Raw genomic sequence first — 72,089 nt, 5'->3', positions numbered from 1 at the left:
TGGTTTCATAGACTGTTTCATACTCAGTTTGTCAGTTATTTCCGTGAACTGGAATCGAGTAGATATTTTTATCATTGATTGATGCTATAAGTGCGGTTATTGAACACTATTATAATCGGATGAAATTGATAATTCTTTGTCATTGATTCAAGCATTAATAAGATAAGCCGGTGTAATTTCTCACTGCTGTCAAAGAAGATTGAAATTCATGATTTATCATATTTAGATTTTATATACACACACATTTGGTCGGATTCACTTTTTAAAAATCTTCGCGATGAATGAGATTTTATCGATTTTTTGTTTAGGAACGTCGAACAATGGCATGCTTACATATGGAAATTGGTTTCGACTTTCGGAACCGCTTCCTTGAAAGATCGACTTCAAACGTAATCTGGAAATAGGAAGAAAGTTTCGAATCTGTTTCCGGGGGCGAAGTTGTAACGCGTGCGAGTTAATTTCCTGTACTCGCCGAGGAAACCTGTGTATTACCGTTAGCCGATGATCAAGAGCTTTTTTTTGGTTTTTTTAAAAGGCTTGTCGTTAAACGTAACGTAATTACTGTAGAAATGGAAATAGCGCTCGCTGTTAGGTTAGCCATGAGAACAGTCGAGACTGCTGCTGCTGCTGCTGCTGCTGCTGCTACGGCTGTTGCCGCGTAGTTGAAAGCGCAATCGAGCCGTTCGACGCACTTTTGCGATTTCGCGTATATTGCCGCAGCGGTGACAATGACGATGCGAGGAAATAAGTAAAATTCGATCGGGCTAAGCGGGATTTATGATTCTTAAGTTAGCTGTAAGCGCACGAGAAGCATTTCGTGTCAATACTTGTTCAGCTGTGTATGCGTACAAAGCTTCATACATACATTTCTTCAGACACTCGAATGCCTTCTTAGCGTCGACTAATGATACGTAGAGTGATGTGAACTCACCTCGCAATATTTAACTCATCCAGCGTCTATTACGTATATTCATCCTCATCACAGAATACATATTTCACCGAAAGTTTTACGTCAAATAAAACGTCGCTGGTTAGGATAAATAATACGATTTTCGTGTTCATTAGTTAGGATTATTTCATATGACGACGGATTAGTTCTCTTCAAAAACATGATTATTTCGTTATCGATCAAGAAGTGATGACAATGATGATGATGACGATGATGATGATGATGAAGGGATAAAGTATCAGTGGATTGTATATGTATGATATGACGTGAACAATGCCACATATGTTATCGCATATATCTGAAATGAGTCTACGTTTGCTCGGATTAAAGAAAGCGACCACCGAACAGACGTGTTATACCGTCTGCCCGAGCTACGACCTCGCATACCTCGACGAAGAAGAATGCGGCGAAGAGGTACGTATATTCACCTAAACGCGGTGATAGGTTTTAAAAGGTGGCAATAAGTTTTAAATAATGATAATAATAATAATGATGATAATGTCTTCATTTTGATATCGTAACAGTATTTGTAGGTGCGACAATTCTGCATCAATCGATCATCTATAGGTGGCGATCATCTCTGATGTGGGTTTTTTGCCTTTCCCTAAATTTCACAGTTATAGGGGGCGGCACTGTATATTACATTAATCTATCCATTGTTAATAATTGGATGATATTCGGTGCTCGTGGAGATTATTCACAATTTTATGACGCCCATAAACAACTGTTGTCCATAGATAGCCATAATACGGCGTGATTATGAGTTGATAATTCTATTGTTGAAGCTGTTATTGTACTGGATTATACCTGGGCATGAAACCACTGCCACGCTGAATTGATGAAAGAATTTTGATTAGAATTGATGTTGTTGATGTTGTTTATGATTGATCTGTTTTGTTTTCAGCTGTTGATCATTTCATAATTCATACTTCTGAAGCTTTTATTGAGTTTGACATGGAATGTATTGTCGCAGTCAACTTTTTTATCTTCCCTCAGGTGGGGATTCCTGAACCTGTTGGTTTGATTAGCCATTTTAAGCCAATCAGAAAACATGTTTCATTTTAGCCCGGGTTATTCTATCCATGACAATTGCTGCGGAGATTATACGAAAGGCCATCTGATTGGTGCTGCATGATTTTTTGCTAACTTCGCTAATCAGACAGAGGTTCCTGTGATTTATGAATCCCTCGAGGGAAGATGACTTTTCCTGAAATTCCAGGTTGCGAAAGTTTGAAAGTTTGGAAGTTATGTCATATGTAGATGATTTGTCATTCTCATATTATATTTTGTGATACAGTTACAGTTGTTATATTGAACTACACCCACACATCCTCCCACTTATACTACCAAATCATTTCTTATGAATAAACAAAGCCGCTGTTTGCCACACAAAAATACAAGCCTCCAATAATGATATGTTTTCTTTCTCTGCCACTGAAAGTAATCAGATTACGAGCAACATGTACAACAGCTATAAACTATAAAATAATGTTTCCTGGCTAGTGATGCCAAATCGATGGGATTCATTGAACATGATTAAGTACGGGGATCAGGACGATAAATTGGCTCGTGCGCGCGCGCCTGCGGGACCAGCTGCGTTAGCTTGACCGGGGTTGATGTTACCAAATTACTCCCATTGTTGGATCCTGGCCCGACTTACGCAAATTGAACCAATTTCGCAGCTTTAGTCGTACTTTCCATTGATAATGATTGCTTGCTATATCCGTGGTTGGGAAATTTCGATTTGCACAAAAATATCTGATTCTGATTCCCGTGGTTGTAAAGTCGATTTAGATCCTGTTAATGGTGGAAGGGCGCATCCAAAAAACTCATTACATGCGCTGGGAGCTCTTCAGATAACACAACTAACAATGTACAAGACAGGAAATATATGTAAAAATACTAAATAGGCATCTTTTTACACATCCCCCTTGGCAGGGATTCAAACCTGATGGCATCGCTACACTCAGCCATGGCATGAAATTCGGCCACACCAGACCGAATCAATCAGATAAATAGATTGTCTTTTTACAGCTTGACAGAATGCAAATTTACTAATTATCGTTCTGAATTACCAATTATTTCACAACGTTATGGAAAACTTTGATATTTTTGTTTTGACAGGCTCAACTCATTGCCCAGTCCATTGGGCAGGCCTTCCAAGTGGCCTATATGGAGTTCCTCAAGGCCAATGGCATCGAGGACCCCGGCCTGATGAAGGAAATGGACTACCAAGAGGTGCTCAATCAGCAGGAGATATTCGGAGAAGAATTGAGTTTATTCGCGAACAGAGATACTCAAAAAGAAGTAAGTAATCTTTGATTTTGAGATTATGAATCAGAAAGATTAAGTATTTCCAGTATGGTATATGTTTATGCGGGTTTATAGTATAAGTGTTAGGATGTCACTAGCCTCCCATAGTTCCCATAGCCTACCTTCCATATCCCCTGTTTATTCCGGGTATCTTAAAGCGTAACGTCAGTCATTACTATAATGAAAGCGTGTGAAAGCAATCTTGTTGTTTGACCATGGGGCTAATTGTTAATAACGCCATGTTTTCTGCCGTCAGCGATTTCTTTAGATCTTTGCTCTCGTCCGAAATTAGGATACATGTCATGCGCTAGGTAATAAAATCACATGTTTCAGAGAATGCCATCGCGTCGGTAATAACCAGTTATTTCCTGCGCTTACAGCAATGTTATGACCCTCAATAAGCTACAATAAACAAGCATATGATGGAAGGCTGCCGGGCGTTCGGTCACCTGGTATATCGTGTCTTGTGTACTGTTAATCAATGTCTACTCTGATATTACTGAAGTGATAGATGTTCTAATTCAACCCCTGTGTATGATTTCATTAATAAACAATCTACAATGACGAACATCACACCACGTAGAGACAAAAAAGTTGAGGCTTGCTCCGAATGAAATTCTATCTGCCTTGACCGGTGTATGAACCAGACTTCTGACTTCCATAATCCAGCCAATCATCAGTGATCAAAACATCAACAAATGACGAACAATTGCTTTTTCCTTTTCATTCATTATCAGAGACACAAACAAACATGAATCGACTGAGCCAATGAAACATCAACTATGTAGAGTCAATGAGAGACATCAACTATGTAGAGTCAATGAGAGACATCAACTTTGGCGTCAATGAGACATCATCTCTTTGAGTCAATGAGAATCAATGATTTAGTGACATCGCATGATATTTTCGCTGCTGACATAATTGATATTTATTCGCATGTTTAGCTCATCATCACACACAAAGACTTGTTGGTAAGATCTCGCCCGTGGCCATTATCATTTTTCAAGTGTCATTACGTCGCAGTTAGGAGCGGCTAATGCGCTGAAATTTGACGCCAGACGCGACGGCGGCCATTATTCGTGTTACGCGGTTGTCAGCGGCGATGTAGCGGTCAGTGACGGCGTAATGGCGTTTTCGGCTGATGATTTATTTCAGCTTGTTGACGCCGATATTGGCGAGAACCGACGCAGGCCGAGCTAAAAGCTGATTTTGAATTGCAGATTTCGTGTTGCGATGGTGAACGAGATAGATTGATCGCAATGAAAGTAATTCACGCTACTTCACTAAGTGGCAAATAATAAGTCGGAGCGATTCTTCACGAGTTGGCCTCTATCCGGGCAATAGGTTGATTCATTTGGTTTTACTTAACATCGCAGTGTCATCATATATAAGCCGCCTTCGCACTATTACTAGTTAGTCTGTTCTAATTTGACACGTACCTGGAATGGTCCAATTGAGGACGGACCAAATCAATGCTGTGTGTTAACACACGCTTTCAAATCAACTGTTATCACTGGTCCAGCTAGAGGCAACACTGTAGGTTGTCAAACATTTCTATTCATATTCAGAGAAATGGTCTGTGCTAAAGTTAACCTGGATCCGTCCTATTTCCTATTCATTTTGTCTTTGGTTTGAAATCGAACAGACTTTTCGCTAGTGTGAACGCTTGGTCCTGTCCTCAATTTGAATGGACGAAATTTTGACCGTTCTAAATAACGTAGCGTGAACACAGCTTTTAACCTTGACCTCGATTATTGACCATTTGAATGAACAGCTTGACTTAATTGAGAACACTAAAAGCAGTATTTCAATGCGACAGTAACAGAAAATACTCTCGATAAAAGTGATATATTCTCGAGCGTCAGGAGTCTCGCGGATTATACAGTAAATTCACCATTCAAGAATATCGTTATGTCGTTTATGGCTAAAAGCAGAATCATCGTTGGGAATCATTAAACCAGCCTACCACGCATATCGTCTATAAATACTTAATGATCTGTTCAACCGTAATAAAAGCCTATTCAGTCTCGCTCTCTGATTGAACTTTGTTTATCGCCTTCACCACTTGTTGTTCATCGTTAACCCTTCATTCCCAAAACAATTCCTTCGAAAATCTTGATTTTTGTTAAAATTCTTCCTCAAATTACATTATATTTACTGGGGTATAAAGTTACAAATTTCTTTACCTATCGTCTAGCTATAAGATTTTTGCTATCTGAAGGAGGAAGCCGCACATTAATGAGCTAACCCATATTTATCTATCATGCATTTATCTATTTCACAGGTTATAGTGCCTAAACTAAAAGGAGAACCTCTCGGAGTTGTGATAGTTGAGTCCGGCTGGGGTTCAATGGTACCCACAGTTGTATTAGCGAACATGTCCCCAACTGGTGCTGCTGCACGCTGCGGCCAACTGAACATCGGAGACCAGATTATGTCCATTAACGGAGTCAGCCTCGTCGGTCTTTCCTTGACATCGTGTCAAAGTTATATAAAAGTGAGTATGACGAATCTATGATGCGTTCTGATTCTATAACGCTAATATTGCATTTTGAGTATTGTGTTTCTGCACTCAGAACGAACAATGCTGATGTTTTTCACTAAAATGTCGCTTGGTCTATTGTGAGCTTCTCGTTGAGAATTAGGAGACTGCTTGCATGATCCATTGCCACACCAAGAATACTGAGATCTTTAATTACCCATTTATTTCACCTCTATCTTTTCATTCTCTATTTTATTACTATTTGTCCCGAGCCATGGTCAATGAAATCTTACTAAAACATAAAACACAAATTCAATTTAAACATTTTGAAAAACGAAAGTGTTGAATCTAGAAGTAAAGGAACATTTGTGGTTTGAAACTAGTGTGCATGTGCCACTTGAAAATCTGTCATACGACTGAATTAGATTTCTCCTATAGAGCCTGTTTGTATAATGTCGATATATATGAATGTTTTGACACGATTATGCCTGTTTTTATATTCTAGGCGGTGAGTTGTTAAATGAATATGTTTTCACTGTGGTATGTTAATCACTCCTCTCTCTCTCCTCTCATCTTCCTGTTCATGTTATACACCATCACCATCTCATCCACATGTTCTTTGTGTTTTACCCATTTTTTCTCTAGCATGAATTTTACGATACTTGCCTCTTGTTTCATCTATTCACGTCGTCCCTCAAGATATCATTAACTGAGAAAGCGTTCTAGTATATAGCGAGATCATTATTTTCTACTTATAGCTTGCAAATAACCTTTTCTTCATCATTACTACTTACTATATGTACATTTGGATTGGTTTCAGTCCTGGGCTGTGAGGAAGACTCATGATTCAAATGGTTCATTTATTCATCAATTCATTTACATATTGATGTTCACGTGATTTTTTTGTTATATTTCACTCATTCCCACTACATTTACTGAGTTGATAGCTGTGTCTGTACCGGTAATGCGAGAAAAAAGGGTAGGCAACACCTCAGGGTAAACTTCAATGGCTGCTACCCTGGGATTTAAAAATACCGGTGTAGACACAGTTCAAAAGTATTCTTCACCACCACACCCTTTTTATATCAATGTTTCATTAAGGTAAGGTTCTGTTTGTATAAGAAAAAAAATTCGAATCAATTTTCTTATTTCGTCGTATATCATCATTTTACCAGTTACTTCTGCATCATTAATTTATTGGTAATAAATATTCACAGGCGTTTGTATCACGCAAATGGCAGACAAGCTCCGTTTGTCTCGGTGTATGGCACTGTTTATCTCAATGCATTTCGACCACAGTTCTGTATGCCATAAAATAAAAGTCCCGCTGATATTACAATAGACCATAAAAAATGCTGACAGGAGCAATCTGACTTTCTGACTCTCTGAAAAAAGTCTGAAATATTATAGTAATAAAACAACCCTTTTACTGGGTTTTTATGTCACTGCCTAGATAATTTGTTAGTTAGTTGATTATTCATAATAACCTTAGGCTTTTATGTGATAGATTTGATACCAAGTTTTCAACGTTTGTCGTCAAATTTTTATTTTCAGGCTGCTAAAAATCAGACAGTCGTCAAGTTAACGGTAGTCCAGTGTGCACCAGTGGTCGAGGTTTTAATAAAGCGACCAGATGTAAAATATCAACTAGGTTTTAGTGTACAAAATGGAGTGGTAAGTCGGCTAAGTAGGTGCTGGGGTTTTTCCCGGATGAAGTTGAATGTTTGCTTATAATGATTCCAAATTTACGCTGCATCATAAGCTGGGTTATCTCTAGTATTAGTATCAATCGATAAAATGAATTATGTTTTTTTCTTATTCAGATATGTAGTCTTCTGAGAGGTGGGATAGCTGAACGTGGAGGGGTCCGCGTCGGTCATAGAATCATTGAAATTAATGGACACAGCGTTGTAGCTGTGGCGCATGAGAAAATAGTGAATATGCTTGCAACATCAGTAGGAGAGGTGCGCTACTCTAAATTCATCACTCACTTATCTGTCCGTCTGCGCTAACAAATTTTTCAACTCCGAGAAATTTTATCTTTTCAGATTCATATGAAAACCATGCCGACGTCGATATATCGTTTACTGACCGGACAAGAGACTCCGCATTATATCTAGAGAATTATCGTGCATCGAAAAATAAACAAACACAATCATCAACGGAATAATTTCAATAACTCGGGGATTCGTGTCTTCGTCTGTTTATTTCGCTACCGCGCGTGATCACTGCTGCTGATTAGAAACAAAAATAAACGAACAAAGAATAAATTCATTCATTCCTCATTAGTCGCCTATTTTATGTACATGCACATATATGTACATTAGGATGCAATGCAGTTAGATACAATGCGTATATAGTATTCAGTACATTAGGATACAGCGTGTGCGAATGAATAATTGTCCTATGTACATTAGATGTGCAGATAGATACATTGCGCATCTTGATACAGTGGATACGGTGTACTTCAGTATATAGTATAAAACTATGTTCATGCGCGATGTACTATCAAAGATACAGTGGTTATTTTGTGATTCGCGTTGAACGTAGTTCTTCCAAAACAACAACAACAAAAAACAATGAAGACGTTGGTGATATCTAAATGTATATGTATATGATGTATACTATCGCGTGTGTGTGCTTTATGAGATCTAGTCTGTGCGTGTGACTTTCAGTAATAATGTCGTACTACTGTTTCTGCGCAAACCTTCACTTCATGCGAGGAAGTAAGACCTGCTTACAGTTTTATATATCGTATCACAGGTATTCGGATCATAACGATTTTATTGTAAAATACAGCCAGGTTTTTGTGAGGTCATCATGTGGCTGAAATATGATCTAGGTAGTCAAATAATTGAAATGAACAAATATTAACCTTCAGTGAATAGTTACTCAGACCTCTGTTGTCATCCCTCATTGATAATCTATTGATGAAACCTTTGAGAAGCTAACTTTATCCAGTAAGGTGTTTTAAAAAGCTTTTATGTATATTTTTTCAATCGTAATGTCTCAGTCTCATGACACAAGGAAGCTACAAGTCTTCATTAATGAGTCCATGATAAAGTAGACTCCTCTAAACTCTGTGAAATTCTGATGATTTGGCTCCGAATCGTTAAGCAGTTAATCGCAGACTATTGATGATCCAGATGAGTTTCGAAGGAGTCTACTGTAAATAGATAAAGCTCCCTGTTTCTTCAATCATTAAATGATCTATAATTGTACCAATATCCTGAGCTAATTGTGTAAAATGTCATATGATATTAGGTGCCGTTTTCTACTAAATAATTGTTCGAAATAGATATATTGATGCACCACCTGATTCTTGTATCTAACAGTAAACTTGTGTTCAAATCTTCACGACTTTGTTTAAGTATTGTTTGCCGACTATTTTTGGCAATCTCTAACCAACCTTGATACACATATTGTTGATTGTATTGATGACATGATGCTACATTTATGATAAATGACGCTACATTAAGTGGTGATGCATAGAAATTTGCTTGGGCCGGGTTCACTGATCAACCTAGGTTATAGATAGTATATGAAACCATGGACGTATAAACTAAGAGACAATACGTCCATGATGCAACCTATGAAATTAACATATTGTGGAGAAACTGTTTAATTTTGCAGCTAAAAGTTTAAAAAAAGATAAGAGATAGATTAGGAATTCGTTTATAGAGAATTAAAAAAACTTACATAATAGAATTAAGCTGTTCATTCCGCAGGCTCCTGTCCGATTCTTTTTTGTAAACTATGAACTATCTATCGACAGTGTAGTAGTGTAAATTTGTATAAAAGATTGAGGGAAAAAAGACGTCTTTGGGGGTTATATCGATGTAAATATAATTAAATGAAAGTATATACTATAGTAACTCTTTATTGGTGTAATTATTAAGGGGTTGCTCTTATGAAGGGTGAATAAATTATCAAATTAATTATGGCAAATAAATCAGTCGTCATTGTTTTTATTAACGAGCCTATGGTTCCCTTTTGCTATCACTAGCTGATGACGTCATACTTCCAATTCATTTGCCTGTCGTGAAAAGTTTCAGTAAAACAGGTGTCAGACTTTTTATCTAGATGGTCCCGAGATGTGATTTTTTCAACAGAGGTGTCATAGTGTCTATTTTAAGATCTGAAATTTCCTAAAAATCCGAACTCGATTGTTTCTTGGATCCAAATTACTTCAAACATGTTTGGTGAGCTACAAGACTTTTTGGTCTTTCATTTGATTTTCTCATTCCATTTCATTGCGTTACTCGTGCGACCGCGCTAAGAAACGCTTGGCTTTAAAAAAAGACTATCGACTCCAATCATGACCATTTCGCCCTCTAACGGAATGTAGACATTTGAATAGATTCTCTGGCCTGAGGCTATTTCAGGTTAACAGAAACAACACGGATTTGATGGCAGCACCGTACGGTCCAATAGTGGCATCTCCGCGAACTGATGTTAACCCCGGGCTAGCGCGCTCGCTACTCTACTCGCCGAATAGGATATATTTTCACTTTGCCCTTGTAAATAATTGCAATCGAATCCCCCCCTCCCCAAGAGAGGATGTGGCATCGAGGAAGAAACGACTAGCATTTGAATACCAAACCCCAATCGTTTTACCATTTCGCCATCTAGCGGTTTTCAGACACTCGTGAACAAATTATAAGTTGTATATGTACGTATATAAATAATTTATATCAAGTCAACAATGTGGACTTCAGAAATCATTCACTCGTCTCTTTTATCACTGTAAACAATCATCGAATCATCAAAGAATGTGATGAGTGGATAAAGCTATTTTCAAAGCTAAGAAATATTCATCTTGTCATTATTAACACTAAGCCCAAGGAAATCCATCGCTCAATGCTTACACAAATAGGGCAACTGAAATTCATAGAACTGAAAATGTTTATTAATCAATGAAACATAAATTTATCATTATAACATTTTAATTTTATTCTACATTAAATTGGGAGTGTAAGTCTCGATACTATGAGGAAGTGCGTCTTTCGCAGTTGGAAAATTAACAATGCGCAAGTACAGATACGGAATAGGACACAACTACAGATGACTTTAGCAAATCGATTCATTCAAACTCGAATTTATTCCTCCAGACCAGACTCACTGCCGGACACTCTGACGTAAAAGGTTCAAGGTCGGAATCGGTCGCCATTTCTTCGGTCGTAAATCTACCGATATTTTCGAAATACGACATCGAAAATCTCACTGGTAAAAACAATATCGCATTTTGCACGGGGATCATGCTGTCGAGCATCAGCATTTTCTGTATGATGACTTCGTTGTCTTGAATTTTGCCGTAGGCGTTCATCATGACGGCCACCAGAAAGTTCAGTAGCAATATGGACACCAACAAAACGAATGTAACGTGCATCAATGCGACTGCGTGCATGTACTCCGGATCTGATCTGAAATACGGTCGCAAATCTAACATATTCAATAACAGAAGAAAAGTGGAGTAGAATGTGTTTGCCAAAGTATCGAAATCAGGTTGACCCAGTGATGTTGACATGTTCGCCAACATTCCATGAAATGCCATCCCAAAAGAGGTGAATAAACAAACAGCGACGGCCATAAATAAAAACAGTTGTTTGAACATTCTTTGAAAACCAACGACGAAATGTCCGACTCTCGGTACGAGCTGTAAAAGTGATGTTATTGACCAGATTGTAGCGGTCGTTCCTAGCGTTACCCATAAGAAATATGTCGAACACATTTTCGCGTCGTGGAATCGTATGGGGCCCGAAAATACAAGAGGGGATATAACAGCTAACACGACACCGCTCATAAGAAGTCGGCATACTTTTATGAATCCCGATTGGAAGACATAGCCCCCTATCAATTTATGCTTCGGACGTTTGTAAACACCGTTCCTCATTTTCACCAGCGTGATGTAAATAACAAAATCAACAGCGACCAGAATTATGTAACACGAACTCATAACACTCGTAATGATGACGAAATTTTTGCCATCGGGTAGAATTTCGACGGTGAAATTTGTGAGCGAGGTGTTGCACACAGAGGACGTTGGATTGGTTTCTTGACTATTGACGCTTAGCAAAAAGGTAGCGAAATGCGCGGCAACAACGGCTACGTACGGCAACCAGAAATACGCGTAGCGCGACACCTTTCGGTGAACCCACGTTTCCAAAACCGGGCACTGACGCCAGAATTTACCGAAAGTGGTCAGCTCGTTTTCGGCGATGAAACAAAAGAAATGCGTCGGCGATTTCCGTGCTCTGTTTCCCGCAGTGTTCGACTCGTATTCACTGAAGTCATATCGGTACCGAGTCACCGGTCCTTTCATACCGATAACATTTCTGTAAACGCCCACTGTCGTCATTATCTCTTTACACAACTGAAACGTTCCAAATTTCGCCGCCAGTTCCAACGGCCGATATCCGAGAGCGTTTTCGGCGAGTAAGAGTTTATTCCTCGATGATTTATCCATCGCTAGATTAGCGATGATGAATCTGTAGGTTTTCACCGCTTTCTCCTCGAATTGGGGAAATTTACAAGCGATATTAATCAAGATGTGCACGACGTTATTATCAGCCGAATCTGGCGCAAACAGATCGAACCCGTTACCGATTAAAACCTTCAAAACCGAATCACTACCAGCTGCAGCGGCTATCGACACCAGATTCCCGAAATCATAGGATACCAACTCATCGGAGCTACGACAACGCCAGTCAACGTCGTCACCATCAGTCGCGGTAGATTCGAAATTGAATCTAGAACGCTGCAAAAATTCCAGTTCTCTGGAACCAAGTTGATCGATTAGACTTTTGATGAATTGCTCATTATCGGATACGAGTGCGCGGTAGAGATGGTGGAAGCTTTCTGCAGGAAACTTACTGTCGAGAATATCTGGATTTAAAACTGCTGCTTCGCTGATTTTGATGGTAGTATCCTCGACTCCGATCATGAGGTCGTCTGGTCGTCGGCTGTCTGGATTGTTCGTCAGCCTGGTCGCACTGTTACTAATGCAACTTACTCGTATCAAGTTGGTCATTTTGTGTCTGCGACGAGCAGCGGTTCGTACTTGTCTGAGGTAATAAAACGTAGAGTATAGTTTTACATCATAATGTGGCGGAATAGCCAACACCGAACTAATTCGACCTGCTGATTATCACAAATGGAAAATCTGATACGAAAAGCTATTGTACTAATGTCAAACGCGTTACTATTGCCTTTCATGCGACCAAGGTAAACAAGCGGTATTAATACAATGCAAACGGACATTGGCGCATTAATTATTAAACGCGGTTATTAGATAAAAGCCCAATTAGTTTTAGATTTTCCCCCGAAATCATTTCCACAACATGATACACCCAAAATGCAGACTGGCTCGTGAAATTCACTACAAATGCTTTTATGAATAAACTATTCTATATGATCGTCTACCCCTGGCAGTCGTTGACGGATACCGCCCAAATAGACGGATTATTCGTGATGATAAGATTTGGTTACTGCTTTGACTAAGTGATGATTTTTAGATGAAAAGAAATCGTTCGCTAATTTTTGGGATTTGTTTATTTTTATTATGGATCAACATTATGGTGTCCATAATGGGGTATGCTTGTTCGAACTTGGGCTTGGTTTTCAGAAACCACGCCAAGAATTTGGTGGCAGCACCATACGGTCTCCTGGTGGTATTTCTGCGAACGGATATTGTGCACACAACGATGTTCGCCTTAGGTCACAAAAACCTACGAGCAATTATCTAAATAGAAGTTAGATCTAGTTAGTTAATCTAGTTAGATAATTGCTCGTAGCAGAAACAGAGTCAGGGGATTGGTAGGAGCCCACGCGGTTACCTAGCATACATCTTATTGCACACATCTGATTTTGATGGAAGATCACACATCAGCATCATTAGTAAAATTATAGAAATCCTCGAATTCTGAAGTTTTCAGCGACCCACTGATCCCCACATATGTATGTGCTAGTAGTTTATATCTGACCAGAACAGAAATATGAAGGGAACTGCGAGCGCTATACGGTATTTGCCAAGTCGAATCGTGTTTTCTGTCCTGGTATCATTTGGTGCTAGTACTGTAAAGAAAACGGGCCCTCATATGATACAAGGAGAAATAGACGTTAGATCACTCCTAACATTCATCCTGGTCCACCAATTGATATATCTCTCAATGCTGCCAGCACAGGTCTGTGCTAGTCAAACATTCAAAACTACCACTAAACATATACCAGGAAGACTAAACAAGATGATACAACTGCCTCTATTGATGATTGAAGTCCAGTTACTTACTGTTACCAGCACTAACCTGTGCTAATTGGTCATAGTCTCACCAGCACAAGATCGGTACTAGTTACAGAAACCTGGTAAAATCTCATAAACCAATTAGATTCTGTTACCAGCACTGCCCTGTACCAGTTGTCTGTAGTTTGCAGCCACCCAATGATCCCCACATATTCATGTGCTAGTTCTTTATATCTGACCAAAACAGAAATATGAAGGCGACCACGGAGACCATATAACTTTTTCTTGATTTCGAGAAGATGATCTCTCTCAAATTTCAGACAACAATCCTGTGCTAGTAAGAACATTTAAAACCATATAAATCATGAATACTAGACTAGAATGTCGTTACTATCTCCATTCATAATTGAAGTCGTATTGATCGCTGTTACCAGCACTGACCTGTGCTAATTAGTCGTAGTCTCACCAGCACAAGATCAGTACTAGTTACGGAAATCATAAAAACTTAGCTAGCATACAACTTTCGGCTTCTGTTAGTGCCACAGTTTGAAATATCTCTCAGTGCTCCCAGCACAGGTCTGTGCTAGTCAAATATTGAAACTACCACTAAACTTGTACCAGGAACATAGATGAGATGTTGACTACTGATGAAGTGAGGTGTTGGAGATCTGTTTTTATACAAGAGACACTGTTTTAATTGAGTAAATTAGCTGATTGTTTGAGTACAGATTGAGTACCTCGAGTCATAGACTGTCGGTGAGAAGTTTCGGTTAGTTAGTTAAACAATGATTCAACCCTAATTACGAATTGAACTGTTAGTTCACGTCACGCTCATTCTCTACCGATCCAAACTGTTTGAATGATAACATAGAAATCAAGTTATCAAACTTATAACTTGAATCAAGACATCTTTCGTTTGCGTGCCATCTTCAGTCCTGATTATACATATTAACGCTTTCTGACTACCAAACAAACAACAAATGTATCAAAATATGAAATAAAAATAACAAAGTCTTTTTTCTTGTAGCTTTTATTTTATAAAGATCATTCGCAGTTCTGTTTTGTTTCTTTTCTCTTCCTTCGTCATAGAATATTTTGGGTGAATAGAAATAATCTTTGAAGTACATGATATACGTTCATAAGAATAAACATTCTCTGTGTATAGTTTGACACGTGATGTTTTGTGGTGAATATATGAGGTTTAAATATATGCTTAGCAATATACAATTCAAGCGAAAAACATGTTTATTGACGAACATTGGTTTTATAAATTCTTTATCTTTGCCAGTGATATTCAAAGATATAGAATCCGTGCGAGTTTAGTTGTTTTTCATCCTTCATTGCAATTTATTCTTTTTTATTTTGCGTGTTGATAACCTTGCAAATCAATCGTTCTTATAACCGCGGCTGCCCCTTCGTAGAAATAGCAATAAATTGAAATTTCTTAGAACGATTCCGATATATCTACAGTATTTTTATCAATAAGTTCTGTATTGAAATTCACGTGTTATGTACGCGTGCGTGCCGAATGCATTGTTGTTCACAACTTTTCTCCAAGAAGACATCTAAGCTCATTTTAGCATCCTATACGCATGCGGCAAACATTAAGTCTGGTAGCAGTCAAGGGAAAACTAGGTGATTTAGCTTATCCGGGGAAAGCCATTATGATAAACCAAAGGAGGATGTGATTCATCAAAAACTAGCCACATTTCTGCAGGACTTAATCCAAGACGACGGCGTCATTAACCCACAGATTTTGACCATTATTCCTGTAAGAATATTGTATATTTGTACACGCTTGTATTCTCCTTATTCTAATTCGTCTATTCAACATAGCTTTGTGCTAAGGTAGTCTCATTCAATGTTGGGTTAAACTTGTCGAGCAAACAATCGAATTTAAACAAGAATTTAGACAATACTTTTTATTTCTTTTAATGGGGGAAAAATAATTTAAACGTAACAAAGATAAACACTATTCGCTCAAAGAAATAAATAGAAGATCGATGATGATTTGAATTATCAAAGCGTCAAAGAATTTCTTTTATGAAATTCCGGTTATGTTTTATTCCACGATCGTCTTTTAACGTGACGGCAGTACTAATGGCGTCGACTGTAGTTCTATTCTCTGATGACATGGCGAATGAAACCAGTCCCACGCTTGTGAACTCTTTCGACGAACGCTCCTCGCGACAACAAAGTTTAGCCCGTAAAGCTTGCCGAAATCGTTTTCCAGTCAACGAAAACAAAAACATGTTCAACGCGTAACTGGTCACCGAGAACATCTCAATGGCCAGGTTCGAGATCAGGTAGTGGTGATAGCGATTCCAATCCGTGTCGAGAAACCTCTTCGACGGCGGCACGGAAGCATTTCCGGGTCGGAATACGAAGTGCAAAATGTAAGACACGAAAGCGAAAAATTCACTGATGATAAAATAAGAAGAAACTCCCAGTAGAGTAAGAGTAGGTGTTATATCTGACTCGCGTGATTCCGACGAGAATAATCGGCGTTTCAGTTGAGTTTGTCGGATTTTGTAAATGATCATTGAGTTGATGATCATCGACGCTATAATCGGTAAAGTGCTACATAGACAGAACATGAATAAATTGGCGATGGCCAGTGGCGAAATATGATGAACAGAATCAGTGTGCGTTTGCCAGTTGATTTTACAATGAATATCGTGCGGATTGTAGCTCCACATGAATATTTCCAACGTAGCGCATGCGTGAGATACTATGACCACCAAAACGATGACCTTGCGCGTTCTTCGAATTGAGCACATCGTCAGCCGCCTCAACGGAAACCAAACGACTATGAATCTATCGACGGTCATCGCCAACACTAATAACACGCTACAGTACTGACCACCGACTAGTAACACATTAAATACCTGACAAAATACGGGATGGTTCACCGTTTGTAGATTAAAACCGAACTCCATCGAATGTACGAAATACAGAGTCAAAACGATGATATCTACGGTAGCAATGGCGGCGAAATAACACGCGGTTGAATTACGCAAACGCGGCTGTAGCCAGAGTATAAGACTCAACAGATTACAGACTACCCCTATCGTCCAGATTATCGGGTATCCGTAACGATGAAACATTTTCGCGGTTTTCTCCGGCAATGACGTATGATTGTGTTCCACGTGCGAATCACTGTCATGAAGGGTTTCGATGTCGTGAACGTAAACTTTTGCAAGTTTGATTTTCGACCGGAATTCTCTTCTATTCTCCACGACCGCCACGAAGCAGCACGCGAATAAAACTACGTAAATCGTCGTTTTTAACGCCATGATTTAACCGTTTAAAAAAAAATAAAATCACCAGAGGTCTTACACTTTTTCGGGTACTCTATAGAACAGCTTAAACCAGTTCACACTCGACAGTCCGGCACATCAGCGAGTGCGCTCAACTTTACCGACGATTATGTAAACAACGAAAAAAATATTAAGAAACCATTAAGCAGGCGTGCCGGCTTTAATTAGAATGCATATTAAACTTCAGAAAATTTCTTTCGTTTGATAACATCCAGATAAACAATCGCGGGTTTTATACCACATGCGTTGATACATTCTCTGTTTGTCAGCGATCTGAAAAGTGGCAATTGACATATTATTTATTACCTGTTCGACTTCTCCATCAGTGTTGCGTTACATATACAGATTTACGCAGAACCGAACGAAATCATAACGCAATAAATTGCACTTTATTCTAACCTAAAGAATGAATAAAACGCCTAAAGGGTAAACAAAACACCTTCTTAATATTGGCAGCAACCCTCTTCGTCCATAATATAAGAGGGCAGGCTACGTTTCGCGAGATCTCTTCATTTATAACGATTCCAAGGCGTCGCTCTCTCGATGGAAATCATTCAAGAAATAACATGATACTGGAATGTTTGCGAGGCAAACAGTAAAAGTAAACAGGAGCGAAATGAGATAATCATTGCCGAATAGGATTCGGTCCCGAGCTAAAAACACACAAATCTGGTTGATGGAAATGAAAGCGGACACGAAATACTTACAGTTATTATATACCGTTAGTCTTAATTCCAATTATGACTTTCAACCGTATACTGCAAATAATACAAATCTTAAAATCATTACTGTTATGATTTGTTCCTGAAAATCGGCGTGTCCTATAACACCGCAAAGTGACTTCTAATGTTCAGTCACGGTGGTAGGGTCGATATTATTCGATTTATACCGCACTAAATCGCTCTAGTTTGATTCATGTTACCTCCCCCCCAAGAGATATAATTTCCTTTACGCAACGAACCAGATCCTTCACGGTATCGACAGCACGGTATCCTTCGTAAGCGCGCGTCGCCGTAGAGACCTTCAAAAACATGAAAACCTAGACAAAGCTAGTATTATATATATATATGATCATTACGTAGATATCTGACCTAATAAATCGCGGAAGAGACGTGCAATTAAACAGATTACTAGATTCAAATAGATAGAAAATACAATTCATTTTCAAACAAATCATCTCGATAATTTTCTTCGCGTTCATTCATACGATCCACAAATTATTGGTTAAAGTTGAAGATTCCTTTCATCACGAAGGGAAGAACTGCCCGGAAACCTTTTAAACCGCTACGGCTATTGTACCGCCAACCTGCGCAAAGCTATAACCGACAATGCTGCACTAAAATTTTATTTAGCATTCACTAGAAAAATCATACTAGACGGATGATCTGCCGATAGACGACAGGTTATTCGTCAAGATTTAATCGTCGTCACAATAGCCACGCGCGCTAGCCGTGTCGTTATCACCACACTGCCGCCATCTATCCACGGATCTACGAAATACGGGGAAACAAAACTACCGTAAAACGCTCTTATTTTGTAATTATAGCAAAACTTGAACGAACGTAAATAGTAAAATACTTTAAGAATTTGAATTATTCAGCAACTGGTTTTTTAATGTACCCTCCCCGTAACGCATCAAAAATTGTTGCCCTCTCATCGCTCAATGGAAATATACCGATCAATTTACTATTGGTTTCTCGGTACTTAACGCTTTAGTTTACAAAAAACGGTAGCTTTGCGCAGTGGCGGTACCATAGCCAATGAGGTTTATCCGAGGCGTGGTTATTGCTAGTTGAAAACTATACCCAATACCCCGCACTGACGACCGCAAGGTCGGTAGTGCAATTTTTGATAGCCTCTACGGAGGCAGTCTTCAAAAAGAAAATTAGAAACTAATCCATCCATCTGTTTCCTCGGTATTTACATGTGTTAAAAGTCGAATTTACGGGTTACGCTAAAAAGGACGCTATTTTCAGTTTTTCGCGCTCGTTATTGTGGGTCTTATATTTTATTCTTCGTCGCGATTCAATGCGAAGTTTTACCTCATCATGTTGACTATCGTCGATCTCTACTTGGAGAAATCATTTGACAACTCAAAAAGCAATCAAATAATTAAGAGATACAAAATAAAACAGAGGTGCGACGATAGCATTTGTTTGTATTTTGATTCAACTCTCATGTAAACTCTTCAACTCTCATCCGAACTCTACAACTCTCATGTAAACTCTTATTCGAACTCTACAACTCTCATTTGGACTCTACAACTCTCATCCGAACTCTACAACTCTCATGTAAACTCTTATTCGAACTCTACAACTCTCATTTGGACTCTACAACTCTCATCCGAACTCTACAACTCTCATCTGGACTCTACAACTCTCATCTGGACTCTACAACTCTCATCCGAACTCTACAACTCTCATTTGGACTCTACAACTCTCATCCGAACTCTACAACTCTCATCTGGACTCTACAACTCTCATTTGGACTCTACAACTCTCATCCGAACTCTACAACTCTCATCCGAACTCTACAACTCTCATCCGAACTCTACAACTCTCATCTGGACTCTACGACTCTCATCCGAACTCTACAACTCTCATCTGGACTCTACAACTCTCATCCGAACTCTACAACTCTCATCCGAACTCTACAACTCTCATCCGAACTCTACAACTCTCATTTGGACTCTACAACTCTCATCCGAACTCTACAACTCTCATCTGGACTCTACAACTCTCAAGCGACTGTTTTGTCGACTAAAATTTTATTCCCACCACTGATAGAATTCGATTACGATACCAGACAGCCTCGCGATGGTGTTCATAGCTTTGGAGGTAAGTTGTAAAAAAGTTGGGCAAGCAACTGGTCGCAAATACAATGAGAGGGAGGTGTGGACCAATCTTCGATGCGATGACGATCGATTGGAAATTTAGTTTTCTAACCGTTGAATATTGTTTCTCTTCAAATGTTCAAAAAATAACTTTCCGTAGCATCTGTGTAAACCCGGTGAGTACCAGTATCAAGCCAGCAAATATATACCGTCACCAATATCAGGACAGATTGCCTTTCACGAATATTACCCATCCCCTTATTTAAGGAAATTACTCCAGACAAGTAACTCCCATATGGAAATTGCCTCTTGGATTCCTTGTATCAATAGAAAAATGTGTCCCAAAAGATCCATGCACAGGACAAACTGTCTGGGGGTAATTTTAAGGGTAATGTCCTAGATTCAGATCAAATACAGGAAGAATGAAGATTGTTCCTATATAAACTCGCCCTGATTTCCTTTGGGTCAAAATGTTGATGGAAAAATATTGTATGGATGTCAATGAATTGATGAAAAATAAAAAAGGCTTTGCTGGGATTTGAACCCAGGATCTCCTGTTTACTAGACAGGCGCTTTAACCGCTTAGCCACAAAGCCAACATGTCATGGATGGTAAGTTATTTTATTTTGTAATGAGATAATTGAAATTAAACCCGTTCAATCTGTGCAACACGTCAACATTTGTTATCGATCTAAAAGGAAACTCGTTGGCACTGACGTCACGATTAACTAATCATCTACTGAAGTCCCATCTAAATGACGGACTCGCCATCTTCATAGGAATCACATTTTGCATTTTCGATGTACATGAAAACTGGATTATGTGGTTTAAAAGTGACCATAAAGACTAAATAAAGAAAAATGCTAAATTCACGAATTTAATTGTCTTGCTTCTTTGTATATATTTCATGATTGAGTGTTATAATTACTCTATAAATTGTAGTCTATATTGCCCTTCACTATCTTACACTTTTTGATCGATATCTATGATTAAAGAACGGGTCCCAATTCTTAAGAAACACCTGTCAGCTACAGGTAGATCGCCTGGTATGAATAGTTTTAGTGTTGAGAAAGTCTCTAGCTTTGCGCAGTGGCGGTACCATAGCCAATGAGGTTTATCCGAGGCGTGGTTATTGCTAGTTGAAAACTATACCCAATACCCCGCACTGACGACCGCAAGGTCGGTAGTGCAATTTTTGATAGCCTCTAACGGAGGCTGCTAATGAATAAAAGTAGATGCGTTCATTCAGTAAATAATCAAGCGAGGGACACAAGTATTACACTTCTCATCTAAACACCACAAATTAAATCTCAGAAGTTCTGATACTGCGATAGAAACTAATTCGAATTAGAATCCAACCAACAATTTATATATTCATGTCATATTCATTTTCTGTGTTGCACTTGCAACAATGATTAAGGGTTCGGACATAAAAGGTTAACTTTGTATAAATGTACTCAAAACATGTCGTGGTCAATGTCAAGTATTTGATGCATTGATTTTTTAGATATATCTGCTGTGATAAGCTCACTTGAAAACCAGTTAGTACCATTATACAGTACCTCCTCAGCCACGAGGATTAAAAGATTTCAGGGTATCAAGACGTGTAGATTGGAGGGAGAAATTTTAGATCAGTTTTTGTTAAAGCAGCTATTCGTTCGCATCATCACATTGAACACGTAATTACCAACTGATTCGTGGCATATTAGCTTCGGCTCCACGTGGTTTTCTATTCACTGTGTCCAGCTTTGGTTTAATGCACCATTTGTGATGTTAGTTATTGTACTAAACGATGGAAATTATGACAACTTCACGACATCTGCCATTTTTGACGACAGAAATCAATAAGGAACACATAGGCTTCTATGCCACGCGTCCTAGTCGCCACATCTACATTGCCAACCCGACATTTACCCGGCCCGATATATCAACTCGTCCAAAATGGGGGGCAGGCTGTGATTTCCCCACTAATATCAGTCACTAGCTCTCCCGGACAAAACCGTAAATATTAAACCTTTACATGAAACAAACGAAAGTAAAGATCTTGATATAAGATCAGGGTTATTTATCCCAAATTTTAGCCGTTTAGTTCATCAGATGATTGATTCATGTCGAGATAAACGGAAGCTAGTCTACCCTCCGTGAAAATCACTGCAACCGTAAAATGATCTGGAAAGCGGTTGTTTTGAACAGCTGCCCGAGCACTGATTGGTTTTTGGAGACCACGTTTTACAGGCCAGGCGTCTTTATATGTGCAGCCGAACATCGATGATTCAGTCACTTCAAAATTAAGCAGCGGAGTTTAAAGTAGTGGTAGTTTTAGTTAGAGTAACAGAAACCAAACAGAAACAGAAAAGGTAAGCTGTTCATTTCAATTGACTATCAATAATTACGAATTTAACTTAGAATTAAACGTATTCAAATCATTTTCTTAACATTAGGAATCTTAATCATTTTTTAACCAAAATTATGTAGATTGTGTCCCTGATCGATTGTAATCATTACGATTTTATGAAAAACATTTAATTTCTACAAATCCAAACTCCTAACTTGATGCTGAACTGAATTTCTGAATTTCAAATTCGAAGATGTGATATTTCGATGTTGATGATATCTTATTGAAATTTCGGATAGATGGGTATTTGAATTTTTAAGCAAAACTAATGATGGAAAGTAAGTACAATAACTTTTAGAATACATTTAGAATAGTAGATTTAGATCATAAGATACCGATATGATTCCTCACATGAAATTGTTGGTATTAGATCATAGATTAATGCTTAGGTTTTAAGGTTGTATATATTGTACGATAAATGAGTCCCGTTTATTGTTATCTCATTATCTTCCCTCGAGTTTCCACCAAAAATTATACATAGCATAATATAGTTATAGGTGCTTTCAAAGTATTTGGGCAGAATATTCCGCGTCCCAAAACTGCATAAGTATATAAACTGTATCATATAGTTAGTAACGTATGAATAGTTTCCCTCGCAGAATTAACTATTTCCAATTCAACCCGCAACCGTTCCCAGTCTAGTCACCCCTCCACCCTGATCAAAGTTCAATAATAGACTTCTAACGACTCGAGTCGTGTCTATATATTTGTAGATGCTGTTCTTGGCTCTACCACTACTTATAACGATAGTCGAGGCCAGTGTCCTAAATCCAGCCCGAACGTCCAATTTCACAGTTACAGATGAGGCCTGGTTTGACGTCAGAATTCACGATTATCCTGAAAAGGGAGAAACGTTCTCTGGGAAATTCACAGTGGCCTTGTTCGGCGAAACTTCCCCGATAACCGTCATGAACTTTATGGCCTTAACTTTAGGATACACGCGCGGTCCAGTAAGTGTATTTTTTGTGTTTATTTTGTATTTGTAGATGTACGCACAAATTGCAGCCTTGTTTGCACTTGTAGCAGTTTGCTACTGTGCCGATAACGCCGATAACTACACAATTACATCGGAAGCATGGTTTGATATTGAAATCAAAGATATGTACGGGCCCGGAGACGATTACAAGGGTCGATTCGTTATCGGACTTTTCGGTGAAACGGCACCAATTACTGTCTTGAACTTCAAGTCCATCGCCAAAGGTCACAAAAGACTTTATGTGAGTCTCAAATCAGCGTTTACCTAATCTATCTATCTGTCCGTTGTGTTGTTTCTGAATCTACTTTCTTGCTCTTTGCACGCTTCAAATTCAATGATCTACATGTACGACATTTCAAAGTAAAGTTAAATGAGCTAGAATCAGTTTCGGGTTTTGATCATTTTTCCACCGGCGAAAAATGGTTCTTAACTACGAGCGACGAATATTCAAACAATGCTAATCTTAATTCTTTGATGATCGTCGAAATAAAGTTATTCGCGTTTTAATTACCATTTCAAGCGATGATGAATTTAAATCATTTGAATATAAACGTGGAAGTAAATTATCAACACGTTTGAAGCTATTTGACGACTGGCTTTGTATCGGTGTCCGATCGATGAGAGTGTCAATCTGAACACATCTGTCGTATTGACACTCAGTTTACTAATCAGTCATTGCATCACAGATAACGAATGATAATTTCTAACTATTCTATGATATTCACGAAATTTATTTTATCACTCCGGTTAATCTTTACCTAGAAAATACGTAAAATACCTATTTTCATAAACTAAAAACATAAATATTTGTATAAGCTCAAAACATACGTAAAAATCATACACGATCTGACTGGAAGGGGGCAAGCATGGAAGGCACTGTATTTCAAGCCGAAATTCAAATTTTGAAAAGTTAATGTATATGAATATGATTTGAAGTATAAGTTACTACTGTGTGACGTGTGAATTATGCCACGCGGACGACAGTAACAAGATCCGAACACGTGATACTTGAAACTCGACCACAAACTTGAATTTCACGAGTATATCATTCAACTGCGTATAAACAACGCATTATCGAATGTGGTCGTGATTTTCGCCTGCAGATGTTGCCAATGAAATCAAGCGTCAGGCCTGTACACGACGTGCCACGTCGAGGCCCAGCTGCTGCTACCCGAGATATATAGAACTTCTGTACACATGTAAGCGACAGCCCAACGACCGAGTTTAACACGTGTTCTCATTCATTAGAAAATCATTAAAATGACAAATAACAAATCAATTAAACCTGGATTTTATGGTCCTCTACTAACAGAAATTATATCCATCCATTGTTTTATTCTTTTTCACGGATTTAATTTCCACTCACTATTTTAATTTTCTTCCCACTTCAAACTTATACAGTTGGATTAAAGCACATTCAAGATCGTAGATGTTGATTATATTTGATGTGTGACGTGTCTTTTGTTTTTTAAACGTTATTCTACACTATAATATTACATGAATGTACACCAGGAAGCGTTAACATGACGCGTTTTTATGCGGTCTAACAGTCGTTTCTTACCGCGGTCGTCGACGTAATCTGCGTAATCTGTACTTGATACTGTATTTATTCAAGACTACAACATCATTTATGAATTCTTTTCTTAGGAAAAACTCCACTACAAAGGAACTCCAGTTCACCGAGTAGTACCAGATTTCATCATTCAAATGGGAGATATCACAGTCGGGGATGGAACCGGTGGTAAGTTGAGGTCAACATTGATCGATAGAATTTTAATCGCTATTAAATCATGACTATTCCTTCGCAACCGTCAAATTAAATCTTTTCTCAAATCTCTGATTGTTAGAAATTTGCCGACAAAAATAGATAATTCTACAAGAACCACTAATCTAATCGAATCTACAAGAACAAAATAAAATGACGATAAGCTTTTTATTTTGCATGTGATAATGAAAGTAATCAAGTTTTCGATAGAAATAACAAAATTACACTCAACAAGCGGAATTAACTAGCAAATCACTTTTTAGACGATTCTACTAATATACGAGGATAACGTGTGCCACAAAGAAGTTAAATAAACAAAGAAAATGACTACTTTAAGTCCATTTTATGACTAAAGGTCGGCTGAAGTTACTGATTATACAGAGCCCGATGACGAATTACACAACATATCAGTATAAAACCTACCCATAATTGATACAAAGGGTGGATATTTTGATTAATGCGATCCATTTCGGATGTTTCCAGGAAAGAGCATCTACGCTCCAAAATTCAATGACGAACCCTTCACCTTGAGCCACAGAGGACCTGGATGGGTTGCCATGGCCAACCACGGCCCAGACACAAACGGCTCACAGTTCTACATCCTTCTCCAGAAAGCCAGATGGTTGGACGGTAAACACGTCGTTTTCGGCAAAGTTATTCGAGGTTATGTAAGTATAATATCCACTTAAAATCAGTATCATGATTTTTTAGTATTTCTTTTACGTAGGCATATTTATGTAACAACCTAAGTTTGCGGAAAGTTATTGTTAAAACTTGAACCTATTTCAATACTTTTTTTTCGTATTTTCAGGATGTCATCAAAACTATCGGTGATCTCGAATCGGACATGGCAACGGCCAGACCAAAGAAGAAGGTCACTATCGCTGATTGCGGTCTGAACAAACTTGAGAAATCATACACTTTGAAAGCAGACGAATTGGACCTGACAGAAGATTTATAAACGCGTATTAGTTCAACTTCATAGACACTTTTTTGAAGAGACTTTTTTATACATGATGTTTAGTATAACGGGAGTTACAACGTAAATACTGGCGGGTGAGCCAACAACGATTAAATATTTCATTTTCTCTTTTGTTCTCAACTGTATCTAAATTTTATAATCAAAATGCAGTATCTCAATATTATAGCTCGGTACATAGGTCTTGTTTGAATATTTGCGATTGATATGCTGAACAAATTGCTGTAAATACTTAAAAATTGTTGCACTAATCCTGCGGCCGATCGAATACTTAAGGTACAATGTACATAAACTACTTATATGAATTACATATTATTTGAAACCAGATAACACTTGAAACACTTCAGGCACACCAATACTTATACATTGAAACATCGCATTCAGAAAGCGCAATTAGCAAACAATATCATTATCATGTACAAAACATGACATTTGACCATTCCTGGTAGAAAACATGACCGAAACAACGAGTTACAACTTATTGCTCACTCTTCCAACACTTGCAAAGTTTGTTTCAAGTCCCGTGTCCTGGCTTAGAAATCAGTGATAATCTGCGATTTAATATACATCAAAATTTGAAATTCAACACATCCGGTGGTAAACTGCTGCTCTGTATCAAAAATTATGATTATGATGATATGATATATAAAAATAAATATTTTGAACTTATCTTCGTCTTCAATTGTCAGTCAGTCTCGGGTTCAATAGGCACGTGACTTCATTTGACCAATAGGAAATCTATGCTAGTGCATAATATTAACATATGTTTAATATACCGATCCTCTTCGTCGATTCTTCACAATCTAGGATAAGGAATAGGACACAAATAATTATTAGACACCATTATATAAAACTCAATACCAAGAACCACTACATAAAACTAAAAACCACTTCCATAGGCATATACTGCCATACACCAGTACCACATACCATTACCATACAGCACCTACATTAACTACATTACAAAACACCACAATACCACATACACTACCAAATATCGACATCATACCACTATACCATATACACTACCAAACATCGACATCACACCACTAATTCCACATACACTACCAAACATCGACATCATACCACTATACCATATACACTACCAAACATCGACATATCATACAACTGTATAACACATACACTACCAAATATCGACATCATACCACTATACCATATACACTACCAAACATCGACATATCATACAACTGTATAACACATACACTACCAAACATCGACATCACACCACTATTCCATATACACTACCAAATATCGACATCATACCACTATACCATATACACTACCAAACATCGCCATATCATACAACTGTTTACCGCATACACTACCAAATATCGAAAACATACCACTATACCACATACACTACCAAACATCGACATATCATACAACTGTATACCACATACACTACCAAACATCGACATCACACCACATTCCACATACAGTACCAAACATCGACATCACACCACATTCCACATACACTACCAAACATCGACATCACACCACATTCCACATACACTACCAAATATTGACATCACATCACTATACCATATACACTACCAAACATCGACATATCATACAACTGTATACCACATACACTACCAAACATCGACATCACACCACATTCCACAAACAGTACCAAACATCAAAAACATACCACTAATTCCACATACACTTGCAAACATCGACATCACACCACTAATTCCACATACAATACCAAATATCGACATCACACCACTATATCACATACACTACCAAACATCGACATCACACCACTAATTCTACATACACTACCAAACATCGACATCACACCACATTCCACATACAATACCAAATATCGACATCACATCACTATACCATATACACTACCAAACATCGACATATCATACAACTGTATACCACATACAGTACCAAACATCGACATCACACCACATTCCACAAACAGTACCAAACATCAAAAACATACCACTAATTCCACATACACTTGCAAACATCGACATCACACCACTAATTCCACATACACTACCAAATATCGACATCACATCACTATACCATATACACTACCAAACATCGACATCACACCAATAGTTCCACATACACTACCAAATATCGACATCATACCACTAATTCCACATACACTACCAAATATCGACAGCATACCACTATACCATATACACTACCAAACATCGACATCACACCACTTATTCCACATACACTACCAAATATCGACATCACACCACTAATTCCACATACACTACCAAATATCGACAGCATACCACTATACCATATACACTACCAAACATCGACATCACACCACTATACCACATACACTACCAAACATCGACATCACACCACTAATTCCACATACACTACCAAATATCGACATCGCACCACTATACCATATACACTACCAAACATCGACATCACACTACTAATTCCACATACACTTGCAAACATCGACATCACACCACTAATTCCACATACACTACCAAATATCGACATCGCACCACTATACCATACCCTTATGAAAATGGTACACGTGTATTTAGCTAAATACACGTGTAATACACGTGTAATATGAAATTACACGTGTACTTTTGACGTGTATTTTGAAGTACATGTGTAAAACACGTGTATTTCTAAAATACACGTGTAGTTTGGACATGTATTTTGAATTACACGTGTACTGAAGATGTGTATCTTGAAATACACGTGTAACTTAGGACGTGTATTTTAAAAACACGTGTAAATTCATGTGTGGCTTCTGAAATACATGTGCAATCTGGATGCATGTACTAGACTAAATTATACATGTACCTTGTTTCTCATAATTGGTCACTTTTGTGAACTGCAATAAAATTTGTAATTACATCATTTAGCTTCACATGATTTCATAAAAAGTAAGATTTTGCATGTAATGTTCGGAGAATTGAAGGAATCTCCTGTCTTTTTAATTGTTTGATCCTCATTTAGTAGTTTTTTCCAGGATGCCGTGTCAAAAAAGTCATGTTGTTTGTCCTGTATTGACTAGATTGGATCCTGTATGAATGAAGCACATGCCTTTGTTGCCCTCTGAATAAATCCAAAAACTGTTTCACAAAAATCATGATCTGAACAAAAAATTTTGGATATTTCATTTATTATCAAGATAACTAGAGGCTTAGGGGACTGCCCAAGCCCCGAATTACAATGTTATTTATGAAAAATGTTGAATATATTGCTGTCACCAGCTCCAAGTGTTCTGCTTTCCTTGTAGGCCCATTCATTAATTTTGCTAGCTAGCTCTTCTTAGCCGAGGAGTCTTTTCAGTTGTTCATTAATGGGCATGTACACAAAAAATGTCCTTTTTCCTCTAATGTTGCCTTATCATACTGTATATCACATAATGAACATTTGTATCATACCTGCAGTTTTTTGAATAATGTCTTATATACAGCGCAGTAATATTTGTTCACCTCCGCACATAGAGAAAATCTTTTCAAAATAGGCATTTAGAACTGCGTAGAACCGCTTCTCAGTAACAGAAAATTCAACCGATCCAACAATCCAGTCAAAACAGTTGATGTGGATCCAGCTTCGAGGGAGAACGTCATAATAGTAGTAACAGCCCCACGAAGGGTCACCTCAGCATTTGTGTGGAGAGGATCATCTATTTCCATCAATGAGCTGTGGCTGCAAACTAGATTAAACATTGTGGTGATTGGTCAAGTTCATATCGGATGAGTAGATTGGCAATTAAGATTGCATTCACTTTAGTCATAAGGCACTGTATTACTAACTTACGTCGTCACAACCATTGTCTGCATTATTGATGGATTGTGGCCATTTTCAATTCTTAAATCTTCCAGATTCTCAAAATTGACTTCTTGAAAAATCGAAATGTCCATCATTTAGCAACATATTACCATCTACAAAACAAGAAGTAATTTGAGAATAAATTATTCCCAAGCATATAGAACTTAAGGCTACAGTAGGCCTATACGTAGGTTGGTTTCCAGCTAGCGATTTCGTAGCCTATTGTTGCGATGAACAGTAAACCTCATGCATAACGTACCAGATCGGACCTGGCTTTTTTGTCTGTAAGGGCTTATATACGAAATACATAGCATTGTCTATCATACATTATCCATTATATATGTATACACCATATTTTGTATGTTGTACACATAAAAAGTATGTGGTACAATGTGATCGTCCAATATACAGACACTGAGACAGACAGAGGCCATCCCCTCAATTAGAACTGAGCCCGCTTGTAAAAACTAACAACATTAACATTAAACTAAACAATTGGCCTATGCAATTGCATAATTCTCCATGTCTCTTGTTAGTCCTGTCAACTTTATTGTCAAACCAATAATATACTTGTTTAACATTGAATTGATAAGAACCAATAAAGTCAATTTGATTTGCTTAGATTTAAAATGATCTTACCTCCAAATGTTTAACATGTAGGCCTACTCGCGTATTTAAACTGGCCTGCTACTTGCAATTTCTTTTTCAAACTCCATGCTTGCAAAAGACGAATTCGGTTGGTATACATCGATATTTACGGGTAATTTTTCCACTAAAAAGTGCATCTTAATGTTATTTGTCTTCCATTTTGGAACACTACTAAAATGAAAACCTCACTGACGAACTGACGAGCTCCGATAAAATGGTTTTCAATAAACAGAAAAAAACCTAGACAAATCTAATCTCATCTAAATGTTGAATTAAATAGTAACAGGCCTTATTCATGTACCTTTTTTGTCTATTTTTATAATACAGCGTATATTAAAATGATCGTCATTTCTTCACTGAATCGTTATTTTCAACTTACTTAATTGATTTTGCCTTAGCTTCATAATAACTTAGTATAAGTTATTTTTACTAATTAAATATCACTAATCACGATTATTCTTAAATTCTAAAAGAACTAAAATGCAGATGTAAAACTTATTAATAATTAAATAATCTATTTCAATTAAACTCCCAAGCACCCCTGCGCGGTGGCAGCCATATTGCCATTGTTAAGCAACACGTTTTCACGCCGTTTTCACAGGCTTTCACGATCTATTCAGTATTCTATTCTCATAATGATTTCAAAACGCATTAATGGATGACAATGTATAATAGGGGATCATTGACAACTGGACCAAAAGTGACACTGCTTCTTTGTTTGAGGTGAAACACATAGTGGATCATTGAATGATTAGATTCATTACAATTAGTAGAGAGAGTGGATTCGAATGGAAGTGGAACAGAAAAAATCGAAGGCCATTTATTATCCCGCGTTTAAAGGACGTTGTGGATTGTTCAGGTATGATTATTGTTATGTACATGTAGTTAAGTAAAGGTTTATTGTGTTGGGCTTCAGGCCACCACAAGGTCACTAAAAGAATATGTTTATTGGAATGAAAACTAACATGACTAAGTAAATATTGTACTTGTAGGCCTAAAAATTGTGAGTGATCATTCCAATCGTGAGGGATAAAAATGGAGTGTCTTTGGTGTTTATTCATCCAATCTAAAAACCGCAGGGTCATTTTGATTTTGTTGTGCGCCCATCATCGCCATTAAATTTGTATGCTGGAATTAGGTCGCTGTCGGAGTTTCGATTGGGGACAAAAACAACATTAGTGTAATCAATTCTTGACCATTTTTTTTCAAACTTTATAGGGTCTACACCAATAACAATTGATCCAATGACCGACACTATAAAATTGGAATTCCCATTTTTTTGGCTTAAAAATGTGTCCACCAGGGGATTGTTGGAAAACGATGTTAGTGCGAGAGAGCCTTCAATTCTCCACTGATTTCTCAACAACGACAGTGTGATGAAAATCAGGTATTTACATAATAGATTATATGAGCGTCGAAATGGTTTTAGTATAGATTACAGCGTGAGCATTGTAAATTCTTCTCATTTTAGGATGCCTACTCACTATTGGATGATACAACAGCTGCTGCCATACGCTGATTAGTCGGAAAACCTAATACTGTTGGGTGCATGCATGCTGTCGTCCACTCATTTAAAAGTCTAATTGTCAAGGCATTGGACTGGATGCGACGCAATGAAAGTCTTCCATGAGGAAAAAAGTTGGACCCAAACCGGGTCAGCTAAATAATACGTAAGTACATGAATTCAATATATAATGGCTAGCGTTCATTTGTTGTTGATTTACAGGGGCGGATCCAAGCTGGAAGAACGAGGGTTCAGCTCTTATGAAAAGGGCCCTAGTCAATACAGGTCTCCCGGTCTGAAACGGTTGTATGGGGTTTGTGCACTTTGATCATAGGGTGGAATTTTTCTCCTGTGATTCAAAAGGGCACTTGGTCAGAAAAGGGGAGGGTTTAACGTTTAATATGGCTCGAGGCGAACAATCACCGTGTCCTGATGCGTTGGGTGATTCAGTCGAAGGACGTGTTGGATTCGGGCGATTCAGTCGGCGCAGACCCTGACAAACTAGGTGATTTTACCGACGATTTCATTGCACAACATTAGTGCTTAACGAAATTGCCTAATGTGTCCCCACCTTTAGTCCATTTGAGACTTTAGTCCAAGCGGGCTATTGCATTCACCCTTCGTTCGTCTGTTGTTGGAATCCAGTATTTTGGGAAGTTTTAATACTCTTGATATTTAAGTTATAGATATATCTATCCTAGCCATGTCTCCTGCCCAAAACTGGTCCGAATCAAGATGGCCAACTGCATTGGCCATTTTCATTCCCCAAAATCATAACTTATGCAATTTTTTGAAGTTTTCAAGGGAAATTTTGAAGATGCTTCAATCTTGACACAAGATGGCCATCATGTGACCTTTTTTGTACCCAAAAAGGTCATTTTTGTCTTGTAGCTCCCTAATGGTTTGCAATTTTTCTTTGAAATTTGTGATGGGTGTACATTCTTAACAATCTAAAACATACGAGACTGATTTTTCGATCAGTCAAGCGTGACACATTTGGCAGCCATCTTAGTGTCATCAGTTCTTATTCATAGATAGAAAAAGGTTTTTGAAGGAAAATATCAACAGGTTTTGACTTATATAGTCTTGATATTTGATAATTGTTACCACTGTTGTAGTATTCATCTCATGTGGAATTGGGGTTACCCAGGTTTTTGTTCTCACCACCAGGGGGAGTTGAATATTGAATTATATAGGGGTCATTCATTTATTACGTACGCATTAGGGGAAGGGGAGGGGTCAGTGCAATTGCGTACTGTATTGCTGAATGTATATGAAAAAATGGCTGATTTTGCGTACAAAGGGGGAGGGGGTTTGAAAAATTCAAATTTTATGCGTACGTAATAAATGAATGATCCCATACAATTTGTCTAATTTATTTTGGTACCTATGAATACTTAATAACATCGATCAATTATAAAATTGTAGCTTGTGACATGTTTTATGATAGTGGTGAGTTTCAATGTCCTGTTTCTATTTTATTATGTTGATTGGTTAGCATTCGAAACCATATGGGCATGGTGTCCCTAGACCCCTTGTTTTTCATCAGGTGGCGTTGAACATTGAAATTTCCAGATTGTCAAGCATTTCACCATATGGCTTAAAATCAAGTCATTGAAGAGTGCAAAAACTGTTAACTGTTATATGCAGAAGAATCTTAGAAAAAGCTACAGAATTCAATCATCATCCCAAGCAGCTGAAGTTGAATTATTTATCCGGGTAAAGAAATCATTGTATACTTTTGCTTAATTTTTTCAAATGGTTATCATTTCAGAACAATGTCGAAAGGAGAAGGGTGCGAAAGAGGCCAACATAAGACATGCCATAACTCAAAGATTTATAAAATTTATGAAGATGAATAAATCAGTTAGTATGGAAAATGTGAATCTCTTGAGTATGTTCATTCTAAACAGCACATGGATTAAGGAGATTTCCTCACATGGTGGTTTGATTTGAATTCAACAAAAAATGGCAATTGAAGACACATGTATTTAGCGTGTAAGACACGTGTAATATTGGATGAAATACACGTGTAATTAGGATAAAGTACACGTGTAATACAAGATGAAAAACACGTGTAATAAGGATGAAGTACACGTGTAATACACGTGAAATTTGGATGAAGTACACATGTAATTAGGATGAAGTACACGTGTAATTTGGATGAAGTACACGTGTAATACACGTGTAATTTGGATGAAGTACACGTGTAATACACGTGTAATTTGGATGAAGTACACGTGTAATTGGGATAAAGTACACGTGTAAAATTGGGCAAATTTTACACGTGTACTTGAAATACACGTGTATTTTCATTTACAATTACACGTGTACCATTTTCGTAAGGGTATACACTACCAAACATCGACATCACACCACTAATTCCACATACACTACCAAATATCGACATCGCACCACTATATCACATACACTACCAAACATATTAAAAAACCACCCACACACATTTCCTATATTTGCCCCTTATACCACCTTGTTTATCAAATAGTCTCATCAACTGATGTGCAGAATGGTCTTATGAAATAAATGGCTGGATTGGTACCCTCAATATAGCCTTCTTTTCTTCATTTTTCGTTTGGGTTTCTGTGAGTTATTTTCCCACGTTTCATCTTTCGATAGAAGGTCTTTGTGTGGTTTTGGAGACAATGGCATTTCATGTATTTCCGAGGAATATACGAGTTTGGATAATTGTAGATGATATAAACCATAGATGTGGAACGACATGTCACCGTATTTATCCCTGATGAAATTCGTATATGTACATTTATAATAGAAGGTAGGAAGCTTCCAAATAAAAGATGATATACACATAGAATATAGAAAACTGATATTTTCTTTCTATCTGCTTAGGTTTCATTCTTTCATTCTGTGAATATCGACAGTAAATGCGCAATGAAGCAGTTTACGTCTTGCATCTGAAGACTCTCCTTAAGTTGTTAGATTGCCTATAAGTAAGATGGTCCTAGTCTGTTTGTTGTTCTGCGGCGAGATATTTCTAAGACTTCGTGCAAAATGTCAAACTCGCGCTGCCTGAAAAAAGTGAACTGTGTAAAAAAGGATTTAGAATCCATTGAAAAGAAAACTATTTTGATAAAGATTTGCTCGGGGAGACTCGCGTGGTCCAAATGCGCGTGATATGGTTTTCGAATGGATCAAAGCTTAAACAAGAAGTTTTCACATAATAGATGACTGCATGCGCCCACCAATACATGAACTTCATCTTCGACGAATGAATGCCCGCATAAAATGTCAGCATTATTTTACGTGTACGTCTAAAGTTTTCAGATAATACACTGAAATGGCCGAATATTGAAGGACCGACAGATGACAGATTCCAGTTAGATTTCGCCTTCATGCTGAATTCAGACGACCAAACCACGTGGTTGATCCGTTCAGCAAATGTTCAAAATATGTTTATATTTATGAAATATTCATTCGTAAATTCTGTTGGTCTAATCACATGTTTGCCGTCCATTTAATGTCAAATGTTTTGCGCTTGGAAAAAGATGATATCGTTACATGCAAGATCGATCTCCAGTTTATCTTCAAGACGGGCGTAGAGGTGGGTTGGGCCAGTCGTCGTCGACCTACCTGCCAATTTACAACAGATTGCATCGCATAGCAAACGGTCGCAAGGCCGACCAACACCCACACGGCGCACGATCTCTGGAACTCTCTGTTGGAGACTCAGATTGAGATATTTATGGTAAGATGGAGGAGTTGAACGTCTGAAATCTCAAAAATTGCTAACGAAAAAAAATAAAACACGAAAATCCGATTTTTTGGTCAAGAGTATTTCTTTTTAATTCTCGACTAAATTTTGGTTATACAATACATATCACTCATAGAAACTCCCAGTGAACAATACAAAAATGGTCAGCAGCCATGTACAATATGGTCATAGGTGATGAAAGCTGAAAAACCACTGCACACATCTTACATATCATATAGACAGAGTTTGGCTAGTGAAGGAAATATATATCTTATGTACAGATTCTACTATTTTGAACTCGTAAAATGTTTGCTTTTCGTTCTTCATATACATATATAAATCCGGTTAATAGTAATGTTTGCATACATTGTCTGTTAAATGCTACACGGCTAACTGGTTAATTAATCCGTCTGCGTCTATCGTCTAACTCACGTATAAAACCCACTTTCATATTTAGTTTTGAAATTAAAGATTTAAACACAAAAACTAAAAATTCATTCATTTATCGTCTTGAATTTTTGGTCATTTCGAACGTGTATATAGACTAATGGGTATAAATTCTACCACGTTTCGTTGCGGTTTCTCCTTAAGCCCACACACGGTTGGTTGACTGCGTTCTAAGATATGATTTCGATCGCTTGAACTCTGCTTGTGAACAATAATTCAAACTAGAATTTTTATGTGAAGACAAAAAAAATATGAAGAAGAATTTTCCCACGGATTTCGAACGGACAAATATGAATGATTTTGTAATTTTTATCAATGTGTTATACTGGACAGGAGCCAAAGGTGATTTTTCACTGTAATTAACAAGCCGGTTTATAAATGGGAAGTATAGGGGTGGAAACACAAAGATATGGAAAACGAAGATGTACAATAGCACTAAATAGTGAAAAACCATTTGACAGCTTGACATCCGACCCAGGTAACGATAAAGCGAGAAATACGATATCGAAGTGCACAAACAATTTTCCTGGTGTATTCAAAAGTGTAAACAAGAAAAAAACTTAGTAATATCTTGACACAATGCATCAAAATAGAGTTCAACTCTCGAGGCTGCAGCACAATAACAATATAATATATATTTCATGCTTTTAAACTATCGTTTTATAATGCTGATGTCCTCAGTTATAAATCAGAGCCAGCTGGGATAAACTTCAACTTATGAATGCGGAAATTATACCAAAAATCGCTCAACTGTAAGGGGATCCTGCCCCTTACAGAACGCCAATTATAAGACAAATAACCACAGTAATAATGATGATAACTAATAATGGCATTTGATATATCATAACCACAACATAAATAGTTTAACCATTTTAGATATACTGACATGATTTTTTACTTGTCCATTCTCGAATTCCACGAAAGCGCTTACATTCTTTGATTAACCGATCATTGAAATTTGAAGCAAATACCGGTAAATACATATAGACATTCTCCGTTAGATATATATTCGTACAACGTTCCTCTTCAAAATCTAGGAAATTCGAAATTTCCATGGGAAACCACGCTTCATGCCACAAAACGAAAAACAAATAAGCAAAACTACAAATATAAGCATGCAACATTTTGATTTTTAATTTTTTACTATTTAAATAATATATTGTGCAATAATCATAATACATGTAACTATAATAATAATTCCTGTTGTTGATCGATCGTTCTTTTTCATTTAATTCGTTTGTTGTCTTGGAATTTATTTCATATTATAAAACATTTACGTGTGTAAAAGGCCCAAAGTTCTAATATATCGTTAATCATAAAACACAGCTACAAAATATCATCAAACTATCAAAAACATACAGAGTGTGCAGTCCGAGACAGTCAATCAACAAAAACATTTCCCGAAAATGGAAACGTTTTTTCTTTTTCTATTCCGAAACTTGGTCCAAACGGAGATACTTATCAAAACAAGGTCTCGATGCTGCATTCTCAACATTATCTGCACATCTTCATAATAATGCTCGATACTTAGTTTCTAAAACATGAGATCACAAAAAAACATAAACAACCATCATGCACTAATAATAATAATAATAATAATAATAATAATAATAATAATAATAATAATAATAAGAATAAGAATAATGATTTAAAACTAACATTTATAACAGTACAATAATAAGTACCAGAAAATGGCTATTGGGCACTAATGAAGCACTCAAGGGACCCATGATACATGTGCCTATGGGTAATGCTTACGTCTCAAGAACCGGCTCAAAATAATCATGTGCGGCTTTTTTCTTGCCAATACAATAATCAATAATAATTACGTAATACGGAAATAATTTACTACCGTTTTTTTTTTCTTCATTAAATAAAGCATCGTTTTTTTGTGTTTAAAGTATCATTTACAAACCCATGTAATAAAAAAAAAACAACAGAAAAACAATTTATACATTATCATCATATATATATATATATATAAAACATATACATACATATATTATCATATGTTTAAACATTATCATCATTTCTTTCGCTTTATTCATATTTTTTTATCATATCAAACATATACGATACATGTATGTATATTTTTCTTCGCTGGTTGTGAACATATCGAAAAATTATCGAAAATTATGTCCGTAGCTGTATTAGAAATAGCCTCGAGAGACATTTCGCCAATGGAGAGAATTACAATTTCTTATCTTTGCGATGAAACTCACGGATATATATTTGCACCATAGACATATTTGAGGTAACATTCGCCAGCCTGATACACGCAGAACAGATCAAGGAGGTCAACATTCTTTTTTTTAAATAATTTCAATGTAACGCTTCGCAGTTCAATGATTGAACCTATCTGGTGCAAATATTTACACTCGATGAGAAACTTTTTATCGAAAGACTATAAAAAACTTAAATCTAACAAAGTCATCACAAAAAAATAAAGTGAATGCACCATCTCCGTATGAAAACAATCGTCGACATTTTTCGTCCGATTTGATTTCGAGGTGAAATGTGTTCATTCATCCACAAACCCGGTGGAAAAACTACTTTTCTACTTATAGTTATATTTACACGATTGTTCAACCACAGTTTTGTGACATCGCGAATAACAAACATCACCTCAAGAGCGTAAAAACTAGTGTTGCTCGGCACCGCGCATTTTGATGCGAAAATTTCATATTCGATATGATATTCGCACTAAGGCGACCTCTATACACCATCTGCATTTATGACTTCTAGCAGAGTTTTAAGCTATAACATTATTAGGAGTACAAACAAACAAACAAACATATTTTTTTATCAAAACATTATGCGGACAACACTTTGTCATTTTATCACATGGCTTCAGTAACAACCAGGCCATGCCTTACACCCACTCACTCATCCACATACACACACACATATCAACTGATTTTATCACATAAAAATCTCATTTATACAAAACAGGGTGAGCAAATCGTAGGTTAAACAGCATTATTCTTGTCAAATAAACAGTGTTATCATTATAATAATCATAATATCAATAATAATAATATTTATGGCATTTCTATTGAATTTGATCAATATTTGTTTCCTCTGGTTGTACAAAATTTGGAGGGGAACGATATTCTTACAACAGAATCACATGGCGCGAGTCATTCAAACTGCGGAAGGAAAATTTAACTGGCGACCTCGAACAGGACAAGTATTCTAAAGCTACGTCTTCGCAAGAGTTTGAATCTCGATTTAAACATTCGATTTGACAGTTCTCAGTTTCACTCACATAGTTCAAAATAAGTAATTTCGTGAAGAGTGGTGGTACATGAACAAGTATGAGGTTATTTTAAACTAAAACACACTCAAGAATCAGCAAATACATAGCTTTAAGATACCTAAAAAAAACCTACAAATTTGCCCAGTTATAGCACACCTACGCTTATATTCACAACATACTGGTAGTGCTATTAAAGTTATCATGTATTGAGTGGGACAAACACAAAAACAGTTGCATTTAGGAAATTACAACCATTACTGAAGAAAGCTAGTGAGCTTTTGTTCTATTTACGGCGACACGTGTTCATTACGCCAACATTTCTGACACCCGAATAAAAACAACTCATTTCTCGTGAGTGACCACGTGAAAACTATTTCGAAACCGATACCAATTTTCAAACAGACTATAATAGCGGGCAAATCAAACTGATGAAAATTTGTTTATTGAATCGGTCGAACCGAATAAGGTAAATGAGATTTCCTGAGATATTTGTGGTTTCTTACTATAGACACGTTTGCTACCACCATGTTCCTTCCCAACAATCTGCTGCAAGGTTATCTCGTAGTTGGCCATAGTCAGCCATCGTTCGAAATAAACCAATGAACATTGAGAATGAAGCATTTTGTTGACATTGCCAGCCTATCAGGAATTGCGCTATTCCAACTGCCAGATTGCAAATATCAAACAGTGAATAAGGATCCGATCGAGAAAACTAATAGTGGCAATAACGGCAGAACCAAAATTAAGAGATAACTCGCAGTTTGTAGTTGGCAGCAAACAAGTTGATATAGGCAGAGATTATGTCAATTGGATTCATCGTTTTAGTACAAATCGATGTTGCTGTCTTATACATTTTAACTGGGATGAAAATGTTCCAGGATCAAATCAACGGAGCAACAATAGACTTACGAGAAGAGCAAATTCATTTGATATTCAGAATGCACAGTCCTGCTGCGCGTATAGAAATCGGCTCTCAGTCGCACGAAAACACAAATAATTCGTGTGAAAAGTTATAGACATACCTGACGTTCTTACCCGATAGGTAATTTAATGAGTAACCCCAAAAGCAAACGCGCGTCAAAATAGAAAATTGCTACGATCTTTTCATCTAATTTCTTTGTTTTTATAATATTACCTTTCGCTAGAAAATTAATCATTTTGCATAGTAACAAACTCTACTCAGTTCATAATCTATTATAAATCACCTATACGTTCATACCCCGTCAGTAATCAACATATTATTTCAGTACAGAAGTCCAGCAATCAGGAGAGCGAGAAATCATCCATATTTGTTCAGGATGGAGACATTTGAATTTCACAGAATTTGTGATACGTATGACAAGCCGCAAGACACCCAGTATATAAACGACATACACAGTGAAAATGTCAAAAACATTAACAAGCCTCAAGTTTTTTCTCTTGCCTCGGAAGAAAAAATCGGGCCCACCAAAAACTCATTATTCTAACCAGTTGTTCTAAACATGTCATGAACTGCAGTATAAACAAATCTATCTACTCGAAAGCTGAACTGTATATCTCCACTGAGTCATAGTCTATACAAATCAACCATAATAATAATTATAATAATGATAATAATAATAATAATAATATTAGTAATATACAGTGAACTTTTTAAATATACAAAATATTGGTATCAAGTTGTGTTTTCGATATACAATATAGTGGCATGGGTGCGTAGTCTGTGCGTCACCCTATTGTAGCAAAATCTTCGGTACTGCTTCAGTATGCTGACCGCAATAAGATCGCGACGTTCATATAATCTATGATCAGATCATAACAGTTGTTTATTTCGCATAATGTCGAATCGAATGTTTTAAGACATAACAATAGCAATACACAGTTCAATGTCTGGGGGTTCATAGCACAACGGGATCACCAGCTATTTGGGGCAGGAAGCGGCGAATCAGCCACTAACTCATTCAAATGATGATGGTCTCGCAAATTGAAGTCGTTATTGTCAAAGCACATTTTACTGAATATCGAACCGACTCAAACCGTTAGCCGGTTGAAAGTGGTTTGAAATTTCGACTTTTATTAGAATTTATTGAAAACGAAACACTGCATTCTATGTGCACCGCTGCAGGGGCGGCATGCTGATCAACAAACATGTCACAGTATCTATAGCATGCAAGGTCCAAAGGGTCCACTACAGTTAGTAATATGCGATGAACACATTTCGGCTCGAACCATCATCATCGAATCGCGCTAGGTCGACCAGCCCTCCGTACGTTGACGTTTCGATGACGGCCCGTCGAGCTCGTTACCGACACTTCCCACCGGCGACGGCGACGAATTATTGCTACCTAACCTGCCCGGCGACATGTGCCCGGACGCGTTCGCCGATGGCGGCCGCATAAAATGTTGATGACTAGGAGAATGTGTTTGTCTCGGAGGTGATATCGGCTCGCTTTTAATGTTGACACCAACGTGATTCGTGTTAACGCTCAATGTTGCCAGTTGTGTTACGGTCGTCGGTGGTGATAATGTCGTCCTGTAAATACAGTAAATAAATGAATCGTATTAATGCGTTTCACACCGATATATTTCACACATCGAACACGTCATCGTTTATTTAAAAACCGCACGCGTTACATCAGAATACGTTGTACACAGGGATGGACTCAGGGCGGTCTTACTAGATAACGCATAGACCCAAGAACGAACCAAGCATTCACACCTGTGAAAAATCTGCTCTAACAATCTTGGGATGAACCAATTTAGACTGATCAAAAAAACTTTTCAGGAACGAACCATTTCTTAATGCATGAATAGAAACTTTGTTAATCACAGCTTTTGCGTCTTACTAGCTGGATTAGTGATAACAGCTGATCAAAACTGCGTTTGAATGCACAGCATTGATATTAAGTTCCATTCCAGGTACGGACCAAATTAGAACCAACTAGTGATAGTGTGACTGTAGCTTATATATAAGCAGGATAAAAGTTTAATGCTCCAAGCATATTGAACACATGTTCATTATGTTCGATGAGATTCAAAGGTTTATATTAGAAAATGATAGAATAAAAACTTACTGATGATTTAATCCTGCTGATTGTACAGCCGCTGACAATGGTCCCTGGCCTGGCCATCCGCCTGCCAGTAATCCGGGAGAATTGAAGTTTCCCAAACTACTTAAATCGGCTGAATTCAACTGAAAATCACCTGGAAAAACAAAACCCAATTCAACGATAAACATACCATTTTTCAACCTTCAAACAGTGTTACATATTCCAATAGCCTTAAATACACAGAATTTTGAAAACTGAGCCCAGTTACAGGTAAAATACTAAAGGTAACTGTTGAGACTAAACCACAAATACGTAATCAATATCATAGAACTGGGTCATATGGAAAAACCCCGAAGATGGGTAGAAACATTCTACCAGAAGCATCAGCGAAACAGATATGCATTGTAAAATCTACAATATTGCTGGTGTTTCATACATAATGGGTTATATGGCCAGTTGCTTAGTTGACGCCAAGATTTAAGACCATTTTCGGACCCTTTATTGTCCCTTTAGTTGGGCCGAGAGCGTTGAGAAAGTTTGAAGTCTTACAACTGAAAGCACATGCCTGCGCTACTTAATATACTAACAGTAAGCAAAGATAAGCTGCAGTTGAGAAAAACGTACCATGAGAGAAAGTCGTAGGGAGGGCGGACGGATAGTTGCTAGTGTTGATACCTGGTGTTGCCATGGAAACCACCGGTGTGGCTAGGTTATTACTCGTGGTCCGTGGTAACGCCTGAAAAATAATTAATATCAGTCGCATATAAACAGCGAGTTCGATGTAGTTTTATGGAACAACCAGCATTTTATATTCGAAGAACAAAAGAACGTTTTTTTTTTTGCCTAAAAAATTTCATCGCAGACAGTTTTAATGATACAGTTTAAATCACGGATGATGTCTATGTGAGTTACTGTGATTTCAACGGAGAATACGTTTAATCAACGTCTATTTCAAACAGCAGTTCACTGCCGCAGCAGCTGTCATCTTCGTTTTTGTTGTTATGACAACATGCACATCGAAAAGACCTCAAAGTCAGCATATAGGACAGAGACAGAGGAAAGAGAGGGTGAGCGAGAAGAGCATAAGAGGAGAAATTGGACAGAAAAGAGAGAGATAAAGAATATTGTGAAAAAAAAAGAAAGTGGACAGAAAAGAGAGGAATGGGACAGAATGAGAAGAGGCAGTTCATCTGGTTGTCACCTCTCATTGCTTCAATGTTTCAAATTTGAAAACCCTCTTCAACCTGATGACCAACTAAATGTTTCATTACATTCTGTAAAGAAACTTGACCAAAGCTAATTTTTCAAAATTTATATCAATTCAGAATCGTAATCCAACGTATTGCGCAATGCGGAATCTGTTTTTGTAACCATGTGAACTAATGTATTTTTTGATTGAACGTATTCCCCTTTAAGAATCGCAGATCCTGATTACAAACTCTCTACCGGCCGCTTCTATCAGGTTTACAGATTACAAACTCTCTACCGGCCGCTTCTATCAGGTTTACAGACGCTATTTGAAGAGCGTTTTCTGGTAAAAAAGAATGTGCCAGAAGAGTTTCCAGAATCAGTAGAGACCGATCAAAAACCTGTTTAAATTTCGTGCATGGAGTTGTGGATACTTACATCGTCAGGGATTTCACCTCGCGTGTTTGGTATGACTACTCTCAGATTGGGCCGGCCAGTTGCTGACGCTGGCGGTGAATTACGAGAACGGTTACCTCCATTCCCACCAGGGGACGGAACACCCACAGCACCATTTGGATTGGGTGAATTTTGAGGCTGATAACCATTCGGCGAACTCAAATCAACCATTCCACCTGAAAAATACAAAAAACCATCATCAACTAAAAATCTATCGTCGTTTGTGAACATGTTGTTAAAATAATTTAAGGCGCTGCCTACTTTGCCTCGAGGCTCAACAAAAACCTTTCAGTATTTTAATTCAATTAAACAACCTCATGATACTGCATTAACTCAAGTGCAGCGATGTTATATAGAAATGAACCTCATCTAACAAACTAAAATATGAAAAACTTATGTTCAAAAAGTGCATTATCCAAAACATCGAATCTATTTATCTTATAAAACTACTAGAGATTCAGAGTTCATTTATGAAGAACTTTATTAGTTTATTTCGTCGAGTTGTTTTCATCGTTTGAACATCGTTTGAAATACAAAGTCGAGTTTACCAGTAGAACTAGGACGTGGACTAAGACTCTGTGGAAGTTGCGATTGTGGCATTAACGTAGTGGTGGATATGGTAGCGTTTTGAGCCTGCGTCACCTGGACGAACCCTCCTCCGGGTGTGTTGTGTACTGGGATTGTGACCGGCATGGAATTCGGATACTGCGGAACTGTCTGCGAACGAGAGAGAAAGAAAACATCATTACTACAGGTGACTATTGTGACAGTATTTAACTACAAGCAACTGTGACAGTATTTGTTTCGAAAACGGTGCGGAAATACCACAAAACTGATGAGAAAATCAGAAATATTAAATGCAAGCGTTAAAGCGATGAAGGAGATGAAAAAATTGCATATATGTATTGATGATTGGTGAAATGAGAAGCTAATGGCTTTTGTTTTCTGTGTAGGAGTACACCTTATGCATTAGAGTTATTAGGCATTTGTCTTAAGAAAATCTAATGCGGAGGTGTTATGGAAATAGTCACGGGTTTATGGATTGTTTTCTAGTGGAAATCAACTTTTCCACTCGAGACACAAGTTGGAGCCGCCGTTATTGGGATCAACACAGATTTTTTAGGTACTCAGTTGTCGATTTCAACCATCTAATTTTCAGCAAATGCCTTAACTCCACCCGGAGACACCCGAAGGAGAAAGGGATCAGAGCCACCCTCATTGGAATGAAAACAGTGTTTTAGTTATACGACTGATTTCAAAAATCTATACCCCCGGTATTCACATAAATTAAACCTACTGACCAAGCGGACTTTTTAGACATTTTTGACGACATAACAACCTGTTTCAAACCAATATCCGCAGGGGGTTGTAGGGAAAAACACTTCAAATAAATAATGCAATATCAGCAAATATGGAAATACAGCTAACAACGCACACAGTATAAGATGACTGCGGTAATTGAGTAATTCACTGTCATTCTAAACCCCACATACCTACAGGCAATATTTCATATACAATGTAAAATTTGATTCTGAATCATCAGTTAGAACGTATATCAAGTTATCAACAACACCCAGTAAATCAAAAGTAGCCATAGGCTTCGCATTGTGGAATATTCAGTTTAGTAGTAGCCATCTTGATAATTCATCAGGTTACAATATTGGCTCTTGAAGTCAGTCGAGGACTTAAACGTGCTTTCTATTCATCTTCATACATTCCACACGCATTATTTCATACGGATTTATTCATTCTTAAAATTGAATCGATGTCTCATTTTTACGTCTCTAAAATCTATAAAGCGTCATATTACGCAACTCGAGATGCTGAAACCAAAAAACAACATCAAATCCACCGTAAAACTTGTCAGCAGCAGCAGCAGCAGCAGCAGCAGCGGAGCAAAGGGTGGAGCCCGTACGTACGTACGTACGTATGACGATAAAAATACAATTGAATTGAATAAAAACGTACGATGACGCCAATGAAATATTTTTGAAAAACGTTCACAAACGTAAGTTTTCCTCTCGCGCATGTTCACTGCGTTAACAATATAAATATACAACTACAGACAACGCACCACCTTAATATAGATTCACCCCGCGGTGGATAATAGTTTTCAAAAGATGAAACACTCCGGTTTGTATTTACGTTTGACGTATTTTTAAAGCTCGGATTCGAATCTATCGCCATCGGCATTGTGATGGCTGCACGCCTTAAACATTTTATAAATACCGCGTGCCTCGGCGTTTATAGACGTAGTAAATAAATCTTTAAGGTTTATCGATGAAATCGTCGTAATTTGCAACGTTTTCGGAAAACGTGAACATAAATATATATACACGACAATGTCTGGTTGACTGGTGGCTTTTATATGTGTCAATTGGAAACAATTCATAAACAATCGATTCACAACAGACATCAGACTTATAGATCTACGTAGATATCATAATGCTGCGTGAAGTTGACTCATCACAACGTTTTAAATTTAGTCCGTTCTTATCTAGAGTGGACCAAGTGTTCACACTATCCGAAATTCTGTTCCTAATTGGTCCGCTCTATTTCAGAAAGGATCAATTTAGACTGACCAAAAATACCCAGGTCCGACCAAAAAGACCTAGGTCCGTAATAGATTTTATAATGGAATGTATGCGAGTAGGAGCTTTGCATCACGATGTTGTATCAAGCTGGACCAGTGATAATACCCGGTATAAAACCATGAATGAACGCTCAGCATCATTCGTGTCCATTCTAAATTTGTCTGTCCCAGGTACGGGCAAAATTAGAACGGACTTATGATGCGTAAGTTTCGAACACGGTTTTTGAATACCTCCTCTACACAGCGGCATTTCTGTAAACTTTGGGCAAAATGTCATCGAACCTCGAGTAATGCTCGCGTGTACAGTTACACATGACTGCCAATCCCTGTCGTTTACATTTTCCTTCCATTAATTACCTGCAATTGACTGCGCTGCATCATTAAGTCAAACTCCTGATTAATTTTGTTGTATTTTTCCTCGGTGCGTGGTGTAAGTACATATTGCTCTTGTTCGCCAGTTTCTGGACTGTCCGGTTTGTGTTCTTTTTTATTCAATGCCTGCAATGGGAAGAAATTGTGAAAGAATTGCCGAGTAAATACTCAGTAGTGACTAGTCACTAGTGACTAAAACTGGTTGTGATCATTCAATTCAGTCATCATTCAATTGAGTAGAAAAATTTCTACGTTAAAAATGTACAAATTCATTCATTTTTCATTGAATCACGTATTGATAAAGAAGCATATCCAAATTCCCCGAGTTTTCCAGGTTTTTTTGGCAAAAATTTCAAATTCCCTGATTTTTTTCTAGATTTTTCTGATTCCCTGAGTTCTCCAGGGTTTCCAGATCAGTGGCCACCTCGCTCTATGGCGTTTTCAGTACTTTATTCCAGTACTATATTGAAAATCTTATTTTCAGGCCTTATTGTGGTAATGCACTTTATGCGAGTTTGTCCCTATAGCAACGTATCGCGACTGGAAAATGAACATCTTAAAACTCGGGGAGTGAACTGACAGATTTTATAAATCAAATCATACGGCAGTGCATTCACAGTTGACAGTTTTAATGGTAACCTGGACAGCTATCGTAGATTATGACGTACGCACAGAGAGAGAGAGAGAGAGAGAGAGAGAGGGAGAGAGAGAGAGGGAGAGAGAGAGAGAGATGCTATTTTGACGCAAATCGACGGCTATAAATAGACGTAACTATTTACAGAATTCATGCATCGATCGAACGGATCATCGCAGGTAGATAGAAAATTGAACAAAGCCACTTTAAAATATTCTATTAGAAATGACAATGAGTTTATGGCCGCGGGACGTACATCTTAACATTCGATACAAAATCGAAAAATTTAATAAAAAATTCAGTGTGATTAACTTAACTTCACGTGCATGAAAATAATCATTTTTTGAGTCAAATTTCAAGAATCTTTTCTTATCAAATATTTCGAGGATTTGTGAAAATATCGATGAAAAAATATTGAAAACATGCAGCAGCCCAGCAGCAACAGCTTCAGCACAGCTCAACAGTAAACAAAATTATTAGATAATATATTTTGCTGATTAAGAGAAATTAAAATAAACGATGAATAAAGTAAATAAAATGATGCTGGGAAACACTACATTTTTGTATCCCATGGAATAATGTACATGGCTTCCAGATGTGAAGAAATGTACCGATTCATAGGGAAGGAATACAGTGATTTTGAGCCGAATCTGTGGCCCATATGTTCATTTCGAACGTTGGTTTTTCTACGGTTGCAATCGTCGTAGCAAGTGCACAACATTAGATTAGCCTGGCTGTAGCAGGCGGACCGATAGACTCTGCTCGATAATCAAATAACGCGCAGTGAGCACCGGTCTAAATCAATATATATTATACGTGTGTTATTGTCTATTGACTATAACCAATGGATAATTAAAGAACTACAGTAACCGCGGTCGGTCGTGACGTAGGTTTCCGCTTTTCTCAGCAATGAAATCAATGTACGATTTTTCCGACACGGTATTCCCCGATTAACTATTTTAAGTCATCAAATATGTACATCATTCTCTAGGCTGTTATTCAACGGTACATAGTACATGTAATTACTTGTTCGAAGCCGAACCGGATAAAAGGAATCGTTGGAAACGATTGTTTCGTTTCGACAGGTTTTTTACGGGTTTTCGCGGCTCGCGATAAAAAGAAAGAAAGCTCCGATACAGAAAATGATGTCGTGTCTTTTTTTATGCAAAGAGTAAAGGTCAACGAAGTAAATGTCAGCGTACGCTTATCTCCTATAACACTGCATTTCCTGTATGAGATAATACTAAAGACATAAAAGCATCAAAGTTCCCTACGATATACAGTATGCACCTCATTATTTCACGTTTCCTATATTTTTACGGCATCCTGACTCCCGACAAAAGGAGTTGCTGTCGTCATCTAGAAACTTTGCGTGTCGCGTCGAAGTCACCGTTTCAATTAACGACAAATGACCAATAATAAGAAATCAGATCATCATTCACCATCGAAGCGATAATTATCTTATCTTGAACTCGATTGTAATTATCATATCTTCATCGTTCGCTGTAGTCAGAAGTCACTGAATTTAGGTAAGTCGGTGAAAACTGCTTAATGGTCTTTAGAAAACGTATTAAAATACGTATGTCTTCTGAAGACCAAAAAGCACCTCATTCCCTTCTACAGTCAAACATGCTTAACTCGTTGTTGTCGTAAGATTGATCAGTGAGTTGACAACTTATTCAAATGACGACTTACACTTAGTGCATTTAATTGGAAATACTTAAGCGATCATGGAAGGGGGAGGGGGTACTCTTATTTCGATCGATGGAGGCCCGCGTATTCTGAAACAGTAGTAGTAGAATCAAAAAGTGACAATCAGAAGAACAGCTAGCACAGCCCCATCTTCGGAGCATCCTTTGAACGAATACTCTGATGATGGGATGACGTAAGAACCTTATATGTTGTTCTTCTGATTGGAGTTTTTTTTTTTGGTCCTATTACCAGCGTGAGACTGCTAATAGTCTATTACGATCGTGGAACGGTTTAATACCTCAATGATATCTTTATTCGTCCGACTTTCATGCGGTTCGTTATATTCGGTATATTTCAACAGCACTTTATCCATATCGGTGCTGGCGTACTGGAACAGTTTATTGGCGCTGTTGAATATGATGAGAGCGATTTCGCAGTCACACAGTACGCTCAGTTCGTACGCTTTCTTCATCAAACCGAATTTTCGTTTCGTGAACGTTACCTACAAAATCAGAGAGATCATTGAATCATAACCTGCAAAATAATTGCGTTTAACCCTTTCAGTGCAGTGTGGTATATAAATTGGTGATGGACTTTCCGCGCCTTGAAAGATGGCAAACAAATTAGTAACTAACGATACACTGCACTGTGGTGTAAATGCGCTAAAGCGACATGCTCGTTATTCAACACGCGGGGAGGGAATTTTTTAATTTTCAAATTATCCTCAGTTATGAAATCTGATCTCTGAACTGTAGTGATCATTTACTCAGGAATATATTTTGTATCTTTCAACAGGTTTTATATACAGGTATACATAAACATATTTATATATATATATATTGAGCTATTTTTCCATCTTTCGGCGAAAAAATCTCGACGCACGATAAAGACGTAAACAGGCGCTAAATGGCCATGATGGCATTCAAACGAGAGAGAGAGAGAGAGAGAGAGAGAGAGAGAGAGAGAGAGAGAGAGAGAGAGAGAGAGAAAGAACGAGGACTCGCAGCTAGAACCGCGTCTCGCAGCTAGGATCTAATCATGTATTTTTCACACATTAATATCAGACGCAGTGTCCACGACTAACGCACGTAATTAATACGGTTAATTGAAGAACATCTACGCGTTGAACACAGTTCAGCGCCCGACGGCAACGTTCATCTCGCTACGGGTAAATATATACACGGGCAATTTCATCATCTCTGCTTAAACCGCGCGTCATTCATTACTGCGACGACATGGCGATCGGTGACACCCACTCTTACCGGCGCCCGATAGCAGACGCCGCCGCTGTCATCGCCGTCATCGAGGTAAAAGATAATGGGCCAACAAATTACTTATCACTGCAGTGTCGACTCATTAGACATAGTGCACTTAACAACAGCAACGAAGAATTCATTGTTATCATCGGCAGTGACGTAAAATGATTAAATGAAAAGTGTATATACCTACGTATGTATATATATATATATTTATACACACACACGTGAAGTTACTTCATTTAAGATTGAATACTGTTATACATGTACTTTGATAAATGAGATGTCTACTTGTTATGTTGCATTAATCGTTAATTAGGGCAGCAGCAAGTGTTGATGTATCTGATATATGGCTTTGTGGTTAAAATCGTTTGTAAAATCTGATAGGAATTTTACTACGTATGATAATTTGTTCATTTAAATCGAGTCTTAATCATCCGTTTATGCTGACAGGGGTGTAGGTTGTTATGCTGGCTGGGGGGGGGGGGGGTAGGGGGTTTATGCTGGCTAGGGTGTTAGCTTACCTGACGATTCCGTTCATCGCCAATTCGGGATATCTGTATTTTCTTACGACCCATTGTGTTTAGATACAAGTATGTGGAAGCCTCTAGATATGACGTATAAAATAATCCAAAATCTGAAATGGAACACAGAGAAAAAATACATCATTCAAGTTGCTTCATTACTAGAGATACCGGTAGACCTGAAAAGCGAACAAGATCTTCAAACTGAAGCGCATAAACTTTGTTTTTTGAAAAGTCTGTATTCTAAGTTGTTGATCTTATTCAATCAATTACATCATGATTACCAATACATGTAATGATTATCGCAACAACAAAATAGCAATAGATTTCCTGGAAATTTACAAATGAAAGTTCGTCCATGACTATTGCAGAAATGAGCCAAGCGAGCATTTAATCAACTTGAGAAACCGATATCAATACGAAAACTGAATTTATTGATGCCTTGAAAAATAAAACATATTGCTCAATAGATAATATGATATGAATTATATAATATTAAGTTATTTTGGATTTGAATAAACCGATACTGATAATTGAATTCAATTGACCGGCAACCAGTCTACTAGCCCCGATACATTGATGACGTAGTACACGTCCCCTCAAAAATAATCATTGAAATTCCAGAATATCTAGACTTGACGAATATCATTAAGAGAAACCCATCATATTGAGGTAAACAACTATTGTTTTATTCTTTTTATTCTCATGTTTCGAGTGGAATCCTTCCACCCATCTTCAGAGTTTATTTCAAAATTTCATTCTTTTTCTGAATTTCGAATAAATTTCTTTTCAAATGTTTTAAAATGAACTCTGAAGATGGGAAGAAGGATTGAAATGTAGGAGAAAAATAAAGAAAAAACAATAACGGTTGTTTATAATCGATATTGCGGATTTCTCTTAATGACAACGCGTTTCATTTTTGATTTACGCGAAGGCGATTTCTACGTAAATAAAAGCAACAACACGATATCATCATCATCCCGTTTACCATTGATCTTCAAACACCAGCTACTAAAAGGTAAAATTCGTCGATTCAAGATCGTCGACTTCATCCGAAAGACAAGCGCCGAGTATATGCCGTTTTCATGTCGAGTTTATCGAACCAAACCTCGCCTCAATCAAGTGAATAGGAGCGAATCTTTATCGACCTTCACATTCAGCAAAATCCAGGGTAATTACACCATCCCATTCCGTGTCCACGCTACGTAAAAATACCTGGGACCGTCGTCTTTCTTACCGAGAACACGAAAACTTTGTCTAAGATCGAATTCGACGATGACCGATTATTTACAGATAAATGATATAAACAGCGACTGACAGCGGACACATTCAATGAATGGAGCTACAGAAAATAGAAGCAATGCCCCAAGAATAGACCTACGCCCGGTTACAAACTTTTTTTCAACTCAAGCCTTATCTGAAAATTTCAATAACCGAATGAAATGGTACAAATTTCGATATACTGTACTTACATATGTAAAATGTTCTACAAAAATAAGGTACAATCTTTTCTTTATAGGTTATTAAGGCCAGGTCATAAAAATGCTTTGATGACGTAACAGGGAGGGGATTCCTAGTCTCTGCCCAAGTATCCGTAAACCTATGGACAAAGCAGGTGAAGTGTATGAGCTCTGAGTACAGTTAATATACACGCAGCCATCAGTTTTTCACCTACAAACTGCTAGTATACAGTTAGGTAAATCTTACATGAGCGAGTGACCTTTCAGATGATTCACTACCGAGTACTGCACATGTTATCTTTACAAACAAGCCAGCTGGATGCAGACTGGTCCTGATGAGCAAGATACCAGTTGCACTACATCCATCATCTTTCCCTCAAAGAGGCTCCACATGGGAGCAGTACTGCGGGGTCTGATGAAACTGCGATGAATCAGGGTGGTGAAGTTGACAAAGTCCGCCGAGAGAGATGAAACATTGTTGAATATAGGCGTGTTGGATAATTCCGGGAAATAGACTCGGATTTTAGCGTCAACAAAAATCGTTTAGGATTCACTCTTGTGTTTGATTCATATTTCTAACTCTTATTCGCAAAAGAAGAAGAAAAGAAAACTTTGCGCTAATATTTTGGACAGCTGTTCCGACCATTAGCCCGACGCCGGATTTTTCTATAAAGCTCACTCGCCCTGGACCCTGGACGTAAGCCGCTTTATTGTTTGAAAAGAAATAACATCAAACATGACCCATTTTTCGTCAAAATAATTTCCTCGTAGTTAAGAAAACAGAAATTTGGTCAATAAATTGTCTCCATGTGTCGAATCTGGTGGCAATCAACGGACTCGAGATAATGACCACTTTTTGGCTCACAATTCACCCATCCCGGTCCTCCTCGGGTCTGAGTCATTCTTTTGTGCTCTCACCTGAATCAAATGGCTCTCACTCACTGCCGCTGATAACATTTCTTCATTTCACATTTTGAAAACCCACCCCCTGAGCAATAAAAGGACACACAGGCCCTGAAGATTAAATGAAGCCATGTTAATTTAAATAATAGCTCAGAAAACACAGATCAAAGTAAATAGAGGCTTCTGGGGTCAACTTTCGCCTTTAACAATGGGATGAAAAGTTGAAGAATTCTCAATTGAATTTTTATTGCGCTCATTCAATAGGTCTTCGTAGCTCTCGCTATATTCAGGAGTGAATCGAGGTGACGTAATCGTCACATGTTTGAAATATAAACTCACGAAATCTCAAAACCTGATAAAAGAATGCATTGTGCGATTAGTGAACAGAAGAGAAAAAGTGTGCCTTTAATCTTGTTCGCCTGTCAGCTAATAAAATTCACAAAAGAATATTACGACAAATTCTTTTAAGTTTGGACTTATTGAAATCAGGGAGGTGGGACCTGTTGAAATGTACGGGTTTTTCATGTGTATTTACTACCAGATATATGAGCCCGTAACATCCAGTATACAAGTTATATCATAGGTGTCAAAATGAATAGCATCTATATACAGCATGTATTTGTTAATTTCTAAGCTTTTTGCCTAATGGTGTTACATATATCGAAACTTTATTTCTTAGTGAAAATGGAATTTCATGTCTTGATCACGACAAAGCGATAGGTAACTACTAGCAGTGCGGTGAAATACCCTAGAGAATGCTCTGAGAAACTAATTGAAATTGAATCATGATGTGATGATAGCCATGAACATAAGACGATACTTTAGTTTTAATAACTATCTGTATGATGGAGGAGTCACGTGTACGTTTGGGCGTGTGAATGAAATCTCGACCAACCTACAGAAACAGCGTGAATCAGTTACTGATAGATTTACAAAACTTACTTAACACAAAATCACAGAAATAAGATCGTAAATTCGATTTCTCATACAATTCATGAAAAAAATAGCAAATAGCATGTATGTGAGATGAAGTGTACTCCAGCAGAAGTACTTCTACCAACTAACTGAAACTGATAGAAAATGACCGTCTTGATCGTTAGAAATATTCCGGATTTAAATCAATTGAAATCATCACAAAAGCTAGTTTACCAAACTTCGAATTAGAACATTCGTGATAAAAAAGAACATTTTTCAACGAAAACTATTTCGCATGTACCACTCCAGCAGTTACTACTATCAAATACTATAAGATGTTTATAAAGGGGCAGTCAGTCAAAAATAACCATTAGAATTCCCACCACGAGCTATAGAGAGAGAGAGAGAGAGATCCTAGTAGTCAGTTCAGTATCTACAGCTCTAAATAGAAATTTATAAAATAGAACGTCAGTGCCGGCCGCGAAGAGAAGCTAAAATCAGAACTGTCTATGCTAAAAATATGTATAAGCGCAACGGAAATAAAACGCTGTGCCACAAAATTAGAATCGGGAACAAACACAACATAGGCAGAGAACTTACCGGCAGTGACGAGAATAGAGCCTACTCAGCGGCGACTATCCAAGCATTAGAATGAGACTGACGACCGACCGACGCAGGAACCAAAACGATGTACGCAGTGCACAAGAATGCGGGCTCATCCAGGGATCCGGTGGAGAAGCTGAAGATAATTTGTTTCTCTACCTATAGCTGCTGTTATACAGTAGCTGAGAGAGAGAGAGAGGAGAGTTCTATTGCACACACTAGAGATGTTGTATGTAAGCCGACACCGACACACCAGCAACCCAGCACAAAGTTTGACGTCATCGGCAACCAACAGCATTAAAACCTCATGTCTACAGCCGCTGTCAGTAGGAATATACGGCAGTCTGGGCTAATCTTACGCTAGCCTCAGGGACAGGATCCAACCATCATTATAAAAACCAGTCAGGAAGGGAGTGGTCTGATATTTGGTAATGAATGTAGTTATTATTTCGACGGAAGCCCCCATAACGTCTTGATTATCCATTAAAAAAAAATTCAGAGCTCAGCATTTTCTCATTTTTTACTTATCTTGACAGAAGAAAAAAGATGAACTTTTCTGAACGTCGTGGAATACATTCTAAAAACACGCGTTTCGTCAGAAAGAAAGTACATTTGACTTCAAACGGCACTTTTGACTATTCTTCAATAGTAAACAATTCGATAAACACATTTCTGCAATTCATAAAAGATATTTCAATTCAAACTGCCATCGACTTTTTTTTCAGAGAATAATTATAGACTAAAAATAGATTTAATGCGTTCAGGCGTTGTAATGCGCTGGGTTAAGAATGATATAAAACATTATTAGCAGTGATTAAAATCCGTAAATATATGAATGTTTATTTATGGCACAACAGATTTTTACCCTTCAGGTGGATTTCGTCGTCGCCCGAGGATTATAACGAAGAAATGATGAATGATGGAATCTCGGTGAGTTGGGTGATCAGACCGAACTAAGCTCATTTCAGTGATAACAGCGAGGTGCGAAAGACTCCTCCCTCGGCCATTTCTATCTGAAACTTACCAGTTTGACTCATAAACAGTAAGATAAGTTCATTTTCAATATTTTGACCGACAAATATTGAACAGGATCCTGAAGTTTATGATGGCCCTGATTAAACTGAATCTTTCGAAGTTTTAATGAATGGGTTTTACACTGTTTCATGCTACCTTCTTTCTATTTCCTATTTTGTTGGTTGAAACCTCTTACGATTTCACAAAATGGCGGAAATTTCATTTAATATCAAAAGTGAAATAAAAAAATAAATTTCGAAATATCAACGGGCGTTGGTTCCATTATGAAGATTGAAAATAAAAAAGAAAGTTTTTAAACTTTAAAAACATAATTGTATACAAGCTTGATGCCTAAAATGGTGAAGTTCGAATTGTTGCAATTTGCGAAACTTAAAATTACTTAGATACAAAAATGATTACTCACAGTAACCATCGTTTGTGTGAATAAAAACTGTAATTTACATAAAAATAGATTAATGACATCAATTATTGTAAATATATACAATTTATACGCAGAATTTTCACCCAAAAATAAAAATCAAATTTCGCAATCTTTTTCCAGTGGATATTTATTTTCAGAATCGGCAAGAAGTCATGCTCTGATTGACGCCGAAATTGAAATTTACCAATTTTTTCGAAGAAAAGCAGTTTGGTTTATTGCCAAATATTGAACAAATATATTTCACGATTACGCATCGTTGGAATATCTGCGACAATGTCTAATTCGATCTGCCGGTTCCCGGGTTATAAATATATCGACTAAATTCGATAATAAATCTGAGCCAAAAATATAACACGAAAACTAAAAATATGTGTTTCTAGGCAAGTGAGGAAATCGTACCTTGAGATTGAGCGTGATGTCGGTCTATTCCTGGCGCTGTCCTTAGAGCTAATGGGCTAAGTTAGGATTCAAAGTAAATCATAATAGGGGTTTCAGTTCTCCTCATAAGGTTACCACAAATTACGCAATGTCGGATTAGACACTTCTCCACCCATATGGACAATAGAATCAGGGTTTGAGCAGCCTCCCGTGGGCAACATAACAAATGATGAGAAGGTCTTCAACTGACGACTAATTTGAAATTCACAGGCTTTTAAACTATGGCATCTATAGAGTGGAATTCAATGAAAAGAATGAGAAGCAATCTCAAAAAGTTGTTAAATTCTTGTGCAAGCCTTTGTATAAACAGGAAGGCCAATGGAGGTCTATATGGCTATAGAAGACCATAGGTTACCTGACACCTGAATATAAGAAGCCATACTCAGAGATATATACCCAAATAATTACTAATTTATCAATTAATTCTAATAGAATTAGATCTTTCCTTTTAAGACTAATGAAATGATACCGGAATGAAATACAATAACTGCCATTACAGAAGCCCTATATTCTCATGTCGAGAATCGTAATCTTACACATTATCATTAGCGAAGAAATTAGTTTAAAATTCATTTTTGCTCATTCACTAACAAAGAGTAAATCTTTGATACAAAATTATTTGCAGCACACACGTTCTAATCAAGCGCCAAGGTTTTATTCCTTTCAATTAAACATCATGGTTTTATACCGTTGAACGTCCATGCTTCCAATTAATCTTTATAAGGGGATAGGACTAAATTAAAATTTCAGGGTCTTGGTTCATAGATAGAATTACCAAAACCTCCATCTTGTGAGTGGCATTATTATGTAACTTTTCATGGATGATGCTGTATTGAAATTGACAGTGATTGGGGGGAGGTCTGAAGCTGGTTTCTGCCATGATATCACTATATAGTATCATATAGAAGATAATCAGCACCAATTCTAATGCTGACCTACATTCATTTACTCAAAGCTGATTAAAATTCAAATCTGATTAATAAGCATCATATAACACACCTGGGAAGTGCAGCCTCCCTGTACCATCTAACACCTTGGAGTAATTATCTTGTCCAGATAATTACTCCAAGATGATATCAATAAATATACGTAACAATATTTCGAAAATCCAGAAGCAAACTTTTCTAAATTGCAGTTTCAAAAACTTCCATTAAAAAAAAAACTACAGTACAGTTCATATAAAAAGGCTGTTTCCTTCGATGTATTGAAGGAGATGCGGGAAAAGTATTTTTTCCTGAACCCATTCTGGGAATCGTAGGAATGAACTGCTCCAGGAACAGGTAAATATATAATCTATTACGGCTGACTATCGTCTATATAATCATAGCATTATCTGAGCACTTGAGATTAAATTTAGACAATCAGTTTTAATATAGAATTCTAGGATCTCTATCCTCCGTGGTGGTTTTATTCTCGTTTCTGCCAGACTCTATGTGCAGTCAGTAATATACAGTAACCAGCCTTTCTGATCAACAACCGAATGGAATATTTAGATCTATACCTCGCGATGAGCAAAAAACCCCAGAAAAACGGATATGGTTAAACTGTAAGTATGTACCTAAAAAAATAATTGAACCGCATATGTAAATATGTTTGATTCGAATCTGGACAACACCGTTACAGTTTCACTGTTTGATAAATATCACATTTGAATTACACTTATAGGCCGTCTTAAATTAGGAATTCGACATAAATCATCTGCCAATAATTGAGCAGGGGCTATGTCTGTCTTAATGATTTTGAGCTATAGACACAAGTCTAATTATAGTCAGATATTTCACATTTATTACCTGAACTCGATGTATCCGTCGAGAGCTGTGAAACTCCAGCAGCTGCTGCTGGTCAACTAGAACCACGTATAGGAGACGGGATTGGTCAAGTTTTCTGCCTTTTCGACTCAAAAGAGAACAGTTCAATAACTAACCGAACGTATACGGTTCAGTTGAGCAGATTTTTTATTCTATTGTGACGATAAATTTCATGAATAAAATGTCCGAAAGATAATGGAGAGAGAGAGAGAGGAGAGAGAGAGGAGAGAGAGAGAGAGGAGAGAGAGAGAGGAGAGAGAGCTTCGTTCATAAAAATCTGCATCATGTGACCAACGGCACAAAATTTCGTAGTATAATAGAAATTGGCGGCTATAGGTTGAAACCTCAGTCCTCGACTATTGAACCTTAGTCAAGGTTGAAAAAACACAATTGTTTCATTATTGAGTCGCTGAGATTTTCAGCTCATAATGCTTTTTCAGCCGGGGTCAAAAGAAACATGCGTTGGTCCGGCGTGGACCCTTCGGGCAGCGAATAGAACACTATGGCCGCGTCGTGAATATTGACAAAAACGCTTTGGCCACCGAACAGACCCCGCGATTAGAGCAAAAAACACTTGAATAGGAGCTTTTGTCGCTGGTTGTAGCAGCGACGCGTTCTCCGACCAGCTGGCCATACAGGATACATCATCAAACTCGATAGTCCTGATTATATCCGACCATTCATAAAAATACAGAATACCTCACTCGCTCGGGTTCCATCAGATTTTCTGAATGAACTTTCTACGACGACGGATGCTGATCAGTTTTATGAATAAACACGGCTACCGGGTTGCCGACATTTTTTTGACCCGCATAAAAACACGATACGAAACAAAATTTGAAAGCTAGAAAAAAGGCGCGAGTCTCAGCACACGGAGAAATGGGTTTACAGTCCACTCCTGATCGATAGAGAACCCACATATCGGCCTAGGTGATTTATGATTTTGACAGTGTCGAGGGTATGGCAGTCAATAGGTGGGTGATTTTGACGAGTTCCACGATAAAATACATAATGTTCAGTTCCCAGAAATAAAATATAGCGTTAGGCGAGGGCAGCGGCTTTTTAGGAGTTGACTGTATTTCAACCAACGGTTTCTTAATGAATCGTGACGTTAGTTTTCAGAATTTAAGAACTGCTGTCAGACTTCATAAAATGACGCTATGCTACGGACTGATCGATCAAAAAGGGAATTTCAACTCGCCCAAAAATGACGACCACAAAAACCGGTACATTCTACAATGAAACAGGTTTTTCAGGGCTGCACAGGCATGTCTAGAGTCAGTATAGATTGAAAACCGCAGTTGTCCTATTTGAATCAGTTATCAAGAAAATCTTCAAAATATATCTTTGACTTTCGAATTCAAACGCGATCAAGGGTTGCGCTCGAATTTGATATCATGAAATATCAGGCCGGACATGACATTTCAAATATCACTTTTCAATCCCGATTGAAATAATTTGGTTGAAATTGCTCACTAAATTTTGCTCACTGAATTTTTCCAATGTTTTCTATGCAAATTAATCTTATCAGAGTATTGAACTTATATACTGATCAATCAATCAATTAAATCAATTTCAGAAGAGTCTGTTTTTTTATTAACAACAAAACTAATAGGAGTAAACCACAGACAGGCCTATCAAATATCAGAACTGATGATACTGATGACGATTCCGCTCCAGGCATCAATAAAGTAATGTCACTAATATGGACTAACATTCAACTGTCATTGATGCACGGATTGTCATTGATGCACGGATTGTCATTGATGCTACTGTCACATTTCTCAATTCCTAGTTCATTCCTGAATGTGAATTCGGTCAGTATGACCGAAAACACACATTTAAAATTTGATTTAAAAAACGATTCAATGATGTTTCACGTGTCACATTAATGTAGTATATATACAACATCTGTCGGTAAAACTGGGACAAAATGAAATTAAAATAGCCTAAATTAGGTCACCGTGTTTCCCCATACACGCATTACGTGAAACCCACCTGATATTTATATCTCAAGCAATCGAAGTAAAAAACTTCCCGATATAAATTCAGTAGCGATGAATATATTAAAAAACCGCGCACTTCAGGTGATTTCATTCGTAAAGAAGAAATCACACCTAAACTTGTACTTACAGAGTGGCGACTACTTTACAAGACGATCGATCGACGAATTTTCAAGATTTTTTTCAGAGCAAAACGATCACCAACCGTCGGATATTTCACGTGTAATGAGCGCGCCGAGTCTAGTGAACTATTTTTTGGTGCAGGTCCAACACGAGTCCGAGAAGTAAGTAATAGGTTAGTCACGGATTGGCCGCTCGAGACCACCGTAGATACTAGAACTAGTAGAAGGGTAATATATTTTCACGCGCCGATCTGGGTCAACGATTGACGATCGAACATAAAAGAAAAAAGCACCCGTCTAAAGAACCTGTCTAAACATAAAATATTATTCAAGTGTTATGCAGGCCACCGTGGTTCAGGAAACAGTGACCACAAAACGTTTTTATTTTCTAGCAACCTGATGACCTCTCTGAATGCTTTTTCTTTCCGTCTCAAATATGTCTCGAAAAGTGGGTCAAGAAATAAATCGCGGAATTAAATGGACCTTCAGACCATGTAGCAATATCAGTCATAGAAATAGTTCGAAAAAATATCCTAAGCAACAAGCCGAGTCTCCAGCAGTCGACAGCCAGATTTTAGCATCATTTAAAATGTACAGTAGTATCTGGTGTATTTGTTATGGTTGAACCCCTGTGTAATCTGGAGATCCTCAGGTGATCTTTCAATCCAGTTCAATTGCTTTGATTACATAACGTTAAAGAACTAGCTGTGCGCCTGGGATTTAAGACATGTGGATCGCATTGTCTCGAATGAATGGGATTCTGTTAAACAAATTTCAATTGCCTCAGGCTAAGTATCTCTCTCTCTCTTGGAGCCTTTAAAGTTTGTTTTCATTCAAAACTGAAGCCAATACAAGCAGCTCCATAATGCGCTAATAGCAACTGGTTGAACAGATCCCTTCTTCTTTCTCAATTTGTTTTCATTAACTCTTAGTCTAGTGAGGGGAATTTCAACTTCTGATTTTGTGATTTGAACATAGTTTGCGGGCTAATTCAAAAAGGAGATGAGCGAATTCCGGGTATCCATTAAGAGTAAATCGATATTATTCAAGATGGCTAATATGGCGACTACATATCATCATCATCAAAGAAAAAGTCAGCCGGGAGGGAATTCATTAAACCAACGATTAACTCAGCAGCCAAATGAAGAGCGAGTTTTACCGAAAACTAAAAAGCTTCCAGCCAAAACACAAAGGCACTGGTTGAAGCCTAATGGATTTAACTTTTAGTTGACCTTTAACGTGAAAACGGTCACAGGGTACTGGTGCCGTCAAACCTGTTGTATGTCCTATGTTGCAATGAAAAGTCGGGCGTAGTGACGTATTTTTTTTAAACGATTGACCAACGTAACTGGAGCAGAAAGCTCACGACACAACCGCCGACATTCAGACAACCGCCAACGGACAAAATATGACCCAATGTTGACTGTCGTTCGTTTCACCCATTTCAGCGTAAAATCTACATTTCGAAACGAACAAAGAATAAGACGACTATCAGAAACCCGTACGGGCTTTTGAAATCTCACATTTATTTGTTTCTATGGGTTATGAGCACAGCCGGGCGGCCAGTTTAATCGCGGGCCAAGGTCGCAGTGTTTTCGCTGGAAATGAATGGATTCTCATTCGTTGCAAAACGTGTCTTTCGAGACACACGAATGATCTTATGAAACATTTCCAAGAACCGTAACAGGAATTTTGAGAGTTCAATCTTTACTCCATTATATTCTACTGTTCTGTGTATATGCGCAGTGAATGATATTCTCAAAATATAAATGAATGAATGAATGGAGCGAAATTACGAAAAAAATAATCCGTCACGCGAATCCGGTTCATACACATTAGTATTCAACAGATTTTAGAAAAATGTAGATGGCAGCACTTCCAATTGCCAAAATCACACACGTAAAAATTGTCGCGTAAAAATAAAATTTGCCATCGATCCTGAAATCTATTTCCAGCGATATTTGATGAAAAAACAGTATCGCGGCTTGAATTAGAAAATTGGAAATGACTCCAAAATAAAATGCGTATGACATAAAGTCTGCAGCCCGGAGGAGGAGAGAGAGAGGGAGGAAAGTGAGAGTTCTATTCTGAGTGCAAAACCACGAATAACATTTCTAGTAATTTATTAACAGCCGGACTTGCACTGACTTCATGATAATCCCCTCAATAGCTATTTATAGAATTTCATCCACTCGTGCACCATTTTTGAATATATTTCCATCAAAATTATTTGGTCACAGCCGATCATGAACGCACGTGGCAGGTTTCAAATTACACTTTTGGGGACGACATCACCACGCCTTGTTAACTAATGATCTTACGACGATAAGCACCTACGCATCGTCAGGATACCCCCATCCCAGTAACCATGGTAATGGAATCGTAGCGGCAGGCTTCGTCAGCTGGGTACAGCAGCAGCAGCAGCAGCAGCACCAGCAGCAGCAGTACCGGGAACGTATGGAAACCCCCAAGCTTCATTCGTCGGGTGAAAATAGGCTGCAGTTATTTATAACATGGGATTTGTGACGTAAATAGAGTGTGGATCGATAGTGATCAGAGCAGCATGCGTGCGTGCGCCTGCGTGCTGCTGAGGAGACACTTTATACCTGACTGACGCAGATCATTTAATCAACTATCAACTTCAGTTTGTGTCAGAGAAAAAAATTCATCAACTGAACAATGCCAGAATATACACCCAACAGAACATCCACCCAACAGAACATCCACCCAACAGAACATCCACCCAACAGAACATCCACCCAACAGAACATCCACCCAACAGAACATCCACCCAACAGAACATCCACCCAACAGAATATCCACCCAACAGAACATCCACCCAACAGAATATCCACCCAACAGAACATCTACCCAACAGAACATCCACCCAACAGAACATCCACCCAACAGAATATCCATCCAACCGAACAGTGGCCCAACAGAATATCCACCCAACAGAATATCCACCCAACAGAACAGTGGCCCAACAAGACAATCCACCCAACAGAATACTGGGCCAACAGAACATCCACCCAACAGAATACTGGTCCAACAGAACATCCACCCAACAAAATAATAATAATGAAAGAGATATAATATACGTTAGGTAGGTTTACTAAGTTTTTGAAAGTGACAGGGATATCTGTCTTTGGCTACGAAACAGACATAGGAAAAGTATTCCACAAAGTAATTGTTGTTGGGATGAAGAAAGGATAGAGGAGACCGCCTGTTTTTAGATCACATGATGGATCGGTATGATTATTATTTTTGAACATCATTGCTTACGTAAAATAACAACAATTTATCCAGAATATATTTTAGAACTTGAACATCGCAACTATTCATTACACGTCACTGATAGCCTTGAAGCCATCGTTCATTCACATGATGATCTCCATCCAGGGATGAACTGAACACAAAATTAAGGACAGATCCAGCATTCTAGAAAAGGGGGGAAATATGTACTCCATCACCATTACAATATAGGTGTGAAGTGATTTGCGATGGGTTCAGGGTATTTGGAAAACATTCAGCTGTATTCTGAGAGTGGCCATGCCTGTAGCCAAAGGTTTCAAACACTTTTCTGGACTTCCTGGTCCCTAGTACTGGTTACTCGATTACCTTCAATGTCTTCTACATTTCGTTAAATTTGAATCAACTTTTCCAATTTATAAAAAGAATTTACACTGAAATCTATACCATACATCGAGTGAGAAAATTAATCATCGTATAGCTATTCGATGACTTGTTTGATAGTATTCAGGTTCGGAAGCCTAAAAAATTCAGTTCAAATTTGATTGAAAATCAACTTTAAAAATTAAAATTCCCAACAAACAACCCAGGATCCAGTTCGACAGTTAAAATTAGTTCATTTTCAATGATTAACTCTTGAGTCAAATCTTAACTCACAACTGTGGAACTGGGTCCTGGTATTTGCGCCATCTGGTGTGTGCAGCTGGTACCTCATTTAAACGACCCTAACAGGACAAACTGAATCCCCTGGTGGACATGAATGAAACTATTAAATAATCGGCGAAAGACTGAGAAATTGTATCGAAAAACCGAAATCTAATAGAAAACATTTTGTAAACTGATAGCAATCCGTTATCAACCCGCGAGCGCGACATTCACATCAGTAACATCAAATACAACTTCAAACGCGATTAAAAAATCAATTCTAAAATACCAACGATGAACCGTATGAAAAAAGACGTATGCAAATATCAGGTGTAACTAGCCACACACTATAGATAGATTCCTGGCAGAATTCATCACAACCGATAACGCTTACCTTAATACAAAATAAAGCGCAAGCTATGAAATACGGTCGTCGTCAGTGTTTTTACCAGCAGGATCCAGCCCGTCTTAAAACACCAAAAACGTCTAGTGTTGTGGAACCTGTCACTCGGCGACGCGAGAAAAGTCGAGTAACTATTTTGTTATCTGTGAGACAGTTTATCATTGATTAATATCAACCGCTGAAAAATAAGCCGTTAAGATGAAGCTTACCGTAGCGCGCTTTGATTGGTCGAAACCCGACGACGACATAGACTTCGCAATATGAAATGTATCATATTCCGCCCCGTGATACGACAGTCATGAGTTGAAAAATAACGTTCGAAAAAAGAAAATCACCTTTCCGTCATTCGATTTAAGTGTCGAAAATAGACTTTTTGCGGCATTGCGAGGTTTTCGGGGCTATAAGCGGACCCCGATACCGAGAAACTATACGAGTACATCCGCGTCCAAAAATTTATCTCGTAGATTTTCTCAAATCGGTAACCGGGTAGATTTCGCTCAAGGCTTTTTGGACCGTTAAAATGTGTCCGAATTGAACGCGAATACGAATGGTAGATAATTCTGATTCACCGTCAGAAAAATATTTCAACAAATATCAGAGTTAAACGGTTATCTCCGATATATGAGTGTCTACTAGGTCTACTGTATTCCTTAATTGTCAAGCTTTTTTTTTACAGAATCTTATTGAACGCTTTGAACAAATTTATTTCTGCTCATTTTCTTCCTCACATTATAATCAAAATGATTTTCCATAATGAGGACAGAACATTCTAGACTTAGGATTCTTGGAAGTAATTCAACTTACATGATGGACACGCCCAGATGTCTTACTTTTTTTTAAAAGTCTATTCCACAAGTCACGACGAACGTGATGAGCATTTTTTTAAAGTCACGTTTGTTGCTATTTCTATATACATGGGACGGAAGATCGGTTTTTCAGTGGGCAGCATTATAAAGACATATATTAACATATCGTACCGGAACTGTTTGAAGTCATACCACAAATAACTACTCAATTCAGGCAACTTAAAGTCTTGTCTGGAATTTTTTGCGTCAAGCTAAAAAAACTATGACTTAAATGTTTTATCAAAAAATAAAATCAATCATTAATTAGAATAATTTGAATTTTCAGATATAATTAAAACTAACGCTTTGATTAGAATTTCAATATCGAGTACATTTCGAATCTGACAAAAAAAACTTCTGTGAAGCCTAAATCTTAGGGTAATTAACTGGGAGATGAAACATTCCCCAGATAGTGTCAGATGAAATCTCCATTTAGCCATAAAGAAGAAAATAGATCAGTGCGTTTATAAAACTGCATCCTAGATCATCATCAGTTTATCGACTCAATCATTTATAAAACACACTGATTTTCAAAACTTCTTTTCTCCCCTAAAAATAGTTTCTCTCTCGATGATCTGGTTATAACTGCAATCGAAGTTGACGGACAATAAACAACATTTTTATGCAATGTTTGTTTGAAATCGCGGGCGATGATGTCAATATCGACTGAGTTGAGATATGGGCGTGGATGTCAGATAATACCCGCGGGTCACTGGTGAACTTCAATGCGCTGTATAGAAAAAATACTTACAAATGTAGTGAGCGCAGTCAACTCAGACGAGACTTCAAAACAGAGTAGTCGAATACGACTTATAGCTTCATCCGAGGTGAAGTGAAATCTTACTTCGATATCTCTTAATTTTATTGAAAAATAAGGCAATATATGATAAAATCCCATAATACAATAGAAAAACGAATGCCTATACCAAGACCATGTCTATACTCACGGAAAAATGCCTAAATTCAGGTTTAAAACACAAACAGTTCACGAAGAAATGAAAAGCTACCAAGAACCAATGGATGGTTTTATCATCGAGCTTTTACCAGAGAGATGTAGAGAGAATTGAGGCAGACGCGGATCCAGCGTTTTTTCCAGAAGGGGGTTCATAGAAAACGTTAATGTTAAACTGCCGACTAAAATCTCTAATGATAGGGGCCTATACAGCAGATTGTTTGGCCAAATGGAAGATGTTATGTGGTACTGTCGCCCGCTTGGTCTTGAGTACATTCCTTCAAGAAAATGATTAAAAAAATTTTGGTAGTTGAGCAGGGGGGAGGGTCATGACCCCTGAAACACCCCTCTGGATTCGCACCTGCAAGGAGATTGGTTCAACTTTTAACCATATCATTCTCAACAAACAGAAAGTGATCAAGATTGAGAACATGCACCCTGAAGATGTTTTCACGAGCGTTTGAAGTTTTCAACGAATAAAACGTCGAGCCACGAGTTGAACTGTTGACTTCGTTCAGAGGAGTTCAATTAGAGACCCCATGGGAATTACCTCGTTTTTGGATATAAAACACGTCTTTGATTTAAACGAACGAATCGATAGGAGCATCAGACTTCTCAGTGTTCGTCGATTAACTGTTCTCATATATCAAAAGTGAAATAATAATGTCATCATCATTTCGGTTTTCACGAAGAACATGAGGACATAAAAGGCCGAACGCTTGAGGCCATTAGCACCAGCCATCAACAGGTGAATGATCGACAGTCCACGAACCCCTGTTTAAACCACACAGCTGAATGTGCCCAAGGACTGTCTTAATGGACAAGAACTAACTGGTGAAAATTATTCAATATTCGCCGATAAAACCTATACCAATTTACTGAGACGTTTTTCGTGAAGTTTTTTGAGTTCGTTTGAAAATTATGCCTCCGAGGCTCGAATGGATTTCGTTTTGGTCGTGACCCGTAAAATCGATAGCGGCTCAGTAGTGACATCGGTAGAGATGGAAGCTTCGTGATAGATAGATAAAAGTGTGAAAAGAAAGAAGATCTGTTCGGAGTCATCGACACACCCACTGCGAATAAACCTGCAGAAATACTGACATTTAGAATTCACGTGTTTCCCCCTCGAGGCGATGATGATCCACAACAAATGAAAATACACAAACACATAGTCACCGCGTCGACATAGCAATATTATTATATATTTGGCAGAGTTTTCACTGCGCGTATCAAATAATACCTAAATAAAATGTAGATACTATAGTAAACTGTGGCTCGAACTGTATCGTGTCTGAATAATTTATACTTTCGAGATGTACTGAAGCAGGGATGAAAACAAGATAGAAGGAAAACTTTTTAAACCCATTAAGTACTTGTGGAGTGGATTATCCTTTCTAATTGAAAATGCATCAGAAGCATTTATTGGGGAGGGAGGGGGAGGGGAGGACCAAGGGTGGTACGACTAGACATTTAAGAAGGTCAGTTCAGCATTATCATCGCGATCCATTAATTTGCGATGGGTTTTTGCTTAAGTTTAGGTCCAAGATAAGAAAACCTCGACATAAAAAATTTCAGTAACGAGAATTACCTGAAAAAAGCAGTCATTTAAGTGTAATTTGAAGAACTGGCCTCAGTTCTTTAGTTCTCGGTTTGATTTGACGGTTCTGTTAAAGCTAATATATTTCAATATTTCCACTCCAAGTCTAATTCATGCAGTAAACTGTGGAACTGGGTCCTTGATGGTTTTTTCTTAAATGAAGCCTACCTGATAAATAAACTGTGACCAAGAATCTGTAGTCGGCAGCACAAATTCTCGAGGAGTATTATAAACGATCGAGTAAGATGTTCAGGAAGGCGATTTATTTATCGATGAGCGTCTGAAACAAATCAACATCAGCTTGAAAATTATTTCATTCCGGACCTATACAGTAGGCATAGAGTAGGCTAACTTATAGTTGAGACTTCAGGTGGTTTCAATATATTGGATAAAACTCTTTCTTAAACACAGCTCTGGCACAAAAGATCAATTACAATTGTCTAGAAAAGATACTGGGGTTAGGCTGAAAGTGAAAAAGTGCCTAGGCCTTCATTTTAGTAGGGCGGTAAATTTGTAATCTTAGCTACTAGTAGAGGGTTAATTAGGGCTAGGCCTATCTAAAACAGATTAGGTCCTATTGGAATTCATATAACAGGGCACATTTTATAGACCCAAAGGTTTTTAATTTTAGAAGAGAAAATGCAATGTCAATATCAGGGAATACCCTGATCCGTGGTTTCAACTTAAAACACTTCCACAGTTCAATTTATTATAGGGGCCTACATGTCTTTTTGGTAGTTGACTTGAGTAGCCATTTTATCGACAGAGGAACTGTAAGTATTCATCTTATACAATAAATCCCAAAACAAAATTGATATATCAAAATTGGGGAATCCCCTAACGGATGCTATTTCGAGTTGTGGCCTGTTGCCCACCCAGCTGGCTTTTCAACAGTGTCTCCGTCATTACACCGCCACCGGTTACCGTGTTATTTATAGACACTTGATGAGTTCAAATTGACAAGCGCCACTGAGCATATAGTACACGATGGCGCATTCTCATTCATTCATGTCAATTTAACGCAATCACAAGCACCGAGGCCGGTTGAAGCGGAGACAGGCCTGACTCTGACTGACAATCATGACAACCAGATTCAGTCACTCCTCAAACTCGGCCAGTCCGTGTATGTCAATCAACGATCAAATACGAAACAAGCGCGTTCGATTAGAATACGACGACTACAACACACATTATAAACAACGACAACAAATATGAGGAGAGATTATGTCTATTTTTACTGACCAGTAGAGCAGTGTTTGTCCTATTGAGCTATTTTTGGATGGAAAACATGAATCTCTCCGGAATCTACAGCTAATTTTAGATGAACTGTATTCGTTCGCGCGTCTAAAACGATTCTATCAAAAGCCGAATTTACTTTATTCTAATTGTTTTATATTTCAGAGTGTATAATCAATATATTGGTGTAATATCAGTGTTTTGTCGGCGAGGAAAAATATTGAAAATTTGTAATAAAGTACGAACTATATTTTGAGCGCATTGAATAATCCTAGAAATGGCCGGTTCGCCGCCTATGTAAATATATGAAATGACGTCATTGGCACGAGACTCCTTCCTCTTCACTATTTAGATGGCGACACCGTACGGTTGAAATAGGGGCACTGGGTTCCTTGCGGGTGGTTACCTCCAAGACTTAATGTAATTGAAAAAAAAGATATTCTCCTTTTTCTTACGTACTGGGGAAAATGAAAATTGCAATGGGTCATCTCCATCCATACATTCATAGAAATACACTCCTTAAAATTAAAAACCAAACGAGGAATTATTGCTAAGTACATTTTTTAAAGACATTTACATAAATAACTGAAGGCTACAACAAAGATACAATCTTATATTTATGTACCAGTACATAACAGTAAAAATAACGTAAACGCTCATAATTACCACTGATAAGAGTTTTAAAATTATATCATTCATGTAATTTAAATGAAGCCAAGGATCTAATCATTAAACTAGGGGTTCAGGGACACCATGCCCACTTGGGAACACAATGTAGTTAGTTACTTCATCATTTTCATTAATTGGTTGGGCTTATACCTTATACCTTTTTGTGGTTTGTGAAAATATCCAGTCTAACCACAGACAGGTTACTAACTTGGTGAAAAGTGGTTTAAGATGCTGAACTATCAATTTCAATAATCAACACCCCCTGGTGAACATATAGATACAAACACAATCATTGAACATGTCGTGAGCTACAGTTATGCAACTGATTGTGGTCCCAAAAATAGCAAAGGTATCAATAAAGTGTCAAATGGGGTAAAGGTTACATGCACTGTGAAAAAGTTTACTCTGTAGTCCGAAATTGAGTCTAAAATCGAATGTTTTGATCGAATGATGAATCATATCGAAATACTGTTTTTTTCTATCTGAAAACCATCTTTGACCAATTAAACTGACAAATCTTCCCTTCACGCAGGAAAGTTTAGTTTCCAATTTGAGTTTTTGATAAATGACAGCGGTTTGAAGTAAACAGTATCATTTACGGTTTTAAGGCTGATTCTCAGAACATCGAAAACAGAACAATTTTTTACAATAAACTTGACCAGTGCAAGAAGACAAATTTCTATTTGAATTATTCGAGCTATTTTCCTTTTCAAAAGTTTTTTGTTTTCTCGACCTCGCAGCCTTCCGCTTGCCCAAATATTCTTTCCGTGGCAGCGACGATGAGTCTTGATTATTTTCAGTAAAATCAGATTCGCGTTTACGACACTTATTTTTAGAAACCGCAAAATCTCCATGAGATAACTTTCTTTTAACCGGATTCGCTTTCCTAACATCATCAGAACTAGAATCACACAGGACTTTGAACTCATCTTCGCGTATCGGTAAAACAGTTTTCAAATACTTCGGATCAGACTTTTTTTCACTAATCGCCAGCTTCGCACCAACAGGCCGACGGTAACATGGAGTGATTTCGGATATATCATCCGACACTTCTAGTTTATCTTTAAGTTTAGCCAGCGGAGTACTAGTGACCAATGGCGATGGATAAACAAGAGTTTTAAACGAAGGTTCCACTAATTCAGTAGGTCGTGCTGGAGAAGGCTGAATACAATTAAAAAGTCTTGCGCGAGGTTCTTTTTGATGCCGTAGACGCCGTACTTGCGATGTTGATTTCACTGAAGTAGTGACTGGTTCAGCAGATCTCGTTTGAGGCTCAGCAACTGATTCAGCATCAGCCAATCTTGCATGAGGCTGAGAGATAGGTTCAGCAGGTTTAACTTGAGCCTCTTTCTGGCACCGAACTGGGACAGTAGATCTCAGTTGACGCTG

The 72,089-nt window shown here is 37.7% G+C and overlaps 4 protein-coding genes, 2 long non-coding RNA genes and 3 other non-coding genes across 15 annotated transcripts in view; 5 read left to right on the top strand and 4 right to left on the bottom strand.

The window, feature by feature from the left end:
- The window catches only part of LOC141905025 (uncharacterized), a 101,363-nt gene extending 91,680 nt beyond the window's left edge, over window positions 1–9,683 (top strand). For all 3 annotated transcript variants that reach the window (XM_074793736.1, XM_074793735.1, XM_074793734.1), the window contains 5 exons: window positions 3,074–3,256; window positions 5,547–5,759; window positions 7,299–7,418; window positions 7,568–7,708; window positions 7,793–9,683. In XM_074793736.1, coding sequence (XP_074649837.1) covers window positions 3,074–3,256; window positions 5,547–5,759; window positions 7,299–7,418; window positions 7,568–7,708; window positions 7,793–7,864 — 729 coding nt within the window. In that variant the 3' untranslated portion in view covers window positions 7,865–9,683. The remainder of the gene's footprint in view (window positions 1–3,073; window positions 3,257–5,546; window positions 5,760–7,298; window positions 7,419–7,567; window positions 7,709–7,792) is intronic.
- A 6,327-nt stretch (window positions 9,684–16,010) lies between these two features.
- Window positions 16,011–17,279, bottom strand: LOC141905357 (putative G-protein coupled receptor 139). Its single transcript, XM_074794198.1, has one exon. The coding sequence runs from the start codon at window positions 17,277–17,279 to the stop codon at window positions 16,011–16,013; it is 1,269 nt and encodes a 422-aa protein (XP_074650299.1).
- A 1,755-nt stretch (window positions 17,280–19,034) lies between these two features.
- Window positions 19,035–19,170, top strand: LOC141906563 (U4 spliceosomal RNA). The gene has a single exon (XR_012619361.1). It is a non-coding gene; the product is annotated as a U4 spliceosomal RNA (small nuclear RNA).
- Window positions 19,171–20,659: 1,489 nt separating this feature from the next.
- On the bottom strand, window positions 20,660–20,732 carry Trnat-agu (transfer RNA threonine (anticodon AGU)). The gene has a single exon. It is a non-coding gene; the product is annotated as a tRNA-Thr (tRNA).
- Window positions 20,733–21,214: 482 nt separating this feature from the next.
- Window positions 21,215–21,351, top strand: LOC141906564 (U4 spliceosomal RNA). Its single transcript, XR_012619362.1, has one exon. It is a non-coding gene; the product is annotated as a U4 spliceosomal RNA (small nuclear RNA).
- Window positions 21,352–22,378: 1,027 nt separating this feature from the next.
- LOC141906387 (uncharacterized) lies at window positions 22,379–26,914 on the top strand. Of its 3 annotated transcripts, XM_074795645.1 has the most exons (6): window positions 22,449–22,493; window positions 22,771–22,809; window positions 23,245–23,481; window positions 25,155–25,248; window positions 25,756–25,940; window positions 26,084–26,914. In XM_074795645.1, exons 3-6 carry the CDS (start codon window positions 23,245–23,247, stop codon window positions 26,231–26,233), a joined length of 666 nt encoding a protein of 221 aa, XP_074651746.1. In that variant the 5' UTR covers window positions 22,449–22,493; window positions 22,771–22,809; the 3' UTR covers window positions 26,234–26,914. The 3 variants fall into 3 exon arrangements, with proteins under 3 accessions (XP_074651747.1, XP_074651745.1, XP_074651746.1); XM_074795646.1 differs by lacking the exons at window positions 22,771–22,809; window positions 23,245–23,481 and adding an exon at window positions 23,518–23,748 and having other exon boundaries at window positions 22,379–22,493; window positions 26,084–26,911; XM_074795644.1 differs by lacking the exon at window positions 22,771–22,809 and having other exon boundaries at window positions 22,416–22,493.
- A 2,461-nt stretch (window positions 26,915–29,375) lies between these two features.
- On the bottom strand, window positions 29,376–30,839 carry LOC141906388 (uncharacterized). The gene is made up of 3 exons (XR_012619324.1): window positions 30,701–30,839; window positions 30,050–30,174; window positions 29,376–29,945 (listed from the first exon to the last, which is right to left on the bottom strand). It is a non-coding gene; the product is annotated as an uncharacterized LOC141906388 (long non-coding RNA).
- A 21-nt stretch (window positions 30,840–30,860) lies between these two features.
- LOC141906389 (uncharacterized) lies at window positions 30,861–34,564 on the top strand. Its single transcript, XR_012619325.1, has 4 exons — window positions 30,861–31,568; window positions 31,928–32,096; window positions 32,181–32,379; window positions 33,988–34,564. It is a non-coding gene; the product is annotated as an uncharacterized LOC141906389 (long non-coding RNA).
- A 6,715-nt stretch (window positions 34,565–41,279) lies between these two features.
- On the bottom strand, window positions 41,280–70,089 carry LOC141905404 (myocyte-specific enhancer factor 2A-like). Of its 3 annotated transcripts, none has more exons than XM_074794254.1 (10): window positions 70,038–70,089; window positions 68,964–69,075; window positions 51,394–51,506; window positions 49,912–50,115; window positions 47,273–47,413; window positions 44,871–45,039; window positions 44,305–44,498; window positions 43,303–43,414; window positions 42,703–42,832; window positions 41,280–42,161 (listed from the first exon to the last, which is right to left on the bottom strand). In XM_074794254.1, the coding sequence occupies exons 3-10, from the start codon at window positions 51,445–51,447 to the stop codon at window positions 41,876–41,878; spliced, it is 1,290 nt and encodes a 429-aa protein (XP_074650355.1). In that variant the 5' UTR covers window positions 51,448–51,506; window positions 68,964–69,075; window positions 70,038–70,089; the 3' UTR covers window positions 41,280–41,875. The 3 variants fall into 3 exon arrangements, with proteins under 3 accessions (XP_074650355.1, XP_074650357.1, XP_074650356.1); XM_074794256.1 differs by having other exon boundaries at window positions 43,354–43,414; XM_074794255.1 differs by lacking the exons at window positions 68,964–69,075; window positions 70,038–70,089 and adding an exon at window positions 55,272–55,328.
- Between the last annotated feature and the right edge of the window lie 2,000 nt (window positions 70,090–72,089).

The sequence above is a fragment of the Tubulanus polymorphus genome, chromosome 5 (assembly GCF_964204645.1).
Source record: "Tubulanus polymorphus chromosome 5, tnTubPoly1.2, whole genome shotgun sequence".
Lineage (NCBI taxonomy): Eukaryota > Metazoa > Nemertea > Palaeonemertea > Tubulaniformes > Tubulanidae > Tubulanus > Tubulanus polymorphus.
This window is presented reverse-complemented; position numbering and strand designations above follow the sequence as displayed.

Bases quoted from the DNA above. Each gene is read 5' to 3' on its own strand.
- LOC141905357 (XM_074794198.1), bottom strand. From the start codon at position 17,279: ATGGCGTTAAAAACGACGATTTACGTAGTTTTATTCGCGTGCTGCTTC.
- LOC141906387 (XM_074795644.1), top strand. From the start codon at position 23,245: ATGCTGTTCTTGGCTCTACCACTACTTATAACGATAGTCGAGGCCAGT. The intron at 25,249-25,755 runs GTAAGTTGAGGT...GGATGTTTCCAG, and splicing joins AGTCGGGGATGGAACCGGTG to GAAAGAGCATCTACGCTCCA. The intron at 25,941-26,083 runs GTAAGTATAATA...TCGTATTTTCAG, and splicing joins GCAAAGTTATTCGAGGTTAT to GATGTCATCAAAACTATCGG.
- LOC141905404 (XM_074794254.1), bottom strand. From the start codon at position 51,447: ATGGGTCGTAAGAAAATACAGATATCCCGAATTGGCGATGAACGGAAT. The intron at 50,116-51,393 runs GTAAGCTAACAC...CTGATTTTGTAG, and splicing joins GCGATGAACGGAATCGTCAG to GTAACGTTCACGAAACGAAA. The intron at 42,162-42,702 runs GTAAGTTTTTAT...CTGTATTTACAG, and splicing joins TCAGCAGGATTAAATCATCA to GACGACATTATCACCACCGA.